At 41.9% G+C, this 65,154-nt stretch overlaps 5 protein-coding genes across 12 annotated transcripts in view; 1 reads left to right on the top strand and 4 right to left on the bottom strand.

Annotated features, from left to right (window-relative positions):
• dazap1 (DAZ associated protein 1) overlaps positions 1-16,106 on the bottom strand; it is a 21,713-nt gene extending 5,607 nt beyond the window's left edge. Inside the window, exons 1-11 of one of the 3 annotated variants that reach the window (XM_061825414.1) lie at positions 15,839-16,106; positions 13,973-14,013; positions 12,293-12,459; positions 11,862-11,927; positions 9,460-9,564; positions 9,218-9,266; positions 6,282-6,364; positions 3,721-3,868; positions 3,544-3,576; positions 3,011-3,160; positions 1,703-1,867 (exon numbers count right to left, since the gene is read on the bottom strand). In XM_061825414.1, the coding sequence (XP_061681398.1) occupies positions 1,703-1,867; positions 3,011-3,160; positions 3,544-3,576; positions 3,721-3,868; positions 6,282-6,364; positions 9,218-9,266; positions 9,460-9,564; positions 11,862-11,927; positions 12,293-12,459; positions 13,973-14,013; positions 15,839-15,870 (1,039 nt within the window). In that variant the 5' untranslated portion in view covers positions 15,871-16,106. Of the gene's footprint in view, positions 1-1,702; positions 1,868-3,010; positions 3,161-3,543; positions 3,577-3,720; positions 3,869-6,281; positions 6,365-9,217; positions 9,267-9,459; positions 9,568-11,861; positions 11,928-12,292; positions 12,460-13,972; positions 14,014-15,838 lie in introns of all 3 variants that reach the window. The other 2 variants (XM_061825413.1, XM_061825415.1) reach the window with 2 other exon arrangements.
• A 5,666-nt stretch (positions 16,107-21,772) lies between these two features.
• gamt (guanidinoacetate N-methyltransferase) lies at positions 21,773-27,828 on the top strand. The gene is made up of 6 exons (XM_061825888.1): positions 21,773-22,157; positions 23,855-24,000; positions 24,084-24,147; positions 24,249-24,316; positions 24,443-24,553; positions 26,121-27,828. The coding sequence occupies exons 1-6, from the start codon at positions 21,971-21,973 to the stop codon at positions 26,259-26,261; spliced, it is 717 nt and encodes a 238-aa protein (XP_061681872.1). The 5' UTR covers positions 21,773-21,970; the 3' UTR covers positions 26,262-27,828.
• Positions 27,829-27,953: 125 nt separating this feature from the next.
• On the bottom strand, positions 27,954-35,964 carry ndufs7 (NADH:ubiquinone oxidoreductase core subunit S7). The gene is made up of 8 exons (XM_061825889.1): positions 35,871-35,964; positions 35,413-35,449; positions 33,518-33,586; positions 33,262-33,382; positions 31,893-32,072; positions 28,799-28,845; positions 28,527-28,615; positions 27,954-28,174 (listed from the first exon to the last, which is right to left on the bottom strand). Exons 1-8 carry the CDS (start codon positions 35,884-35,886, stop codon positions 28,077-28,079), a joined length of 657 nt encoding a protein of 218 aa, XP_061681873.1. The 5' UTR covers positions 35,887-35,964; the 3' UTR covers positions 27,954-28,076.
• Positions 35,965-36,953: 989 nt separating this feature from the next.
• LOC133503589 (uncharacterized) lies at positions 36,954-43,891 on the bottom strand. Of its 5 annotated transcripts, none has more exons than XM_061825328.1 (5): positions 43,742-43,891; positions 42,042-42,331; positions 40,135-40,710; positions 38,718-38,931; positions 36,954-38,154 (listed from the first exon to the last, which is right to left on the bottom strand). In XM_061825328.1, exons 2-5 carry the CDS (start codon positions 42,307-42,309, stop codon positions 37,998-38,000), a joined length of 1,215 nt encoding a protein of 404 aa, XP_061681312.1. In that variant the 5' UTR covers positions 42,310-42,331; positions 43,742-43,891; the 3' UTR covers positions 36,954-37,997. The 5 variants fall into 5 exon arrangements, with proteins under 5 accessions (XP_061681312.1, XP_061681313.1, XP_061681314.1 ...); XM_061825329.1 differs by lacking the exon at positions 43,742-43,891 and adding an exon at positions 43,237-43,374; XM_061825330.1 differs by lacking the exon at positions 43,742-43,891 and adding an exon at positions 42,525-43,111.
• Positions 43,892-45,067: 1,176 nt separating this feature from the next.
• Positions 45,068-56,095, bottom strand: ctdspl3 (CTD (carboxy-terminal domain, RNA polymerase II, polypeptide A) small phosphatase like 3). Of its 2 annotated transcripts, none has more exons than XM_061825333.1 (11): positions 55,805-56,095; positions 52,395-52,500; positions 52,165-52,305; positions 50,522-50,627; positions 50,220-50,331; positions 48,994-49,080; positions 48,376-48,438; positions 47,003-47,082; positions 45,868-45,994; positions 45,665-45,760; positions 45,068-45,481 (listed from the first exon to the last, which is right to left on the bottom strand). In XM_061825333.1, exons 1-11 carry the CDS (start codon positions 55,940-55,942, stop codon positions 45,416-45,418), a joined length of 1,122 nt encoding a protein of 373 aa, XP_061681317.1. In that variant the 5' UTR covers positions 55,943-56,095; the 3' UTR covers positions 45,068-45,415. The 2 variants fall into 2 exon arrangements, with proteins under 2 accessions (XP_061681317.1, XP_061681318.1); XM_061825334.1 differs by having other exon boundaries at positions 45,727-45,760.
• Positions 56,096-65,154: the final 9,059 nt, after the last annotated feature.

Here is a 65,154-nt window from a genome sequence, read left to right as displayed (position 1 = left end):
AAAAAAAAAAAAAAAAAAAACTAGAAGCAAGTTGGATTATAACTTGAACACACACACACACACACACACATTTAGTACAAAAGTCCTTTTTAAAAATTCCCTAGAATTTAGAGCTGGGGAAATGCAAAACCCTGTTTTCATTTGCGTCAACCATAAATATACATTTTTATATGCAAGTTTCTTTATATATATATGACTCATGACTATTGTAATAACTGTTACAACGGCGCTTGTGTGTGATCATTCAATATTAGAAGGCAACACCCTCCCGTGATCAGGGTTTTCCATTGAATGTTAGCATAAACATGGGAATTCTAAAGCAATGTGCGTATTTGTCTTGTATTTTAGAATAAAATGAGGCCAATTATTTTTGTTGTGCATTTAGTTTTAAATTAAACTCCTACTTGTGTGTCAATAAATACATTAAACCTCACTCAAATTTGGAGTAATTGCCCAGCCCCGCTCTACACTGCAAAACTGGCTGTAAACTACAAGTCACGGTTGATCGCTTTTTTGTAATGGACAATGAAAGGCATTGATAGATGAGCAATGATCACGTGTTTTCCACGGAAATACTGACTAAGGTCAGAGGAAATACTGTATGCAGCTCCTCATAATTACTAGACTCTTATTTGACACATTTACATAACTGGATGTAAAAAATGAATGTTGTACCTCATGTACAGTATATTATACTCAGCAAGATACAGTACTTAATTCTGTAGGGTTACAAAGTAGTGGGGAAAATGGGGAAAAAACAACTTTCACTTATAACTGTATGCCATCATCTACCAGTTATGAAAAACCTGTACACTTTCATTCCAAAATACCATCACCACCTACAGGTTATGAGAAACGTGCATACACTTTCATTTTAATAGGGGGGAGGCCCCGTAGCTCAATGGTTAGAGCACTGGTTTGGTAAACCAGGGGTTGTGGGTTCGTATCCCATTGGGGCCTCCACTCCCTGAGAAGGGTTGCGTCAGGAAAGGCATCCGGCATAAAAATTGTGCCAAACATATATATGCGTTCATCTGAGATCATACGCTGTGGCGACCCCGAAAGGGACACGCCGAAAGAAGCACACACTTTCATTTTAATAGGTCACCGTCACATACATTAGCAGAACGGTTTTTAAGAATTTTGAGGTCAACTTTGGAGGGGTATTATACATGGGTTCACATCATACATGAGACATTATGGTGCACTGCACATAACACCCTCAACTTCCAGTTTCAGCCTCATCAATCGAACTGTCACTCTTTTCACCTCTAAGATATTCTCAACTAACTCTTCCTTTAAAATAACACCAACTCAATTTCTCTTTCCATCAACACAACGGTAACAAAATTTCAACCCTGCCCCTAAACTTTTAGCCTTATTGTCTTTCCAACTGCTCTCCTGGACATAATAAACGTAATAAACACTGATGGCGGACATCGTTAATCAAGGCCATAACCGAACCTGTACGGAATTCTTCGGATAAACGCTTATATTTATTTAGCAAAGTTTTAACCCTGACAGGCTTGCTGTGGCAACCCTCTGCATTTATTCAGGCTTGGGACCGTCCTACAGTTTACACTGGCTTGTGTCCCCCAATGGGCTGCATCAGAGCTATGCTTCGGTGGATAAAAAAATAAAAAAACAAAATGGCAAGAATGGGGCATGGAACAGCTACTGTACATATACAATACTTTCTTACCATACTGGCTATACGGAAAGTCAGGCTGTCCAGAGGAAGCTTTGCTCAAGTCCTGAGTTGGTGTAGTGGTGGGAGCAAAGCCCAACGTTGCAGTTCCTGGAGTAGTTGGTGGAGGAGGAACCTGCTGAATATACTGTTCCGCTTGAGGAGTGCCAAAACTGTAACCTGTTGTAACACATGAAAATGACAAACTTAAAGACTTTTCTCAAATCATGATTTGCACATCAAACACCTCATACACTGCATTGTATTTCAACACATCACTGAGCATTTTAAAAGTGCACCATCAAATTCAACACTTCTGTCACTATTTTATGAACTGTTGTCCACTCTATGACTTAACAGGAAGGGCACTTCTCTGTCTTTTGACAACACTCTTGTCGTTCCCCAAAAGGGGGTGGCTTTGGTTCAGTAGGAAGAGCGGGTTGCCCAGTGACCAAAGGGTCCATCCATCGATCAATTTTCTGTCCCACTTATTTGTCACTCGGGTCATGGGAGTGCTGGAGCCTTTTCCAGGTACCTTGGGATGAGAGGTGGGGTACACCCTGAACTGCTTGTCAGCCAATCACGGGGCACATATAAACAACCAATCTTACTCATATTCACACCTATGGGCAATTTAGAATCTTCAAATCAACATACCATGCATGTTTTTGGGATGTGGGAGAAAACCGAAGTATCTGGAGAAAACCCAGGCAGGTATGGCGAGAACAAGCAAACTGCACACAGGCAAAAACGGGATTTGAACCTGGTCCTCAGAATTGTGAGGCAGACATGCTAACCGGTCGTCTGCTGTGCGGCCCGACCTAAGGGTCATTGGTTCGACTGTCTGCATGTCATAGTGTCCTTGGGCAAGACATTTTACCCTAACCTGCGCCGAGGGGGCCAGGCACCACCTTGCATGGGCGCAGCCGCCCATTACTATATGAATGTGTGTGTGAGTGGGTGAATCTGAGACTTTGTAAAACGCTTTGGGCGGTATAATGGTGTTGATACAGTGCTATAGAAAAATGATATATTGAAACATTCAACTCAGACCACCTGGGTGTCTTCTAATGGACAATTGAAGCCTTCTTTCAAATTATTATCCAATTATTTTGTCCACTACATAAACATTTGATGTTGGAGCTATTGTTTGCTCACTACATTTTTTTAAACTTTTAATTAGTAAGGGATGTACCTGCATATTAAGTCTCCACATTTTGTTGGCTTCTGCATTCTAAAGGAATTGGGTATCTAATTTAGTCACACTTCTTCATTAACTAACTATTGTGAATGTGGTCGCAATCAGCAAGTTAGATCACTCACCAAACTGAGGTGCTGTGCTGAAGCCCTGTGGAGGGTAGGCCTGAGGTGCAGCAAAGCTACCAGCTGGGGTAGTCACCAGGAATGCACTAAAAGGCGAAGGAGGCTGTGTGGGGGTTCCCCGGCCTGCTGTTAATGGAGGTCCATATCCACCTGATCAATTTGAGAACACATTCTCTTAATCCCACTTGTTATTAATTACATTGATACGTGCAGCCAGTTTACAATTAGGACTGCTGGTGTACCATGTTAGTGAATAATTACAGATATGCACAAAATGCTGTCTGGTTTGGCTCAGAACAGAAGCAACATACTGTATATGTCCTCTGCCATGTGAGTAACTATGAAACAAGTAATTTTTTTGGTAAATCACAAACTTTGATTAAAATGGGTCATTATTTTCATTAGTGGTGTGAAGCCATTGTATAAAAGCACTTGTCTTTGAGTAATTTTGCCACCATAAAGTACATTTGCCTCAGTCATAACATGGACGGAATATAAGCAAATACGTTGGCAAGGAAAGGTTGAGACCCTACCTATAGGTTGACCAGTAGTGGAAACCCAAATGCCTTCAAGATGAAAAGAAAAGAATAATAAACTGGTTAACACAGAGAACAAAATTGTTATCTGACACATAATGTATATGAGTTTTGCAGAAAGTACATTTTTACTGAAAACACTAATAACGCCTCTATTTTCTTCTTCACACTCACCCTGTGGCCCATAAGGCTGTTGCCAACCCTGGGCAGGCTGTGCTGGCCAACCGTTAGCAGTACTCAAGATGGTCCTGGGTGCCCACTGCCCTGGGGCTAGCTGGCCAGGTGGTTTATTGTCACGCGGTTCTGCCTTCTTTACTTCAACCTGGACAAAGGACAGGGAGAATTCATTTGGTAACACCAATAAACGGTTCTTGAACTTCCCCCACCAAGTCAGACCTGTCCTAACCCAAATTTTAAGACTTATATCTCGATGTTTGGGGCCAATTTCAAAAGTATTTCTTTAGGACAATAGTATGGATCGAATGACTAAAATCAACATTATTGTGTAACCAGGAGACAAGTACAGCTATGTGTATCAGGTACTACAAATCAAATTAAAAAGTCACAATTCAATTGAGTTTTATATGAAATGTTTTGCTAAGATCTAAACTCTAAAATCTATAATGTACCTGAGAAACATAGATTTTTTTTTGTATTCAATGAAGTGCCTTTTTTAAAAATGATACTACTCTAAATTCAAAGTTACGACTTACCTTTCTCCAGCTAAGGCAAATGAAGAATTTCAATTTATTCTATTTGAAATAGGTTTCAAGGGGGAATGGGTGTAAAGAGAAAATTGTATCTCAACTCTAACAGAATATAAAGTAAGCATGCAGAAATAACAAATGTTCAGTTTAAAATTGAATCTTCATACTGTGTCAAAAGGTAAAACTTGCATTAAAATATCAAAAGTGACAATAACACCAATAAAACTCGTTTTTTTGCAGCAGTACACAAAGCCAGTATGACTCTAATGAGGTCTAACAAGGTTTTTTGTTTGTTTTATTTGTTAGTTGATGGGTACAGTTGAGGTCACCAAACCTATGTATATTATCTACTTAGCATGGATGCATGCACAGTACAGTGCATAGCCTAAGGTCAGAGACACATTCTGAAAGTAAAACAAAAAAAGTGTGTGACATGGCAGAAGGGACAGCAACAAACAGTTAACCAGCTCAAGGAAACGTGCGGCGACTAAGGGGGAGCCGACCAGAAATAGACTCAGGGGTTGAGTTATTGGGGTCACCTTGCAGGAGGAAATGAATCACAAATTCCACCCAGCTTTAAGGTGTTGCTGGCAACCCCAGCCTTCTGTCTTTTTTTTTTTTTTCTGTCGACCCAATTACGTTCGCGTCTGGTAGTGGCCCCGCTACCGCCGGCAGCTACCAGAGCGCTTTCTCCCATGGGCATCACAGCTTCGTGTGATGGATACCATGACTACGATAAGTCCCCAACAGCAGAACTGGGATTTGCTCCTCAGTTTGATGTGCTCCATTTTCTAATTTTGTAACTCATACCGCCCAAGCACCCTCAGTCCCAGAGTAAGGTAATGTCAAGTCAAGAACAATGGATTAAGTTGAGCCTTGATGCCCGCTGAAAAATCAGGGCAATGTCAAAGTGGGTGGGGGTGGGGGCTAACTGGAGAGTTTATGGGTTGAGCTAAATCCATAATCAATGAGATTGGACTCAACCTAGATATAAAACGCACATTTTAATGAAGATATCCGGGGTGCCTACCGAGTCAGTCATTCGATAATAAAAGCAAAACTAAACTGAGTCAATTGACTCTTTTAAGTGGAAACAGTCAGTGGATATCATGAAAGTTGTATTACTGCCTTTTAAATATTGGTTTGAAAGCAAATCTGACAACAGAAAAACAACAGATGATATGATGGCTTTACTTTTGCACAGAAAATCTTCCAAGTGGGTGATGTTTGCTACGTTAAACATGAACAACAATGCCAAAGTGTAAGAGGATTCTGTTAACATTGCACTATGGTGACTTATTTTACTTTCTCCCAGTGGAAAGTTTGCCATAATCTGATTTACTTATCAACTCTAAACATAATCCATCTGGTACACACAAATAAATGGAAAGAAATACCACCACCTATTTTCTCAACTGTGATTATAGAGAGGCCTGCAAAAGTATTTAATATTTGTATATTGGATGGACACAGTATGGAGATTCTTTGATTGAGGTCACTGAGGTTTTTAATAACATAAAAGAAGACATGTTGACGTGGAAGTGACCTGCCAACCAAATATTAAAAAAAACAAAAGAAACAGAACTGATTTGACCAATCCTTTAGGTGAATTATGCTCTGTAATTCAATGAGTCATGAATAATATGTATATGTTTTGAATTATAGTAAAATTAGGTATGCATGAATGTATATAGTTTTTTCGGGGGGGGGGGTTCATTGAATTAGTTTTGAGAATTAAATATTTAAATAAACTCAATTCCACCTAATACAGCCTAAAGGAGTGGTCACTTTTAAACAGAGCCTTGGGCGACAAGGTCTGAAATACTGAAATATGAAAGCATTTATCAATGTATAGAAAAAATGCTTTGGTGTCGAACATGAAACTGAGACGCCCAATTGTAAGACCCTGAAATGTGAGAAGTTGAAAATGACCATAAGCATATAGCATAATCACATTACACTGGAATTTAGTGAGTCGCCCAAGCCTCTGTTTTATCTCAAGGTTAAAATAAAACTACAACTACACACTTTTTTGCCCATGATGTCGTGAAAATGCATGTTGACAGCCTGGTCCACTGATTGTTCGGCCTCGAAAGTAATAAATCCAAAACCTAGCCAACGACCAAGAGTGAATCAAGGTAGCAGGGGGTTTGTGACAACACAAGATGAAGAACAGTTTTGGGCTTTGCCAGAGTGAGGATCCATCAAGATTGAGCAAGAGGCTCCTAGGGTTTGGATGATGTCGCACAAACAGAAAACAACACAAAAAAATTCAACACTACACAGGCTGCTGATTTGAACCAAACATTACTCTGTCACATTTTAAGAAAGAAGTTACTGTTAGACATGGGGAATGAAGGCTCGTTTATAAATATCAGCGCATCTACTATATCATAATGCACTCAAACACTGGCAAATACTAGCAATACTACTACATATACATATTCAATGCGGTTTCATCCAAACCCCACCTTGAATTGTCCTGGGTATTTTGCTTTGGAGCACACATTCGTTGCAGCCATTGTTAATGCATTACAAAAATATGGAGAAAAACAAACTGTAGAATGCCTAAAGCTTTCTCCAAGCTTTCCCAAATTTAATATTTTACTTTGAGTCAGCCAGGATAAGCTGAAATTGGACAACACTGCAGATGGTAACACAAAGATATAGGCCATAACTGGTCTCCCAAAATGACTTTTCTGAGGTTTTCATGGGGCATATACAAAGATAACCTGTAACACAAACATTGCTCGAACAGAAAAGTAACTTCTACATCTTAACAAAGTTGTCTCACAATTTGCGCAAAAAAAAAAAAAAAAAAAAAAAATCTTGATCGGACAAATTGTAAAAATACTTTTCAAAGTGCAACAGTGATCCACTTTCAATTAGATTGACTTTCCAGTATGGCAGAACTAGGTTGAGTAGTCCTCTACTTGGGGACCTAACCTGAATCCGCTTTAACGTCCTAAGAGACAAAAAAAACCCGGAGATTTTAGAGACCTCTAGCCAAGCATCCCCAAGATATGTGGCCTATTGATATTAATAACATCTGTCAATGTCCTGGCCTCAATCTGAATTTAGAACCATGTTTTTATCAGAGTTGAAGTAATATTTTGTGTTGACATTGGATTTATTGCTTAATAAATTACTCATTCTGTGCTACATTATTACAATACTGTAACATTTCAAATATACATGCATTTTCTTGCGCCCTAACTATTTTACACAAAGATCTATAAGTATCTTTTGGCAAATTCAAACACCATTTATTCAGTGTTTCTAACTATTTGCTATCCAACAATTAAATGTAATTTCTAATAGGATGACATGGGGGGAGTGGGGATGGACATCTGCAGCCCAGTTCATAACAGATACAACTTTGTGTACACCCCAATGACCAATTGAATATTTGGGCATTTCAAAAGTTCGGCCTGTACCTCTGTGGTACCAGTCAATGTATAGTAACCTAAAGGAGAAAAGACAAATCTTAAGAGACACAGTTAATCACATTCAAACAATTCACAAGGAGAAGGGGGGGGGGGGGGCAGAGGAAAGAAAAATAGAAAGGGCTCACTTGCAAAAATACTTACATTTGGCAAAACATTCTATGCCAGTTAAGGTACATGTATCACTTATGTGCACAATTGCGGTGAAGAAAACTTATATCGAGACTAAACATCAAATGATTTTAATGTTTTAAAGTTACATAAAGATTGTGCAATGGTGTTAACTGGTGCATCATGTTAAATTCCAATGACAAACTATTGTGCATTTCTCCCAAAAGAGTGTAAATGAAGAGAAGGAGCAGCAGTAACACATGTTGTGGGTCACTGGACGCAGCATCATTGCCATGTAGGACAAATGCAGATGAAACAGATGTGACTGGAGCTCAGCAGACAAAGGCCGACACCAACATTGCCTGTGGCAGGTTTGACTCCCAGCGAGGCAATTCACGCGACAAGCGTCAGTAAACATATAGGATTTAACTGGACGCAATTTTGTGACATATTAACTTCGACTGTCAGGGGATTGGGATGGATGCCTCTTTTAGTACAAAACACATAAACCCTTGTTCTTGGGAAACACAAGATCACCTTCATCACTGAGGCCCCTTTAAGGACAAATCCCTCTTTGGAACCCAAACTGTTCCCAGTGCTTTCTGCACATTGACCATCTGGCTACCTCTAATGTCACCCCTTTTCAGTGATGCTTTGCCTCCCAAAGCATCTGCTAAGAACTTGCCATTAACTTTTTGCATTCCTTATTGTTTTCTCGATTTAAAAAAATAAGGCTTTGGGACCTTGAAACATCTTCTAGAAGGGCTATTATGGAGACAGCCAAACCCTACTTTGTGACATTTTGGTGGTTTGCATAACCTTTTACTTTCAACAAGTCAAACGACAGTTGTAACAGATACAGTAAATGCAACAGTGTTCAGAAGCGTGTACTGAGTTTCTGCTTAAGAACTAAATCTACTAATATCTGTACTGTACATGTGGATATATACACTGCACATATTTACAATATAAAACACTGGCATTATTTGTCTCCCATAGGATGATTTTTTTTTAACGATGAATATTGATTGTCATTCAACTGACGCAAGGATGTCAAAAGTCATGAAATAAAAAAAATTAACTGACATAAAAGGGTAGAGAGAGGAGAGACTAAGAAGTGTTTTTGTGATAGATTTTGATGTGCTTTCTCTGTCTGTTTTGTGTACACTATGCTAGGTTGGTATGACCTCAAATGGACTGCCCACAGACAGAAAGTGCTCCCCCACCCCACCCCAGGAAAAAAAAAAAAAAAAAAAAAAAAAAACACTGATGCCCTGTAGTGATTTAAACGAAGGTAATTTTCACAGTTGAATGGTCTGTTTCTCTTTGGGGCAGAATAGTTTGTCATTAGATTTAAGATGGTAAGGTATGGAGGGAGGGAGGGTTGAAAACAGGATCAGCTTTTACCTCGGGGCCTCTGCTTCTCCGCATCATAGATCATTACCACCTCTGTGACCTTGGATTGGACAAAGGGAAACAATGGTTTAGAAAAGCAGACAAGGTCCTTTGTTTACCTAAAATGAACACAAATATCAGATTGGTCTTTCCCATTCCACGAAAATGTGCTTTTTCATGACATAAATATGAACTAATTTGTCTAAAAAGTCCTAAAACTAACATGTAGGGATTAGGTCATTGACAATACTCACCACTCCGAACCTATTGAAATAGTCCCTGAGTTCAGGCTCGCCACAGTTATGGGGGATTCCACCTACAAATATCTTCTTTGATTTATTGCTATCGGCTTTGCTGCCCTTCTGAAAGAAAACAAGGAGTGTATGGATTACAGTGTTTGTTAAAGGATCCCTCTGGAAAGGGCCGCTTAGCCATCATCTATTCAAGCAGTGCAGAAGAAATTAGGTTCTCCTCTTGCCCTGGGGTATAATTCTTAACATGTCATGTCAATGCAAACACTAGTCTCCACAGATCAGGGAACACGGCTTCCTCCGCTCACTCCCTTCACAATTGCTGTGCACTCCACTCAAACTGTAAAGGCTTGAGGCTGCTCCTACAAGTCCGACTCGGACTTTAAACAAATGCATCTTTTTGCTTTGCCAGTAAAACACTGAGGACCAAAAGGACCCCAACTCACAATAGTCTCTGACATTCAGAGCCCATGCTTGCAGACAAATACGTGACAAAAGGCAATTACTCATCTGCTACTCAATGAGACAACATGCTTTTAATCCCTGAGTGGTGACCAATGAACAATTTATTTTCACTTTGCTTTCTTTTTTTGTGATGACACGTACACATTTCCTTTTAGCAGTCTTATTCACAACTCTAGAGCAATTCATTATATAATTGTGATCCCGATTCTTGGATTTCTGCCACAGCAAATTCCTTAATACGCCAGTCACAGGCCAGTGGAAGCTGCTCTAGGGACATTCAGATTTTTTTGCAATCTTTGGGTTTTATTCATATTATAAAAGGTCCTTCATCATAATCTAAATCATCTAAACATGAAAAAAAAAACTCGCAGTGCTGTCCTATTCTACAGAACTCCAAACACAACCACAAAGATAATGCTTGGGGAAAAAAAACTACAGTGTCAATCAAATGTGAGCCATAACTCTGAGAGGCACATATGAAAAAGAAAAAACCAAATTGATAAATACCACTTTTTGCAGATTGAGTTGACTCTAAATTGCCCATAGGTGTGAACGTGAGTATGTATAGTTGCTGTTTATATGTGACCTGCGAATGGCTAGTGGCGAATTAAGTGTACCCCACCTCCGCCCATTGTAGCTGGCATAGGCTCCAGCACACACGTGGCTCTAGTGAGGATGAGCAGGATGGAAAACAGGTAGATGCGTGTACAAGTACTACTCAGATTTACATACCCACTAATACCGAGCACAGATATTTGCTAATGCCAGAATGTCTTGTAATTTTAATGGAAATGTTTTTTTTTTCCCCAAACAAATATGGTCCGAAAAGAACTTCTATTATACATGGCAATAAATTAAGCCAAATACAGCACTGAAATACATACACACTCAAATGTTTTTCAAAAACAAACATTTTTTTGATTGTGGGTTGAATTTAACTGAAATATAGAATTTATATTTAGTTATTGTTTCATTTATTGTGTTTCATGTTTTACAGTGAGTTTATTAAATACAGCATTTTGTTAGAGCAACGGATTTTTTTGTTTCTAAGAGCTAGTAAGTAAACTTGAGATGATTTGAGTCATTTTCCAGTTGCCCAGAGGTAGCCTGAATGGCTTCTGTTGTGCGTGCTTTGGCGCCAAGGGGGCAGTATGGTGCATCCATGCATACAACACACAGATTTGATGAAAAGAGAGAAAAAAAATTGTTGCAAAGCTGCAGTAATGTAATTTCCTCCCCTCCCCCAGTGTACAGAGAATATAAGTATTGTTACATCACCTGTATGCATATGTTACTGTCCTATATTTGCTATTCAAAAGATTACACTGCAACATTGAGGCTATTCTACAGCGTTTTAGATTTATGTTTTAGCATTAAGATAGCGCTACTGACTTTTATAAGTCAAATATATGTGTTTGCTTAAATAAACTGCAATTCTCTTCATTTTATCTTAGTTTTACTGTAAACCTGAACTGGGAGGCTCAATAAACAGCTTGAATTGAGCACACATTGGCTCTTTTTCAAGAAGTGGTCGTTATCGCCCAAACTGCACACAGCACACCCAGAGAGGACAGAATATGACAGCTTAAGACAAGCTAGTATCAGGTGTTGTATTTTGGAGCCCTTATACATGTCTGAATATGACTTGCAGACATATAGCATCGGCACAGACATCGACTGATCCATCCCTAAAGCCTGTTTCTGTTGGTTGCTTGGTTGTTTGCTTAGTGAACAGGATGGGCCAAAAATAACTTCCCAAAAACACAATATGATGGTCTTAACAACTTTTCAAAACAAACTTCAGCCTTGGTTGCTTTGTGTCTCGAGTTTCAGAACATGTAGCTCATTATTACAACTGTATAATATTCCATATCATTTCTCTATTGTTTTAGAATAAACACTTAACATTGTCTTACTGGAAGAAATCAGATTGTCCTTACCCAGCCTTCCTTAGTTCGAGACTTTTCAGGTTGCATTCCTCGGGGAGTGCATGGCTTCGGGTCAATCTAACAGCATAGAGAGGAAATGTTTCGCCATTAGAGTGTGGCAAATGTTTTTTTTTCCACTGGATTATCTGAATTAGTGGTTAATGAAGTACTGCATGCATCAAGAGTTCAGGAAATGGTGTGTTTCTTTGCAGTCAGAATTGCAATGTGAACCGCCAAATTGGGTAATTTGACTTTGAACAGGTAAGTCTTGTTGGGAAAACAAATGTCAGTTTTTGCAAGGAACGGGTACACTACATGATAGACTTGGACTCAAACATCTAGCTGCAGTTCATAATCAAATACGGTTCAGTTTGAATGGTAACTACAAAGGTTCGTAAAATATACACATATTGTTTCATAAGCTTTTAATATGAAATACTTACATTTCTGCCGTCTAAATTATGCGGCTTTGTCTCCAGCACTGTCCGTACACAATTGGGGTCTTTGAATTTGACAAAACCAAAGCCTCGCGACTGATTTGTTGTTTTGTCCTTCATTATAACACAATCCACGACTTCCCCATATTGTGAAAAGTAGTTTCTAAGGGTTTCTGAGGGAAGAAGATAAAAATGAGAAAATATTGATAAAACACTACACAGCACATAAACACTGCAAATGTGAAATGGTTATGAAAGACATGACTCAGCCCTGCTTTTCTCCTGAACACGAAGAGTAGATGCATGCTTTCAACATGATAATCAAGATAGGAAAATACCTTCAGCAATGCTGTTACAAGGCAAATAATCTAGATTATTACTTGTAGTCTTTACAATTAAGCAATGTTGTTGTTGGTTTTTTTTTTAGCCATGTACAGCAAAAATATGAAAACACAAAGAGGTCATGTAGCCAGATTCCTAATGGCCTGACCCAATGCCATCTTCCACAGCACCAAGCACACGCCACAACCCTGAGATGCCAGCACACACCCACTGAGCCGAAGTGAGCAAGTTACAACAAATGAGGAGTCTGTAATTGCGTTTCACATTGCTGGGAAGCCCTGCGGACAATGCCAAGGGAACGAGCTGAGTTCCACAGTGCTGTGCTTGTGATCTTTATGGTACAGTGCTGTTAGGACACACACGTCCAAAGTTACACAGTGGTCAGACGAGCAATCGCCGTTAAAGAGCTCAACACGGGCTAGAGCAGGCGATCTCTGAGGAGGTTGTGGAACCATGTACTATAGACATTTACCAAAACTCAACAATTTTAAACATTTACATTTCCCTTAGGGCAAAGGTCACACAATAGAGTCACAAAGTCTAGAGTGCTGAAAAAAATAACACTTTAAACCTTATTACACAAATAAAGATGAGCAAACATTATAAAATATGTTATCGTCACGCAGTCATCCAAGGTTGACGTGAACACCTATTCAAATGCACCATTTACCTCAAAAACTATTTCATTCATGTCCTGAGCAGCTTATCCTTACGAGGGTCGCGGAGGTGCTGGAGCCAATCCCAGCTATCATCGGGCAGGAGGCGGGGATCACAATGATCTGCTTGCCAGCCAATTGGAGGACACAAAGAAAGACAACAGTCGCACTCACAATCACACCTAGGGGCAATTTAGAGTCCACAATTAATGTTGCATGTTTTTGGGATGTGGGAGGAAACCGGCGTGCCCGGAGAAAACCCACACAGGTATGGGGAGAACATGTAAACTCCACACATGTGGGGCCGGGAATTGAACCCCAGTCCTAAGAACTGTGAGGCCAACGCTCTAACCAGTTGTTCCACCCTGACGCCCAAGACTAAAAATAAGCCATATACTGTATAGAAAGATTTTATGTTAAATTATACAATCACTGAAAAAGAGAAAGAATGCAAAAAGCAAGAATAACTTCAACATTCAGCTCTGCTTTTTGTTTTCTAATAAAAATGAGACACAATCCCTTTTGCTTTTATACAATCTTTTCTAGTCCTAGTAAACTAGAAGCCAGTACCTCTTATATGACAACAAAATGTGCTACTATGTCCCAGAGAGAAATGGCTATTTACAACTCATTGCAAACAAATTATCTGAGTAGTCACCTGTTTAAAAATGATATTTAAGATCCATACCTTGTGTGGTGCTCCAGTCTAGGCCACCAACAAATAATTTTCTAAAAAAGAAAATGAAGATCAAAATCTTCATCACAAGTTCACAATTATTGTATACTTTAGTGTAAACAGTCAGGTCAAGCACAGTGGGGCAAAACGTCATATACATGAGTGCGTATACAGTCAGGTACACAGATACAGACTGGTAGTTCAAAGGTGTAAGTAGAAAGCCACACAGGTGAAGACAGTGAAATACTATATGCAAATGTACTCCATCAATTGCAATCAGTCCAAAACACAATTGGACAATCAGGTCCAGACGTTTAAACAGCCAGTAAGCGTACCCAGTCAGACAGGCGGCTGAAAATTAATTACATAGGTGTACACACTCAAGTACAAAAACGTAAACAAGTACGTAGGCTGAAACAGTAACGTGCACAGTCTGGTACACAGCTGTAAACAGATACACGTGTGTTGTATGCAGAAGTACGTAAGTGTACACAGGCTAGCACATTAGCTTGAACAGTCAAGTACACAAGTGCACAAAGTCAGGTACACCATTGTAAAACAAATTACCTAGGTGGAACGAGTAAAGAAGACTTTTTATACACGGTCAGGTAAACCCGTGTGGACCGTCAGTCAACTACATTAGAGTACACAGTCAGGGACGGTGTAAAAATCTGGTAAATAGGTGGAAGCACTATGCTACGTTTATTTACACTCAAAAATAGTGGTGCAATCAAGTACATAAGCGCAACAGTCAGGGAGACCACTGTAAACAGTAAAGTACACACGCGTAATCAAGTACAGCAGTCTAAACAGTCGAATACATTTGTGTACACGTGGAGGCACACAGACGAAAATGGTTAAGTACACATATATACATTAAGGTACAAATGTGTACAAAAGCAGGTATGTAGATTTTTCACAATGTAGCACATTAGTACAAACTCAGACTGAGAGGTACAACTAGTTACGTATGCAAGTGCACAGACAGGTTCGCAGATAGAAGACAGTACAGTGTACAGTGTAAACAGTTAAGTACAGTACCAGTAAGTGTAGACTGACACAAAGAAGCAGGTGCACAGGTGGCAACAGCACAGTTTTAGACACAAAGACAAAATCCCACATGCTTTTGGTCACATTTTCTCACATCTATTTAGCCACAAACGTTGGTTTTCGCCGTCCAGATGTGACACAATTGTGAAGGTGTAACCCTAATAAAACAGGCTGGAGCCGGCTGTATCCAGTCTGAGCACGGTACGTGGTCCCGGTCGGAGAGATGCTCCCGGTGTACACTGACCGCTTCGTTCGGATGCTTCAACTTCGAGAACACTTTTGTCATCCGCACTAGCAAGCTCGCTGCATTAAGTGTGGTTACGAGAGACTTGACCACTGGACCAGAGGTGGAGGACTAGCGGGGAGGGGGAATGGGGGGGGGATGCTCAATCCTCTTGCGGTGCCCGCTAAGTGTCCTCTTGGTCAAGTCAGCCAGACTTGGACCACACTGGCGAACGTTTGCTAAGCTAGCTTGGATGCTTCGAACCGAGAGGCAAAAAAAAAAAAAAAACCGGCATAAGTGAATATTGTGCCACTTTTGCACAATGACAAACAATGCGGCAGACGCCAACGCCGAGGTATAGCGTTTTGGCTTAAGGTATCGCACGCGCGACTGCCACCATAAATGCCACTTTTTGCCCAGAGTTACTGGGGCTAGCGCTCTCGCTAACTTGCTGGAGCTAACCTAGCTCGTTAGCAAACGCTAGCTGTCAAATGACAAGTCGGCAAAGAGGGCTGACAGAGTGCAGTTAAACAAAAAAAAAAAGAAAAGTGACTTTCGAAACCGACCAAAAACCTCGCGACAGCGCTTCGTAGCAAGGACCTTACCCGACTTCATCGCCGACCAGGTTGTTGTTCATTTCTGAGGTTTGAGCAGTGAGGGGAATGGGGGCTTCGTGAGCTGTGGCCGGCTTCTCGCTTGACTGCTGCCCCTCTCAGACTGAGAGCGAAGGAAGGTCACTCCGCTTTTTGGTTCAAAAGTGTTCTGCGCAATGACGACACTGCAGAGTGCACCGCCTTTAAAGGAACACTGCACCGCAACACGCCAGTCTCAAGTCTTGAATTCTTTTATGGGCAAGGTCAATTCAACCTAGCCTAGAGCCAAACTTGTTATGGCAAGGACGTCCAAAAAGACCAAGGCGTGATGCACATTATTGTAATGTTATTTATTTATCTATTTATTTATTTATTAATAAATACTGGCTCAATAATTTTGTCATTCACACTGTTGGGATGTAACTAAATTGGTCAAATGAGATTATGTAATTACATTTTTTAAAATATGTGATTGTAATCCATTACATCACTGAGAGAAAATGTGTACTTAATTTCAGTTGCTTTCGGAAATTTCCATGGTTGGAATTTTAGCTACATTTGAAAAATAACAGGCAACAGCTGGTAAAGCGTTGGCCTTACAGTTCTGGGGACCAGGGTTCGATCCCCGCCCTGCCTGTGTGGAGTTGGGATGTTCTCCCAGTACCTGTGTGGATTTTCTCCAGCCATTCCTCCCACATCCCAAAAACATGCAACATTAATTGGACACTCTAAATTGCCTCTATGTGTGATTGTGAGTCTGGCTTTTTGTCTCGACCAGTTCAGGGTGTACCCTGCCTCGTGCCCCTTGACAGCTGGGATAGGCTCCAGCACTCCCCATGACCTTCGTGGGGATAAGCGGCAAAGAAAATGGATGGATGGATGAAAAATAAGAGCACCAGTTTGATTTTTTTCCCCTCTCCACATCTCTTCCTTCTTCCAAAGCCAAAAACTTTCACTCTCTCTGGTCAAACGTTATTCTGCTGTGGCAATTTTTCCAAAAATGACCCCAAAGCATCAATTTCTGGTGCAATTGATGAGTTTATCTGAGTTTGAAAATATTAGCCTCATAGTCATAAAATGATATTGTCTACATCTGTAAGCATTTATCATTAGGTCAACATGATATGATGTTTTCCAAACACTGTACACATAATTGTGTATTTTCTCTGTCTTGCAAAGGAGGTGGGAAATATGCTGTATTTGCCCTCACGACTACATTATTTGCTGCGACTATCTGGCACTGTGTTTTTGTCAGACATTGATGTCAAAAAGCACTAAATGTAATCAAATCAGGATGCGTGGGGTTCACAGCCTTGGAAAAGATCGAAGCTGGTAGAAACACTCTCTCTGTGACCTCATGTGTATAAAATGGGCATTGACAGCGTACTTTCTTGTACGTGGTACAATATTTTGTATTCTCACTGCTGTTACAGGACTCCAAGGAAGCAAAAGTGTCACATCCATTAGATATTTTCATTCAGTGTGATGTCTGTGTTTCAAAGGTGTTCTTGTGTTCACATCCGTCATCAAATTGATTTGGGCAAAATCAGGGGAGACAACAATTCAGTTTATGCCAAGATTCACAGCAGGTGCTCCACTGAGAGACTTGGTCAAAAAAAATGTTTTTTAAATGTTTTTCCTCAAATTTCCTATCATGGAAAAGACGACAGATACTCAAGAGGATAACATTCAGGAAAGAAGAATTGAAGACGACAAGTACGGGACTTCACGTTGATGGATACAACTCATATGGATTAGACTGCTGGTTAATGTATTATCATCAATCTTTGACTATACTATTTGTCCTTACCATAGGTCAGGGATGAGCTGGGACGGCCTTATCCTAAATTATTTTTGGGTGAGAGGCCGGTATACCACAGGTCACCACTCAATTCCAGTGATTGCTATTTTCCAGGCAGCATAATTGTTGTTTATGTGTGCCCTGCGATTGGCTGGCAACCATTTCTGGGTGTACCCTGCCTCCTGCTTGGAGATAGCTGGGATTGGCTCCAGCGCTCCCGCAACCCTTATGAGGATAAGTGGCTCCGAAAATGAATCAATGCTTTTTTTCTATCGACTGGTCTGGCTCAAAGTCCGCTGGGATATTAGTTCCAGCTTACCTACTGGCTCAATGAGTAAAAGCAGTATAGAAAACTGATGGATTTAGAAATTTGAGAGAGAGAGAGCTCACAGTCACGAGGAAGGCTGTGACCTCTGACCCTCCTTCACCAACATAACAGCCATACACATTGAGCTGCTGCTGCCGTCTAGTGGCTAAACTTGTTCAGCTGAACCTTCTTTTTTTTTTTTTTACTCAAACGTTATTACTCTTCCATCCATCCATTTTCTTTGCTGCTTATCCTCACAAGAGTCGCAGGGAGTGCTGGAGCCTGTCCCAGCTGTCAACGGGTAGGAAGTACACCCTGAACTGGTCGCCAACCAATCGCAGGGCACATAGATACAAACAGTCGCACTCACAATCACCCCTAGGGCCAATTTAGAAACTCCAATGAATCCATGTTTTTGGGAAGTGAGAGGAAACCCGTGTGGCCAGAGAAAACCCACACAGGCACGGGGGGGGGACCATGCAAACACCACACAGGTGGGGGCGGGATTTGAACCCCAGTCGTCAGAACTGCGTGGCCAACGCTTTCCAACTGAACCACCGTGCCGCCCTGTTGCCATTCATAGAACTAAAATCATGGCTTCTAGCAAGTATACCAGCTACGATTAAACAGAACCAGATTTTGAACTAAGTCCATTTGTGAGTAAAGTGAGACATGCTCCTACGATTCGATATTCCTACTTTTTGTGAAATTTTTGTTTGGTGGTGGACCGTAAAATGTTTCTCACATAAAATGGGTTGTTTGGCTCAACAAAAGTTGTGACTGACTGGCCTACATACAATACAGGAGCTTTGCTGTGTCTCGCCTCCTTGGCCACATTCTTGGAGAAGACAGAGTCTCACTGGCACAATTCCAAGGGGTGGCTTTATTTCCAGGGACTTGTAAGGCTGAATTCGGTGTACAATCTGAGACCACTACATGCACTGCATGTTAAAAGACCTCAAGACTGTTAAACTGAAAATAGTTGGCAAAGGAAAAGGACAAATTTGAGCAACATGATGATGATTCATATACACACTGAATTATTTCATTCATTATTGATCATTGGATTTACTTTTGCAACAATTTCAACCCAATTGGTTGTGCATCAAAAGTTACAATGTGAAAAGTGCAGTTAACAACGTTGACACACAGTAACTACATGAACGCGAGTTCCATATTCATATTCAAAAGCTGTGTAACTAAAGAGGCGCCTGCAAGTATGAGAGGCAGGTGAATATGAAGCTTCCACTGCATGAGGACCCCACTCAGCCTCGGCTAATGTGCCTGAAGTGGCTTGATGGGCCTGACGTGAAGAGGGCAAAATGATCCATTATGACCCATCGTAGTGCCATTGTGCCCACTGTAATGTTGCGCAAGGCAAAAGGTTTGACATGATTATACATGTGTAATTAAAATAAGAACCTCATTTGAGATTGATCGTCAGTAGGGAGGTGCCATTTGTCAACAAAACAACAACAACAACATAATGTTACCCACGTGTCTGTCCACATGGGAAAAAAAATCTGTCTACTAAAATATACACACGTAGAGAGTCGTGGTTTTGAAGGTCCATCCATTTATCCATCCATCCATCCATCCATCCATCCATCCATCCATCCATCCATCCATCCTCCATCCATCCATCCATCCATCCATCCATCCATCCATCCATCATCCATCCATCCATTTTCTTAGCTGCTTATCCTCACAAGGGTTGCGGGGAGTGCTGGAGCCTATCCCAGCTGTCAACGGGCAGGAGGCACCAGAAGGGGTTGCCGGCCAATCACAGGGCACATGGAGACAGACAACTTCCCCACTCACAATCACACCTACGAGCAATTTAGAGTGTCCAATTAATGTTGCATGTTTTTGAGATGTGGGAGGAAACCGGAGTGCCCGGAGAAGACCCACGCAGGCACGGGGAGAACGTGCAAACTCCACACAGGCTGGTCGGGGATTGAACCCGGAACCCGGGTTTTGATGGTAAAGTATATAATTTTATTCAGTGAGACTCGCATAGTACCACTATACAATCCCACTATTAACACCTGCTACATTTTGGTGAGTAAACCATGCAGTGTTCATTATTTTTGCACACCAAGGGGGGTCATTTAAACAGCTGAAGCCAGGAACACATGGCCAGTGCGTCTGAACTTTACATTGGGACTGTTGGATCCTATTAAGGAGATTGTCCAACGTTTTATTCCAAGTACCACCTCAAAAATTACTTTGGTCATCATTACAATACAATAACATAGTAGGTAGTCTAAGTACAACTGAACAGTACCTAAAAAAATGTACTATATTAGTTTTATTTTTCTCATCAACAACTATGAAGAGGCCTTATGCGAAGAGAGAATATGTTCTTGAATGTTGTCTGCACTTCATTATTTCAATACTGTATGTACAGTAAATATTTTTGATGCATTTTTGCTTAGTGGTGTGCCATGAGATTCCCCCCCCCCCCCCCCCCTTATCTCAATGGAAGTTGGAGAACTGGTGATGCACACTTCTGTTTATCAATGGAATGGTTGACGTCAGGTCGAAGAAGACAGAAAAGTAGAAGTTCTCACTTTGATGCTCGTCCACAGGCAACGACCAATACATTTTGAAGTTTCTCTTTTAAGATTAGCAGTACTTCATTTCCAAAAGAGAAACTGCTTCACTCACCTAAGCTTACTGAAATAAGTGAATAACTGCTACGGATATTATACTATATACATATCAGGGATGATCATTACCGCCAGAAATATGAAATATATTCCATGTCATTACTGTATTTATTTATCCATCCATCCATCTACTGAACCACTTATCCTCACAAGGGTCGCGGGAGTATATGTCAAATAAGTACTCTGCTATAATGCAATCGGTATTCCAACCAGCAAGGTTAATTCGAATCTTGCGATGCATGAAGAAAAACAACAAATCTATTTGATATATGTATGCATGATTCCTTTTATTTTGAAATGCAATATCAGATCTTTAGCAAACCTCTTTCAGTGGAGTTCTTGGTTGGTCTTATGTCCCACTGATCTGGACAACTCTTGCTATAGTGAGATTTTAAATTAAAAAAAATATATTTTTTTTTTTAAAAAAGATATGCCTGCAGTCATGTATGCATATTCCAAATAAACTTTATTTTCTTAAATGCATCTTGAGATTTGAATTAACCTTGAAGGATGGAATGCTGACATAGTTTTACTTGTTCTCAGAAGTGCACTGGTTGGGTTATAACAGAGTGTTTATTTATCCAACTATCCATTTTCTTTGCCACCTATCCTCACAAGGATCGCGGGGAGTGCTGGAGCCTATCCCAGCTGTCAAGAGGCGGGAGGCGGGGTACACTCTGAACTGGTTGCCAGGCAATTGCAGGGCACATTGAGACAAACAGACGCACTCACAATCACACCTAGGGGCGATTTAGAGTGTCCAATTTATGTTGCATGTTTTTTGAATGTGGGAGGAAACCGGAGTGCCCGGAGGAAACCCACGAAGGCACGTGGAGAACATGCAAACTCCATGTTTATTTACCATAATTATTTTAATTCAAAGCATTGACTTCCTTGTAGGGTGATTATTTTTTTAGGCTTTTATTTTGAAGACGGCTTTCGCCATTGGTTGGTACCGTAATGAGTTTGACATCCCTGCACTGCACCATCAGTGCCTACGGGACATGCAGTATACATTGTGTATTTTTAACCTATTTTTTTTCACGTGTTAGAAATAACTAGTTCAGTTAATCCATAGTGCACAAAGTTCGTACTCCATAAATAAGGTGTTTCTCTTCATGATTTCCTCTTTGTGAGTGGCGTTTAGCTGAGGCTTCACGTTTGGAACTCACTCACCAGAGTGACGCGTCCTACTATAGAGACAATCTGTGAACCGAGTGACCACCGTTCCTCGCCTTGCGCCTTTGACCCCGCATCGTCAGCAACTCCTCATCCCGATATAAACCGGGCCTCTCAACTTTCTGCCCCCCTTTCGCTGCGAACCCAGAGTCCGGCCCAGCCATCTGCAGGAAACAAAACAAAAGATGAGCACCACCGCCTCCGCTGATCGCCCCATTTTCTCCAAGGGAGAGGACTGCAAGAGGTCGTGGCACGACGCCGACGCCGGCTACAACGAAGCCGACACCCACCTGGAGATTATGGGCAAACCCGTGATGGAGCGCTGGGAGACGCCGTACATGCACTCCCTGGCAACGGTGGCTGCCTCCAAAGGTCCAGTACTGTACTGTACATTCTTTGGTCGTGCTTCCATTAACGGACAACCTGTTGTTTGCATGGCTTTCATTCGCAACTATTGTATGCACAGTACCTGGTCTAAAGTAGCACACGTTTAATATTAATACCGTTGAACTTTAACCTGTTACTGCTTGAAGCGTTTTGCAATTATTATTTCATGTCATATTTATCAAATCGTGAAATAAATAAAAATACCATAAAGACTTTTTTTTAAATTTCCTCCTGTAGTTTTAGCGTTGTAGGGTGCTCCATAAAGGTACATTTGGCCATGCAATTTCTTCCTTTTTGATCAACTTTGGAGTATACATTTGTGTGTGTGTGTGTGTGTGTGTGTGTGTGTGTGTGTGTGTGTGTGTGTGTGTGTGTGTGTGTGTGTGTGCGCGAGGGGAAGTGTAGTCCAGCAGCTGTCATGGAAATTGGCCAAGATCTCAGGGGGGTTGGTGGGGGGTGGGGGAAGCTCATTTATCTTTGCTTTGCGCTAAAATAGACACACACTCACTCCACTGTCAGTGCTGCAACTTTCTCGTCATTGGTGGATTTCAAGCATGTGAATTAATTTGCTTCACTTGCTGTCACAGTCCGATGATTTATCTTTCAGGTACTAAGTGCCCGTCTGCGGGTATTGTTTTGTTCTTAAAGCTTTCACATTGAATCAGTCAAAAACCAAAATAGGAAAGAGAAAATGCATGAAAAGAACATGGTTACAAAATGCTTCATTCACACAATACATAACATATGTATAACAGTATTTGTATCGTTTTAGGTCTGATCACCTAAATGAGGGGTGTCAAACTCATTTTTGTCGCAGGCCACAATGTACTTGCGGTTTCCCTCAAAGGGCCATTAGGGCTGTGAAACGATAAATATCTTTAACCGCCTCAGCATATTTACACGTGAAATCAAGGTTATTGGGGTTTTCCAACTATTGTTGTTGTAACATCTCAACGTTATCATTTATAGAATTTGAAATTTTGGTACAGATTTGAACAATGAATCATGGAAGTTCATACACATGATTTGCCTCCGCAGGCCACATAAAATCATGCGGTGGGCCGGATGTGGCCCCCGGGCCTTGAGTTTAACACCTGTTACCTAAATGAATGTGCTATTATTTTTGCAAAAGGCACATTAAAAATGCTAATAGAAGGCCTAATGGTTTAAAGTAACTGAAGGCCCACAAATCCAGCGGAACCCAGCATCGAAAAATCTCAAGTCTCTATTCTCATCTAATTTATATTCTTGGAACCCTGAAAGCTTTCGTCACACACCCAACCAACTGGTGTTCCTTGAATGGGAAAACGCAAAACCTTTTTTTTTTTTTTTTTTAAATCACTTCAACACCCATCAGCCCATTTTGTCATGTCATTATCCAAGTCGCTTATCCTCACAAGGCCGGAGCCTATCCCAGCTAGCTTCAGGCGAAAGGCAGACTACACCCTGAACTGGTCACCAGTCAGTCACAGGGGGGATATTGACACCGGCACCGACCGGGAATCGAGCACATGCAGCCTGCACCAAAGACAGGCGTGTGTACTACTAAACCATCAGTGGGACCAGCCCATTTTTATTTGATTAATTTTGGCCAATTTGGAAGTTAGAATAAAGCTACTAAACCTCTCCTCTGGCCTCAGTGGTTAAGATTGTATGTTTTTTCTGGTTGTTTTGTGACTTAGGAGGTCGGGTTCTGGAGATCGGTTTTGGCATGGCCATTGCTGCCACCAAAGTGGAGTCTTTCCCCATCAAGGAACACTGGATCATCGAGTGCAACGATGGCGTCTTTGCCCGACTGGAGAACTGGGCCAAGTCTCAACCGCACAAGGTTCGTGGGATTTTCGGAGTTTGGCTTAGTCGCCTAACTGCGCTTGTGCTGACCCGTAAAGTAACTTTTTTTTGTCACTGAAGGTCGTCCCCCTCAAGGGTCTCTGGGAGGAAGTTGCACCCACCCTCCCAGATAACCACTTTGACGGTATTAAATCACAACAGATACAAAGAAATTGTTGAATTGAATTGAAGTGAAGCAGCACAGATGGCTGCAGAGTTCTTACTAGGATTACGTCTCTCTTCCAGGTATCCTGTATGACACATACCCTCTGTCTGAGGACACCTGGCACACTCACCAGTTTGACTTTATCAAGGTTGGTACATGATTTAGGGTTGCAATCCCAGCTTGGTTGGTGATTGGTCCTAAATGAAAAACTTGATTGGCAAATGACATCATACGCCGCTACATGCGAAGGTGTGATTTGTCTACACGTGTGCAGGCTCACGCTCACCGAATGCTCAAGCCCGGTGGCGTCCTAACATACTGCAACCTGACCTCCTGGGGCGAGCTGCTCAAGGGAAAATACGACAATATTGACACCATGTTTCAGGTCAGTTTCTTTCATCAGCAAATGTTGCACTAAACGTCCAAAACCCAATCTATCTTAGTGAAGACAACCACAAGCTAGCTTTATAGCATCGACCACACAGTTAGGTTTGGTTGCTATAGTATAACACGTTGTCAGCAAGCTTTTTGGAGTAACAGCTGCAGAAGTGTGGTTTGATTCACGTGCATGGTGGAGCGTGATAGGGTTGCGCAATATTTTGTTCAAGCATCGTCATCCCGATATACGTGTGCGCAATAGTCACACCGCAAGGTCTGCTAGGATGTTTGTGTACTGTAATATACATATATATATATATATATATACATATATATACATATACATATATAATATACGGTGAATTAACTGTCATTAGAAGTGACCAGCAGAGGGACCTGTTTGGACATTCTCAAACGATTGAATTCCTATTTTGCACTTCAGAATAAAATTATTGCAGCTGCAAGAGTGTGCGGGGTACATTCAGGGACACTGCATGAATTGAATGGATGTCATTTTATAACACTGTACATAATTGTAAAACTTTATTACTAGTTCTATCCAGGCTCTCCTGTTCGCGCCCACATCCCAAAAACATGCATTAGAGGCTCTAAATTGCCCTTAGCTGTGAATTGTGAGTGCGACTGTTGTTTGTCACTATGTGCCCTGTGATTGGCTGGCAACCAGGGTATGCCCCACCGCCTGCCCGATGATGGCTGGAATGGGCGCCAGCACTCCCGTGACCCTTGTGAGGATAAGCAGCTCAGAAAATGGACAGAGAGACCGTATAGTCAGCTAGAGCTCCGAGTAGTGCAAAGTTAAACAACTATAAATTTGTTCATATTTGGACCACAGGATTAAGGTCAAAGTGTTGATTTATGAACCAAACTAGTTCATTTTTGGAGCAATGAAGTAACTTTAAAATAGTTTCCATAGAACATTGACCCTGTATTATATGCAGTACTGTATATATTGCAAAAATGAACTCGCAATGTCATTTTTTTACCCAATATTATGAGCTAGAGCTTAACATAGTCCTTTTTACTGATTGGTCAGCCGAAAATTATAACTTTGGTGTTACAAGAGTGGAATGAAGGGGGGGGGGGGGGTAGATTTTGTTGTATCACCTTTGTATCCATAAGTGAAGATGGACTTAAAACCACAAAGATTTACATGCTTCGTGTAGTTTAGACACACACACAGTGCAATTTCAGTATCTTTATGGCAAAAGCAAGACAAAGTTCAGTTCTCATTGGGTTTTTAAAGGACTTGTCAGCTGAACTAAGACCCTTACCATTGAAATCGACAGTAGACAGAAGGGTAAATATTCACTTTTCATGACGGTCGGGACTATCAATCAGTTGTCCTTGCAATTCTCAATGACTGAGTTCTTCAGACTGAATATTTTAGCCACCTAGTTCTTTAAAAGTTGCGCTTTCATTACGGGTTTGTGAAGTTCAGACCACATCATATCAGCCGTGCGTTTTGAGCAAAGCTCTGTAACACGCTGCAATAAGTTCAAGGTTAATGATAAGAGCGCCACAGCACCTTATTGAGCCACTGTTAATGATTTCAGGAGAGCCAGGTACCTCACCTGCTTGAAGCCGGCTTCACGAAGGAGAAGATAAGCACCACCACTATGGACATTGTACCACCTACTGAGTGCAAATATTATTCCTTCCATAAGATGATTACCCCCACCATTGTCAAAGAGTAAAGTGCAAAACACTCCCCCCCCTTCCACCACCACCACCATTGTGTGCCTTCTCCTTGTCCCTTCCTTTTTTGCTTCCTATCAATAAAATCAAGCCCATACCACCCATGCCTGTGGGTTATTGGTTTTCTCAATTTATGCTAAGATGTCAAATGAGGATTGCTGGAAAGCTTCCACACTACATTCTTGCCACTTTATTTGGCAAATTTAATGGGCACTTGATTGTATGTAAGCACGTGCACAGTCAACAAAAGCTGTTTAATGGTGAGATGTTGAGAAATGTTTCTTTAGCCTAATGGGATGCTACAAAAGTAGGTAGTGTATGCATTTTTGACTAAAGATAGTGCAAGTCAAAAGAAGGTGAATATGGTGAACCCACGTGAAATTTGTCATTAGATGGACAGAAGTCAAGTGGGGAAGTAATAGTAGCCATCAGATCCCAGATTCGTGTACAGGTGTCACATGACTTGCATATTTTAGGAGTTGGGGTGCAGACCCTTTCCAAAAAATTGCAATACTGCATCATGAAAAGTATTTATTTTCATAAATCCATTTCCAAAAGTAAAACTTTCATAGATTATAGCTTCAGGATCCATAAACAATTTCAAGAGAAATTGTGATGATTGAGATCAACGAAAATGTAATTTTTTGAATGGAATCATGGAAATTGAACTTTTGGCCCAGAGCTCAGTGGTTAGAGTGGTTTGGTAAACCAGGGGTCGTGAGTTCGTCACACTGGGGCCTCCACTCCCCGAGAGGGGGTGCGTCAGGAAGGCCATCCGGCGTAAAAACTGTGCCAAACAGATATGAGCGTTCATCTGAGATGACACGCTGTGGCAACCCCTAACGGGACAAGCTGAAAGAAAGTTTTATGGAATCTGAACGTTTCCCTGATATTCTAATTTGGAAAGTGTCTGTATGCTCCGGCACAGGGTAGCATGATGACAATAGCTCAAGTAGAAATTCGTGCACTCTGGTTGCTATAGTAACCTGGACTGGTGGAACATAAATGTGTATCACTTGCTGTAAGTAAGGCAAATACTGGTTTGTCAAATGGCAGCAAATGCAGCTCTGGAAAAATTTAAATCTAAAAATCAACAAAGGTTTTGAGGCTTGTTTGTTAATTTATTCAAATATATACATGTATGTATGTATGTATGTATTTCTTTCAGCTTGTTCCGTTAGGGGTTGCTAAAGGGTGTCATCTCAGATGGATATGTACTTTGTCAATCATTTTTTTCAGAATTCATTTTTTTCCCAGAACTGTCTAATAGTAGTGTAATTTTCTAGTGATACGACAATACACAAATTAAAGCACCACCCAACAGTCAGAGATCCGTTGGATTTATGTTGAATTCCCCAAACAGTCATGAAATTTCAAATTGAAACAAAAATACATCAACTCACAAAAAAAAGCTGAGTGAAACAACACACGACAGGTTTTTGCTTTTATTCTTACCTACTTTTAGTCTGCTTTGACGTTCGGATTTGGCGCCACCTGGTGGATATTACTGTAAAGAACGCGAACAATCTAAAACTCGATATTTAGTTTTACACGACTGAGTTTGAGATTTTACGCACAGATTTTTTTTCATGTTACAACGCTAGACTGCAGACAAGATGGTTGATTCCATTAAAAAAAAGAAAAGAAAAATGGATAATTGCAGTGTGTTTAAAATGAAGCAGCAGTACAGCTCATTTTAAATAATATTGATTTTATTCAGATTTTCTGCCGCTCTACATTGAGGCAGTGCAAAGCCTCAATACTTGAATCCCAGGTATACATACACACATACATATCTACAGCTATATGTCCATTCACTTCCGATACCAGATTGCCAACTTCTTCTCCCGTTTGATCTTCTTCTGCAACTGTAATGTTCCGTAGAGGAGTGCTTCTGCGGTGGGGGGACACCCTGCACGCAGGAGAATGGGGGACAATCAACATTTCACTCGATGAATGACCTCACCATTATTCGTACTCCATATAAGTTTACAAAGTAAGTTTTCAGATTTCTTGTGTTCGCTAAGTATTCTTTGTGACATCCACGCTCATTTAAGGTTTTTCTTTTATCTTTAAATTCAGTTTTGCATTTTGGAATACAGTAATGCTACTTTTCTTTGTTAAAAAAAAAAAACGCAAAAATATTTCTCATTGTTAGGGAGTAGCTGTTAAAAGTGTGGACATGGATCAAATTCAACTTGTATTGTAACGCACGTTTGTATATATTTAAGCATTATTTACATGTATAAGTGCAAATAGTTTACCTGGAACATAAATGTCCACTGGTACAATTCGGTCACAGCCTCTGACGACGGCGTAAGAGTAGTGATAATAGCCTCCTCCATTAGCACAGCTGGATGAGCAAAGTTAGAAAAATCATGGGTCAAACGTTTATTTGAAAGAAGTTGATAAAACATTCACTTTACACCCAAAATGAATTAAAAGCAAAAAGTAGCAAAGGCCATTGAAGAAGACACATCAGTGATGGAGGCTGCATTTGCATGAAGTGGTTTACTATTTTGAAGATTGTGCTTACCTCCCCATGGAAATGACGTATCTCGGCTCAGGCATCTGGTCGTACACCTGTTGGCAAAAAATAATGTTCAATGAATTATGGACTGTTTGTTTGTAAAGATGTGGCAACATATTGATAAATAGCGCACATATGACAATCTTCTTTTGTTTGTTTTATCATCTTTACTCAGAAGTTACTGGGGGAATCCTGTTATTTCTTCTGCTTTGTAATATCTTTACTGGATACATTGCAAGCATAACTTGAATGGTACTTGTTACAACTGTCTTGTATTTATGTTAATTCTTTGCACTTTACTGCATTCCTTGAAAAGAGGTTGTGCTACCAGATATTTTTCATGGTACAGTAAAGCCTCAGTTTTCGAATGTCCCCATTTTCAAACAAATCGGTTCTCGAACGAAAATTGAGATTTTTTTGCTTCTGTTTTTAAACGAAAATTGGCACTCGAACGCCCTTGACAAAACCCGGAAATAACATAATGCGCGCAGCCAGACCAGCTGACCCATGACGCGGTTTGTTGTGAATTCCCACGCCGCCGAAAAATCCCAGAAAAACTCATAATACGCGCGGCGCAAGCAGCTGAGCCACCCACGACGCGTATTTATTGTCCCTTCGAACGTCCCCGAAAAAAAAAAAAAAAGGAAACGACATAACGCGTGCCCCGCAACCAGCGGACTTTTGTTATTCTGTATAAGGCAGCCTCTGTACACAGGTATGTCCCGGTAGTGACTGTTGTTTTTCTTCTTATCGGGGACTACCGTACCCCCAATCATGGCTCCAAAGAAGGCAATTTGCTTGTTTAAAGTTATTCTGCACTTTTGTTAATTAAAAAAAAAAAAGTTTACAAGGCTGGGGGCCGAATTGCTACAGATATGGCAATGCACTACCAGCCTAGCATACTCTACTACTAAAGCATACATTTTAAGCAAAAAATATTTCTTAAATCATTTTATTATATCAAGTATTTAAACTATACTTGTATTTCTACTATGCAGTTTATTATCAGGAACCGCTACAATAAAATGCTTTGAAAATCCTAATTTTTTCGGCACGGAACGCATCATTTCTTTTTCCATTGATTGTAATGGGAAACATCGATTCGGTTTTCAAACAAATCACTTCTCGAACCGTTTTCTGAAACAGATTGTGGTCGAGAACCGAGGCATCACTATACTTATTTGGCCATTGGGTTTGTGTTTTATTGTATGATCTATGTAAAATGTGTATTGAATAAATAAATAAATTAGAAACAGATAGACAATGTCTGCATCATACTGATTTTTTTTTTTTTTTAATGCAAATATGTGCTTCTCTGGAGTGTTTGCACACCTTTCAAGTGGGAAATTAAAGATTTATCCATTTTCTATACTACTGGTGAGCTGGAGCCGAATCCTAGCTGACTTTTGGCAAGAGGCGAGAGGCAAGGGAGACAAAATCACAGTGAAATTTAACAACCAGTAAATTCTTTATATGTCAATGTCAGAAAACAGGTCTGTGAGCGAGCTGCTGTTTGAATTTGCCTGTTTGGCTTTGTGGGAAAACGCCAACATGTGTGAAATCTAGATGCAAAAGGGAGAACATTTGTTTCTCTGGAAAGTCTTGGTTTTCGAGTAGTCTCCAAAAATACCAGAAAATGTTGACATTTATGTTGGTCATCACGGAATGAAAAGTTGCAAGACTCGTCAGAAGTCACTGAATACTGAGTCGCCGCTTGGTCGCATGCCCTTGCGCTCACCCGGTCGTCGTGGTAACGAAAGTCGTCCCTGGCATTTGTAAGAGACAGAGCCAACCCCGTAAATGCTATGAGTTGACCATCCGTCTGACAGGTCGATATAAGTTCATTTTAATTCTTTATCTTTAGTGTACTTTGGCCGAAGATTGTCAAAGAAGACTATATTATGAAGACACCTGGGAAAAGTGAAATTTTGTGAAAATTACACATAAGCCCGATTTAATAAATCTCTAAAGTCTCATTTTGTTGCCAAGTTTGTTTGCATGGGTCGCACTACCCTGCAGAAAACAGGTCGCCTGGTGGCAGAGGATAAGAGTACACCTTGTAACCGAAGGGTATCTGGTTCCTATCCCCGCCGGCGCGGATATTGTCATCCTGTACCTGTACAAAACAACGCCGTTTGGTGGTGGTCAGAGGGGCCGTAGGCACAGAATGGCAGCTGTGCTTCCGTCAGACTGCCCCAGGGCAGTTGTGGCTACACAAGTCGCTTACCATCACTATGGTGGGACAGACAGTTAACTGTTAGTTGAGTTAACTGGACTTGGCAGGTTTTTGACCAGCGACTTATTTGCCAAATGCATCAGAAAGACTTGGCAGCCAAGGGACTTGACTTGGACTTCATGGCTTGACAAGTCATCTCGTTTAGTTGAAGAGCTGAATTTTAACTACAAGTTTATTTATTTTAAAGAAATGTTCTGCGGAGTCATTCGCACTCGCCTGGCCACACAGTCTGCATTGTGGCCCATTTGCCAGTTTGACATAGCCACCTACGTGAACAATAATGGAAGGAGCTACAAAGATAATACAATTTGGATTTAAGGATTATGTTGTCAATGAAATCTGCAAAAAGTTGCCGTCAATCTGCATGGCTTGCAACTCATGCATTAAAGGCAACAACCTTGAACTTCATCCATCAATACATAACTCAAATTGAAAGGTACGCTAATTTAATAGTTTAGCTCGATTGTCAAATATTACGTTTCATAGCCTAGTATGGGATAATTAAAATAAATACAAAAAATGTTTGTGAATGTTTTCGCACACCTAGGTAATGTAAGGTAAGGTAATTTATGATAATTGTCCGAACCTTTCGTTTTGGTTCATAGGCATGCAAAATTATTTTTTTCCTTTTTTTCTCCCATGCACTTGAGCACATAAAATAAAAGGCCATCCGCAGAATGCACAAGCAGCAAAACATGATTAGTTGTATGACTTGACTTACAACTTGCTTAAAACAAGTAATGACTTCCCTCGACTTGACTTGCTTGATTTTTTGCTGTTGGCATTTAAGATCTTTGTCTGGACTATAAAATGCAATACAGACTTTGTAGCAGACGATTACACTTCCACTACTTCCCGCCTCACCTTTCTCAAAGCTGGAGCCATTTTGTTGGTCAGCGTCCCAGCCACAATCATGACATCCGCCTGTCGGGGACTGGCTCTGAACACCACGCCGAAGCGGTCCATGTCGTAACGGGGCGCCGCCATATGCATCATCTCCACCGCACAGCACGCCAAGCCGAAGGTCATAGGCCACAGAGAGCTCTGCGGGGGTTAACACAGCGGCTCTAAGGGGTCGGTGATGGCGACTGTAATGCACAGGTGCCTCTCAATAAAGCACAATTATAAAACTATATGGATTTTTTTTAAGTATAAAAAAAATAATCGAACAAATTCCTCACAGCTATTTTATGATTACATGGACGGTACATATTTGATGTAGATTATTTTATTTTTTGATTATTTGAGCTTTCAGATAACGAAAACCACATTCCACCATCTTTCTTGGAGATGGTAAAATGTGAGTTTTCAGAGAATGTTCAATTGAAATTGAATGCTACATAAATACGGAAATGGGGTTGGAATTAGTATTCGGTTTTGAATAAATCTGCATAATTTCTGAGTTTCCGGTTTCCTCGAATATCGCAAAAACCTGGGAAGCAGGTTGATTGAGGAATCGAAATTATTAAGTGAATGTGAATGGTTGTTTGTTTCTATGTGCCCTACGATTGGCTGGCGACCAGTTCAGGGTGTATTGTGCAACTATAAAAACAGTACTGTTATTGCATGAATGAAGTACATATGACATGGCAAATTATAAGGGCGATAACATTTTTGAGCGGACAATATGAGGTACGTATGATACGATCTGTTTTAAAGTAGCAGATAAACATGCACCATCATCATTATTATTAAGCTGAATACCACCTGTTTGGCAGTGTCAATCAAAAAAGAACATCATTAGATCATGTGGATTTGTAATTACCGTAATTTCCCGCCTATAAGATGCGACTTCTTTCAACCCTGCGGTTTATGGGGGGATGCGGCTAATTTGTGCATTTTTTCCTAACGCCCACTGTTTTTTTAACCGGCCCTGTTAGCACGGCACGAGCGTTAGCGCGTGCGGAGGCCCTTGTGTTAAACTCTCTGTCATGTCTGTCAATGTCGGTTTCAATGTGGGCGCTTGCAGCATTTACACAGCTGCGGCGTATGCGTGTACCAAATGGTATTTCCTTTACAAATGTACTGCGTGAGGCTTATAACCATGTGCGCACTGTAGGCCGGGAATTACGGTAATATTGTAGCTTGTAAACAAATCCCAGTCACAAAATGCTGCTTCTTTAAATATAGTGGATGTGTTCTGGCCAGAATTACTGCTTTATTGAACAACATGCCAAATTGGAATTTAAGTGGAATTTCGACCACGAAAAAAGACAAAAGACTGTCTACTCACCCTGCGCGCCCAGTTAATTAGGTCATCCAGTTTGGTGATGACATACTCGCCCTTGCTGCTGGCGACGGACGATGGCTTGGCAGCCGCAACCGCCGTGCTCTTCTCTCGGACTGGAATCACACTGTAAGTGGGCCAGGATATCTTGTTAGAGGAACAGCAAGAAAACTTTCAAGTGCTAGATGGCGACCTAGCCAATGAGATATAGCGCTCCAGGACATTTTTCGCCTTCGTTTGATCAAAAACTCTAGAACCTCACCTTGAGTTGTTCTCGCTTTTAGTGGTGCTGTGCAGACACTTCTGCTGGAAAACCACTGACGAAATGGGTCTGTGGAACAGAGCGGGTCGAACATAGTCATTAAAATCATAATAGAATGGAATCTCAGTCATGCTGCAGCTTTCATGCTCTGGATGTCATAAAATTTGGTTTTAAACAAAATGTTGTGTCTGGTTTCATATATCCACTAAGTTTAACTGTTTTAAAAAGATTTGTAGCAAACTCATCCAAATACATGAGGACCTGGGGCACTCATTTCCTGGAATCAAGAGCCCACAGATAGCATTCCATGGACATTTTTATTGAGTGTTTTCTTATGGGCTTGAGAATTATGCTTCTGAACATGTTGTTAAAATGCATGGCATAATGGACATATCAGACATTTTCCTGTGTCAATTCCTCAGGTGGGCCCGGTAACGGTGTTTTTTAATTTTTATTGACATCAAATTTTGTCAGTGGGGTCAGACGTTGCTGTGTTACGGGGTGGCGTGAACCTATTGCACTGGCAGTGGCTCAATGACGAAGGCCTGGTACACAAAGATTTTGGAACTCTTAAAAAAGTTTTGATTTTATTTATAATGTTTTTATCTGCTACAGATGTTAAATAAATAAATGAATAAATAAATACATCAGGCATTCAACAGTTTTGGTAGTCATGTGCACGGTGTGCTGCGAGGATCTCAACATAGCACACCACGTACAGGGATTCTGTTGCACGGCCGAGATCTTGCATGATCTCATGAAACCGAAAGAGACACTAGCGGCGGCATGCCAATGTTTGCAAAGGTGGCCGGAGCCGAGACCCTTGTAAAACAGCAATGTGCTCAAAAAATGGTTGAGGAAACAATGGTGGGCTTTTTGGGTAACCCACTTTTCTTTATAAAATAGCATCAGCCAAGGTATTTTTTTCTTTTATGGTTTCCATGGTTATCATTTTTGGGTGGTGCTTTGATTGGCTACCATCAGTTCCACGTCACAATTCTTGGTGAGCTCAGGAGAATGCGATGTTACCCACACACAGTTTTTATCGTAAATATGGAACACGTTCATTATTTAAGACTCGGGCCCTAAAATTGAGACAAATCCACTTTTAACACACATTAGAGCTAAAGACAATCTTATAGGATTATTTTATACAATTTTAAATTATGTCTTTTGACCAACTAAGTCGGGAAGGAGCAAAACCAAGACAAAAACAGGCCCATTAATTTGATGTGTGTAATGGGTCTAAGATACATTAATTCACTGATTCGCAAAAAATAATCTTTCTACAAAGTGTTCTCCAATTCACAATCCAAAAAAAGCAAGTTTGTACCACTAATCTGGACAACTGAAACATCAAGCGAAAGTGATTTAGTTAGATCACAGGGATATAGACCATCTAACAGACAGAAAATAGTCAAATCATTCACCCAAAAATAAAAATAAATAAAATACTCATTTACATTTAAAGGGAGAATCCTATCACTCAGGCTACATTTAGCTGGATAAAAGTCACGGGATTTAAACTATTGCCGGCTACAGAATTTATGAGCCAATCCCTCAATGATTATCATGAACTATGTCTGAATTTCAACCAAATCTATTTTTGATTCAGTTTACCAAATACAAGTTACAGCCCATACTCTTGCCTTCTTTAAACTAGTTTTCAATTGACCTCATTTAACATCATCTTTACGAATAATTCTTCAAAACCGAAATAGAGCGACAAAGACGGCTAAAATTCATCATTCAAGTCATTTACCCTGTTTTCTCAATCACTTTGCTTACATGACATTCAAGCGGTTATTATACTGCGTAAAAACTTGTCACTAAAAGAACGTCACGTTACGTCATGTTACAAAACACCATACAAAAATGTTCGTTTTAGCACTTACCTTGCACAAAAATTGCCACAAATGGCCAGGCGAGGCACTGCAAAATAAATAAATAAAATGAAATGAGCATTTTAGATTTTGTTTTGCTCTTATAAATCGCTTAATAATTACTCTTCGAGTGGTGTCATTCCTTTTAAATTAACCTGTAGCTTTAGAGAATGGTAAGGTTGCAAATACGCAAAGAAATAAATGTAAATTTAGATAATCGATGATAATAAGGAGCTTGGGTTCAAGGTGCCGATGCGATGTGCTTAGCTGACTTGTTAGCCGACAAGCTAACGCAGCAAGGTCAGCGTACGTATCAGCTGAAAACTTCCTGCTCTGCATTCTGTATTAAGCCAGTCTAAAGATAACACTTTGACATTTGGTGCACAACATTTTAAACAGTTTCAAAACCATAGCTAAATTACTAAATACGGTTAACGAATACATACAATATCTCTCAAAACATTACGTACCCACCGACGCCGCCATCTTTGGAAATGTGGTTACGTCACAATTACTTTTGCGGGTGTTGACGTGATTGTGCAGGTAGGGGGCGCTACTGTTACAATCCAGAGCAACCCAATCTCAGCCATAATATAGTGAATACATCCACCAATCGATCCATTTTCTTGGGCGCTTATCCTCACAAGGGTCACGGGAGTGCCGAAACGTATCCCAGCTGTTAACGTGCACGAGGCAGGGTACACCCTGATCTGGTTGCAAGCCAATCGCAGGGCATATAGACACAAACAACCATTTGCACTCACAATCACACTTGGGGGCAATTTAGTTTTAATGTTGCATGGGTGTTTTTTTTTTGGGAGGGGGGATGTGGGAGGAAACTGGAGAGAAAACCCACACAGACACAGGCAGAACATGCAAACTCCAAACAGGCGGGTCCGGGATTGAACCCGGGACCTCAGAACTGAGGCCAACGCTTTCCAGCTGCTCCACCGTCCCGCCATAGTGAATACAGTACAGTACTATGAATTAGGAACATGTTTCATAGACATACATTAAAAAAAATAAGTTAGCCATCTAAAAAATTTAACAATTTGAGGTTGCTCAGCCTCACAATTCAAACCCATGACCTCAGAACTGTTAGGTGAATGAACTAACCAGTCACCCACTGCACAACGTTTGTTTATAACATGACACACTGTAAAAATTCAGAGAAATAAACAAAACCAATACTCATATTTTAAAGACTCCCCTCCAACACATTTAATAGTATCCTTTGAACGCGACTATCAACTACTATACATATTTAATTGACCATGTCACATGACCTGCTTGGATGACGACGATAATGACAAAATGGATATTATGAGAGCAAGCTGCAAGATTTCAAACTAGTGAAAACATTCTCTCATGTTTCTATGAACAGTCGTCCACAACAGTATAGTTACAGGAACAAATAGATCGAGGGGAAATGTGCATAATAGTTTTGATACTGGGTTTTACAGGCCAACATTATGCAACATAATTCAAACATGTTAACATTCTTCACTGAGCCGGGAAGAGCGCACAAATTTAATTTGATTCCTGAGCCCCCCTCCAAATGTTTGCAATTCATTTTTATTGGTTTTCTGCTGGTTTTCCATTTTCTGGCCTCTTTACAGGCGGCACATACAAAGAGAGAAACAGCAGCAGGAGCAGCAGCAAGAACACCAGTTGAAGGCAAACGGAGGGCAACTCGGAGCACACTTCGTGACACCTCCAACGCTACACACACATTTTTTTATTCTTTCTAGAATTGCTCCCTAACTATGCCAGAGCAACCAGTGCTATTTCTACAAGGGGATTTTATTCTGCCTTTATATGAACTTTTGTACACTTAAGAGCTTAAGAATTGGAAGTGATGTTGTTCTTTCCTTTTTGGTTTTAAGCCACATGAGACGAGACATGAAATATATTATGCTGGCATAGCTTGAAAGGACACATGTAGGAGGACTTGGGCATGGTTCAAAGCCCCCCCCCCCCCCCACACACACACACACACAAGAAAAGACCTCTTGAGTTTCAAATAATAAACAATAAAGTCCAGTCTAGGAGGACTGAAATCAAAAGTGAAGCCATCAAGGACTCCAAAGGTTATCGTGGCAACTTCGCCGGACTGCAGACCACAGTAATGATTTAGATCTGAAAAGATTTTCCTCATGAAGGGAGAGCGCACACATCATCTAAGAGTTCGGGAAGTCTGTGGCCAGCACGTCTGCTTTGCCTCTCGGCCTCTGTGATGTCTCCCCCCACTCCACCCCATCCAGGAAAATGGGGTGACTTGATTTACCCTCGATGCACAAGTGGGGCAAAAATGGCTGATGAGGTCATTTTCTCGCAATATCTTTGTGAATAAAAAAAAAAAAAAAAAGATCAGAATTTAACGGGTCAGTGACAGGATTGGACTGAGTCGGCCTTCTGCGTGAAAATCTTATTCAGCAGGATTCTACAGACTTTGTTACAAAACTTTCCAAACATAAAAACAAACTTGCGTGGACCAAAATGTAACGCCTAATATATAATACAAATGATTATTCCTCGATTCTGATACAGGTAATTTTTGACCCACTTCATGGAAAAGTGTCCAGTCATTGATGCATTTAAGGGTTCAAGACGACATCCTCCGAGGGAAAGAGTGTCTCTTTGTACACGAGGAACACGTTGTATGCCACCATGGCGATCAGCGGGAAGATGGTCAGGCCGGAACCGAAGCCTCGCCAGGAGCTGCACGCGTTCAGGCTGGCCCAGTAAACCAGTCTTGTGGGGGAGAACAACAAGGCACAAAATGAAAATGGAGGCAACAAAACAGAAGTTGCAGCATTACAGTCAGGATTCATGCACCACTTGGATTGTGAGGTTAACGTCGGTTTTGGCTACTACGCTTTTGTTGTGTACGAATCTGAATCAGCTTCTCGGCTTTGGCTTTCTTGATGACATTTTCATTGCGGTTGGTTCAAGTTTAAAATAGACCTACTCTGGTCCCGGCGCGCACAGATCTTAACCACCACTGCTTGCAAAAAAAAAAAAAAAAAAATGTGGATATTTTAGAAAGAATTGATGCTGTGTAAAAGCCAACAATAACCTCACAGGCATAAGTAAATGTTATCACCTAATCGAGTGTTTCCTAATCTTTACTGAGCCAACACATAGAAATGGAAAGAAACTCTAGATGTTTAGCCCAGAAAAGTGATGCATGTTTATTTGTATTTATGTTTATTACCTGGTCAAAACAAGGTGCTGTAATCTGGATCACAGAACTGAGTCAAAGCCTTCCATATCTTTCGTGTGGTACTTTTGAGAGTGACACAGCTAGGCCTTACCTCCCCAGAATGAACATGAAGACCAGTATCATTACTGCCTTGAGGTCCTGTTCAGGAATTAAGGCCGCCATGACGACGAGGTTGAGGACGTAGAGGATTAACAACTCCACGGATGAAGTGACGAACATCTGCTGAATTGTGTGTCGTCTGGGGGGCGACTCCTGCAAACTGAAGGAGCCGCTGCAGAAGCGGCAAACTGCACCGAGGACCATCGCTGGAATTGGGGGGGGGGGAGAAAAACATCAGCTGCTGTCCAGAATCTCTTCTGCCTTGTAATGAATTAATTTGTGTGTTCTAACGTTCTTTGAATGCCACTGTGTGATGGCCGTATGAATCATCTGTAATTAACGATTTAGTTGAACATGAAGCAACCTCAGAAATGTTTAGCATACTTGTGGTAACCATTTTTTGTATTAATTACCACCCAAAAAGTAGTTCAGTTTAACAAAAAAAAAACCCCACAGGCCAGTATTACATCACTTCCTCTCAGGTGATAATGCTTAATTATTTTGTTTTGGTTTTGTATCATCATGAAACAATATCAAATAAACAGTTATCAGATGATCCAATTAATTGATGTAATAATCCATTGAACATTTGATTTAAAAAATATGTGACCGTGACAACCCTGGTGAAGAAGACTCAGCTCTGCTAGCATCTAGAATTTTATGACATGGGGTCCTCGCATTATGATGGTCCTGATAAGGTTATGGACGGCAAATGAACTATTTTGAGCCACAGTGTATGAAAATGAAATGAAATTTAAAAAGTCATGCAATTAGAACCGCTTGGAAGCCAATATGGCTCACGGAACAGGAACAGAAACACTAATTCCCCTTTTCAATGTTATGGCAATACCGTACTTGAAGATGTATGTCAAGACTGGATCACACATTTTTAACAATTAGACCTCAGTCGATCTCTAGGATTTGAAATTGCCAACAGTGTGATGTATTTGTGCTAATTATATTCATATACTGTACCATTTCTCTTTGTGGCTGCCACCCAACCACTCAACTCAGATAAATGCCAACTTGGCATTTCCAGGTTTTACATGAGTTAATCTCTGCAGAGTCATTCTAAAGGCATTCATACATGTAGTATGTTGTTTTACAACCATACTTCACTGCATTTAAATGTTTTAATGTAACTGGCAGATTTTTTTTTCTTTCAATGTTAGTGTGAATGCCATTTTCTGAGTCAAAGGTTGTAGTATGTTATTGTATTTAAAAAATAAATACATGTGCCAAAGGAGAGGAAACAACACTCCTCCCCTGGAAGCACCAGCAGACGTCTGCAGTGTTGAGGTTGAGCTCGCACCAAATTAAAGGGGACGGGAGACGTCCAAACATTCCAGGCCGAGGCGGCCAGACAAACAGGATCCTTTCTAATCTGTTCTGTTGAGAACGATGCCTACCAAGTAGGATGGGGAGCGCCGCCGCCACGCAGCAGCAGAGGGTGAAGACGATCCGGCTGGTTACGTCGGGGCAGTCGGGAGGTTTAATGTGGACGTAGGAATAGAGTACGTACATAATGGCAGATGCACACACAAAAGAGGCCAGCACCGAGAGGAATGCGGGGACTCTGCCGCTCTGGCAGCATTTACACGCGCAGCAGCAGCAGCAGCAGCAACGCCGACCGCTGGCAGACGTCTCAGGGGAGCCCTCGTGAGTGTCCCGCAGGCCTTCTGGGCTCCACACAGTCAGCTCCACGCTGTCTGGCGGCGGACCAATCAGGGGTCGAACCTCATCCACGGTGCAGTCCGGATGAGTGGATTGTGGACTCCGTTTCACTCTGTCTGTGCCGTTTGGGATGTCTCCCTGAGACATCAGGGCTGGAGTGCTGAGGCAGTTTTCCGTGGCGGCGGCCAAATTGTGCTCTGTGGTGATCGGAGTGGAAAGAGTTCGATCCAGCTCTCCCTCCTCAGTGTGGCCAGCTCTCGTTTGTTCCTCATGGCGGCCACCTTCAGGCGGCTGGAGGCAGGAGGCCGAGTCTGTTCAAAACAGAGGGACGTTTTAAGGCAGGACCAAGACCCGTCACACGCGCAACATCTACTGAAATGTAGCGCTGAGGACCAGATTACCTTAAAGGTGAAAAATGCTGCCTGGACCCCAAAACGATCTGGGCCGACACATCCCATCAATTCCCAGAACATTAACAAATCAGTTGTGGATACTGCAATATTCTGTAATTGTTAGTTTGTTTCCCATTATGGAATTTGCCATCAACATTCCCCCAAAAGTGTTGTTTTAAGCATTTGCTTTGGAAAATCAGAGACATTTATTAAGGAGTCTTCTGACACTAAACTTTAGAGATGCAACAGAAGGATTGCACAAAAACTACTCAAAAAATTTTGTGGAGCGGCGTTACGGATGTTAAATTTGGGTCAATAGCTGGATGGCATGGTTTTCACCTTTATGCCGGTTGGGGGTTTGTGTTTGGTGATGTGTTCAGGCATGCAGCGCACTCAGTATTAACTGCTGCTTCCACGGATAAAAATGTTTTTTAATTTCTTGACGGGCTTCTGCTATTTATTCTACTGCTGGCTCTGCTTCCAAAAGAGAAAGCTGATCTAGTTTTCTAAACAAATTGCCCAGGCTACGCCGCTGGTTGTCATAAAAGGCGGGACTCTGCATTGGTCCGGAAGTATATGGGACGAGGTATCTGACCGTTTGCCTGCATGAGACAGGGATGTCCCGTTAAACTGGTTAACTTCAGCAAGAACAGAAATAAGGTGTAAAAAATGTACTACAATTATCAACACTTGGAGTATTTTGATGAAAGAGTGTCACAGATGTGTTTCAGACTCCTTTGAACTGGTTAAAATTGTCCAAAAAATGCATCATGTTTCCTCCTAGCGCAGAGTGAATTTGAGTAATCTTCCTCAAAAGTAGAACAAGAATTTGCATTTAAAAAGCTAATTTAGTGCACAGTTTTATTGGGTCAGTTTATTGTTCCATTCTTGGCACTATTACATTATCCTCCCCTGGCCACACATACCCCATGTATCTAGACTACCCCAGTACATCTCTTTGTCACCGATTCTCTTCATAACTTTTATGGACAGAAGTTCTCGGTGCAGCAGAGGTGATACTTTTTTAAAAAAAATTATCTAAATTGACACTGCATGGTAGTGGATTAAAATCTAATTCTTGCAATTACATCTAAGTAAACAATTTTTTTTGCCCCCCTAATAAGTTTTAAATTTGTTCTAAACCCGTTTAGATCAAGGTTGGACTCAACTTTACCTGGAGATGACCTTTCACCTTTTTGTTGTTGTTGTTTTTTACTTCAGTCCCCCAAAAAGTAGCTGCGAAAACTCACTCTGTGGCTCCTCTGGAGGCTCCAGGGAGCGCTGAGAGCCGGAGGCCGAGCGGGAGGCCGAGTGGAGCTCCTCCACGGAGGACTCTGGGCTGTCTGACACGGGCGCCATGCAGATCTGAGTGTCCAGGTCCAGGAACGGGGAGAAGGAGAGCCTGGCGGGGTCGATGTCCTGGAGCTGGTTGATGATGTCGCTGATGGATTCCTTCATGCTGTCGAGCTCTTTCGCGTTCTGCCCGTCGCTGGCCTGAAGCCCAGATGTGCTGCTCATAGTCACACGGCCTGGCACCTGACTATAAATAACACATTAATCAAAACATCAATCACACAAAAAATAAAACATTTGGTAACTCGAGAAATGAGAAAGAGGTTAATGCAGTGAGATCAGGACTGCATGAGCGTACTCCTCTGACTGCCACAATTCGAGACTTGTTTACTTTAGAAATAATACATTCAAACAACACCTCGTTTCGACAACAGTCACACCTACTCGCAGATTTGTATCGTTCGGTGGTGGATATCCAAAGCCTGCGAAACTACTATGGAAGAAGACTTGTTAGGTTTGAGTTGCACACACAAAAAAAAAAAAAAATCACCGCGACTTGCACGACGCATTTTAGTGCTCGTGACGTCATCTCCTTTAACGCTTGTGCTGCGTCACTTGTGACTTTGTCGTTCTTCATAATGAAATCATATATGATAAAAGCCGGAAACAACCATAGACAAGGCGAGGAAAGCTTCGAAACGAGTTTTAAGATCGCAGAAATGAACATCACTCAAGTGGATGTGCAGTGTCCCCCCCCCCCCTTATCTTTACTCACAAAAATAAAATACGTTACTTGGTATTTCAGTTAATATCATAATTGAGATGAAAAAATTGGACGAGTGTTTTGTGAACAAAATCATCGTCTGCCTTTGCGAACAAATGGCTTCAAAGACGTCTTTAAACGACTTTAAAGTCACAACTTCCCCAATTTTTCCAATCGAAACAGAACAAAAACCCTTTTACGCATTTCACACAAGTACACACACATTCACACAAAACAATAATACTCTGCACTTTGACTCTTCAAATAATATAAAATTATCGAAAAACAATGACAACCCAAACGTAATTATTTATAGGTCAGATTTAGCGAGGCCATGTCTGAACTGTGAGACATTTTTACTTGGGGACTTGAACGCCACAAAAAACAACCTTGGGTTCAAGATCCCTCACGCTGACTTTCGACGACACGTGCGGCTCGCAAACAACTGCACTGAGGAGCTGGGTTTTAGTACATCCCCCACCCTAAACACACGATGGCTTGCCCATATCGCGATGAGTGGATTATCAAAAACAACGTAAGCGCAAGTGGTGGTTGCTCAGCAGCGGTCTAAAAATGCGCGTACGGTCGAATAGTGCGCCTTTTCTCGCGCTTCGGGGGAAGGGGGCGGTGAAGGAACTTTTTCGTGCTCTGTTGCTCAATTCAAATCGAATTGTGGCATCAAGATGTCTGGGTCTCGAAGTGAATCAAAAAGACAAAAAGTGGCCCATCGTGCGCGAAGCGCAACGTCATAATAAACCGCAATGAAAAGTCACGAGCTCTGCGCTCTTTTGTTTTTGCGCCTGTACAGCAACAACAGGAGACATATAAAACATGACTTCGGCCACACTGATCCTATTAGTCAACGACACACAAAAGTTGGATCAAAGAACTTACTTGCCCGTGATGTTGGGTTTACGTCTCTGGTGGGTCGAAGATGAAACCCAGTTTTTCCCTCCCCCTCTGACTTTTCTTTTTGTCTTCCAGGATCCTAAACTTGTGAATCAAATTTCAGGACGGACAAAATACTAGGCTTTCCCTCCGCCCACATCCACCTTCCCTCCCCTCCCCGGGTACCATGTCAAACACCATATGGAGCAAATAAAGCAGAGGAGATGCAGCAGGAGGGTAAGCGCTTAACTTCCACTAAGGCTCAGGCAGCCCGCAGCTCCAACACAAACTTTCACTATCAGCGATTTGTATTCATATCTAGGCTGTTAAGTGTTTTCACGACTATTACTTTGAACCTTGACTCAAGTGAAATGTTTCGATAGCTGTGCGCGCTGCAATAAAAAGGTTTAAACCACCGGTGTCAAACTCAAGGCCCGGGGGCCAGATCCAGCCCACCACTTAATTTTATGTGGCCCGCAAAGCCAAGCCTACATTGTCAATTTCCATGATTATTACAAAAATCGGGTCCAAAAATTCAAATTGTCACATATCATAAATGGTAAAGTTAGGATATTACAAGCATTTTTAGCGTTAAACATGAATAGTTGAAAAAAAAAATACCCTTGATTTCTGATTCCAAAACTAGTTCATAAATTGATGTATGATCGCAACGGCCCACCGAGGGAAACCAGAACTACAATCTGGCCCGCTTTTGACACCCCTGGTTCAAACGTAAATTGTCAGCTTCAACCTTTGTATTTCACACAGTAATCATGTTACAAAATGGGCCTGCCACAACAATGGACCAGCACGCAGCGCTTTTAATGAGCCTGTCATATTGAAATGTTGAAAGAGGGCACCACACTGTAGAAGTCAAGCATACAATAAGGAATATAATGCAGATAAAAGCAGTAATTTCGAGGCAAATGGCCAGGGATAGTCATTACACTTTTGCCCAAATTCAGATTTCACCTATGTGCTTTAGGGTTAAATACATTTAAAAAAAAAAAAAAAAGATAAGCTGCATGGTTCTGATCTATTCCACAGGTTGCTGTTAGCTCTTTCCTGCTCCATAGGAAGTTAAGACTAATTTTTACAGATTTTGTTTTGAGAACACCAGAGACACAGCATAAAACCCAACTGAGAACTCCAAAAGACAAGAGCTGTAGTGTCAGGCTGCAAACAATTTATGACTTGCGTATCGCATTCAGGTTCGAAGGGGTGACGGTAGCTCAGAGTTCAAGCAAATGCATCATTGCTGTTTGTTTAAGTGCAGTGTTGCTAAACGCTACAAATATTTCACGATCACACGGAAAAAAATACAGTGCATACTTTTCCCACTGTAACGTTTGTTTTATTCTATTAAAACAAAATTAAACAGTTTTGCCAAAACAATAAATAAGGGACAATTATTTACAATTCAAATTTCTTCTCTGGGTCCATTACCCCGTGGAATGAATCAAGAGAAATGTGGTGCGAAAAAAATGAGCAGCAAGATTAAATTATGGATGAGTTACCTTAAAAACAAACCGGAGAGACAAAGCGTGCAGGTCCACCACCACTTAACAGAATTCTACTTAGAAGGTAAGCAACAAGAATGCAAACATGCTGCTAGTCAAGCAGAATAGTAAAAGTGGTGCACTTTGGGTAGTAGGTGGTGGGTGGTGGGGGTTGGTCATGTCAGTCCTCCGACAGCAGTCGGTGGAAGTGATCCTTCCTCTTCTTCAGCACCTCCCGAAAATCCTCCTGAACAAACACGAGATTATATAACAGTGGAAATGCTGCTGCTACAAGATAACCTAGACTTTTATTCAAAACTGACAGGAGACGGGGGGGGGGGGGGGTTTACCAAAAAAAAAAAAAAAACATGCTGATGTACTACGAGCAAACTAGCAGTAAAAGTGGGTAGTCAATATAATACAGACGAACCACTGCAGACAGTTTCTCCATGTAGGGGATGAGCTTCTGGAGTTCTCTGTCATCTAACTCACCAGACCAACTCTTGATAGGAAGAGTGTTCATCAACTGCAAAATTAAAACGGCAACTTGAATTAAAGTGACGTCAATCAACTTAGCGGCGGTTCAGATCACAGAACCTCCATTCATGTCTCGTCAATCTGCACAATACTGACATGATAGGGGTAGGTGTGGGGTGCGTTGTCCAAAACCACAATCTTGGAGAGATCTCTCCCCAGGATGCTGAGATCTTTGATGTAGTGGCCGAGGACACAGGTGCAGTCATCCTGATAGAGACGGTGGCTGCAAGAACAATTCAGTGGAGAGGCAGAGTGAGTGTCCCTCTTATTCATTTATCCTTCCATCCATTTTCTTTCACTAAACAGATGTCAGGCTGCAGGAGCTTCAGCAGGAAACTCAGATTTTCCTCTTTGGCAACTTTCTGCAGCACCTCCCTGTGGGATACCTGCGGCACACACCGGGGAGGGGTCTGAATCAGAAGCCCAAACCACCTCATCTGGGTCCTCTCACTGTGGAGGAGCAGCAGCTCTAATGTGCCCCACCCAGATGACCGAACTTATCCTAAATTAGAGCCCGGACACCCTGGGGAGGAAACTCATTTTGGCCACATGTATCTGGGATTTTGTTCTTTTGGTCCTGACCCATGTAACCATAGATGAGGGGAAAATGTTTATCGACCGGTTAATTGAGAGCTTCGGCTTAGCTTCTTCACCACAACAGACTGATACAAAGTCCACATCACTGCAGACACTCCACTGATCTCCCAGTCACTCTCCCATTCCATTCTTCGCTCCCCCGTGAACAAAACCAAAAGTTACTTGGGTCAGGAACTCATCCCCCCGACCTGGAGAGGACACTGCGCCCCCTTCCAACTCAAGACCATCAGGTCAGAATTGGAGGTTTTGATTTTCGTCCCAACACACAGCTGCAAAGCACTCTAGTGAGGGTTAGTGTTCACAGCTTGATGAAGCCAAATGAACTACATCTGCAAAAGGCAGATATGCAATACTGAGGCCACCAAACCGGATCCCTTCAATTGCTTGGTTGCGTCTCGAAATTCTCTCCATAAATACTACGAACAGAATCTGTGACAAAAAAGCAGCCCTGCACCAATCAACATTCACCTTAAAAGAATATCACTTTATGCCAGCAACCTGGGACCAAACTCTGACACCGGTTCTACGGGGACCTGGCGGCCCGTATCAGTGGGGTGGTAGCCATACTCCAGAAGTTATTCATTTCCTTTATTATTACGCAAAGCGTAGTGAAAGCAGAGTCAAGACGTCATACCGGAAGAGTTTCCGTTGAGGGTCCAGGATGTCCAGAATCTTCTCAGCGTATTCCTTCTTTGCACAGGTGTAAATAAAGAGCTGCAAAATAAAGTAACTCATGAAACATGACATTGAATCTATATTTACTGACTCAGATTATCGCACAAGTGAGGAGCACTTGCTCTAGGGAAGGAGTATCAAACTCATTTTTTGTTGCGAGGCACACTGTAGTGACTGTTTCCCCGAGAATGCCGTTATGACTGAAAGTATGAAAATCTTTGCACCTCATCATAATTACACACAAAATACTTTTGGAATCAGAAATCAAGGGTAATTTTTTTTTTTTTTTTTCAACTGGGATTTAATGGCTGCTGGATTCAATTTCTATAGCCATTTCCTGCAACATATCTGATATGCCTGTGTTTGCACCAACTAAACAATACACATTCATAAATGCTCAAATTGGAGGAAAGTGTCAAAAGCAAGCAGTAAATACACCCCCCCCCAAAAAAAAAAGTTCCAATTATGTTTTTGTAATTTAAAAAATTTTGGGGGGAAGCTTTTTGACAATTATTTCAATTGATTTTTGTGCAGATTAGAAGCAAAAACCAAATACGATAGCACACTATAGCAGCTCTCTCAATCATGTGGCGATGACAAAAAACTACAATGGGAGGAGAGGTGCCGATGTGATTTCTGAGCCGTAATTGGTACTGTAAAATGTACAAAGTGATAATTGCAGTGTCCCAGGATCCGAAACTTTGGGCCAAGAGAAAATAATATATACAGAGATGTGTCTGCGGGAACCTTTCAAAACCTCTTCCAAAGCTTCCTGCTCAGCCTGAAATACACATCCAAGCGCGCTTCCTAGAACAAGAAAGCTCATGAACAAAATCAACTGAAATGCTACCGTAAAATTATGTCAGATGAGATATTCCCCCACACTGCCGTTTTTGTGTCCGCATCACCTCCTCCTCCCCCTTAAAAAAGCCAAGTTAGGGCTTTGTTTTCCAACAACTAACACATATTGCAGCGTTTCACTCCACTCAGCCGGCAAAGCCTACTGACTCCCGTCTCGGCTGGTATGTCACCACTCAGAATTCTATGGGATCGTTTCACCCCTGTTTCCATACTCATTGCACTTAAGCACTGGACAAGTGAAAAGGATCTGCTGCTGGCTATCAACACATTAGCTCTGCCATACCGCCTCCCCACTACAGTCTTTACTTCTAATGGATATCAAATTTAGTTTGAGAGATACAGACTCGAACACAAATTATAAACTAGAGAACATAAGGAAGGTCTACAACATTTTGACTTTAAACAATGGGAGACTGCCTAGGTGAGAACAAGCAGTACAAACAATTATAGAGCCAATGTACAGAGACACACCTCGTATGCTTTTGCCACAGATTGCAGGAACTCCTTCACATGTGGTCGTAGGATCATGTAAACCTGTTAATAACACAGAATCAGGGCAGACAAATGTTTAGTTAAATTACTTAAATCCAATACAGCTCTCTGGGCAGCCATAACATATTCATGCAAATTAATCAATGCAAATTAATACCGCCAGTCAGTTGCTTTGTCTTAAAAGGACCCTTATTTACCAAAATCAGAATACAGCTATGCACCCAAAAAATATTGGAGGACTGTCCATTTACAAATTGTTTCAAATAATGAAACAAATCAAGCCTTTGTTTAAATGTGGTAATTTTGACAAAATTAGAATATCATGACATCGTTCAATATTGTAGGCTCCCTGTGTCCCAACATTTTCAGCTAATTAACACAAAACGTCTGCAGAGGTTTTTCCCTCAGCAGTTAAATGGGCCAGGCTACCTTGGGCCCTTCAGAAGCATCGGGAAGACCGCTGACACCCTATTCTAATCCTAATTGTGTAATATTGGAACTGTCTTTTTGTCTGATGTTTATCAAAAGATGTATAAAAAAAAAATACAAGATTAAAACTTGCGCAACATGACATGGTACCAATCAATTTTATTTCACCTTGTACTGATGATCCTGAAAAACTGTTTGGAAAGTGTATTCAGCATTGTCAATCATATTCAGAGAGCTGAACATCAACGTTTCCTCCTGAAACCAAAAAGATTACAAATGTTATTTTTACATTGTGGCTACTGGATAACGTTCACAACTGTGCTTCAGTTTAAAACAGGTATACTGATAGGTCTCAAATGTTGTTGCCCCGAGACCTCATTTCCCATTGAGGAGAAAATGCAGCCCACTTCTATAGAAATGGTAAATAAAATGCACTTACAGGTATATAGCGCTTTATCTATACCATCAGTGGCCAAAGTGCTTTACAAAGCTTCACATTCACACGCACACACATTCATTCACCAGTGGGCAACTGTTGCCATGCAAACTGCTGCCAGACCCACAGGGAGCAAATGAGGGTTCTGTGTTTTACCCAGAGATACTTCCATGTGCAGACAGTCTTAGCCAAAAGTTGAATCTGGATGACATGCTCTACTTACTGAACTACAGCCACCTAGAAGCCATGAACTATGTAAATGGATGTTCAAAAACAGACATGCATTGCTCATCACCTGTCCAATACAATCCCAACAATGATGGTGGCAGCATCATGCTGCGCTGAGTTTTTCCCAGATGCACGCACATAAACGAAGAAAATATGAAGGCGGCCAGTACTGGGATATCCTGGATGCAAACCTTCACCAGAGCGCTTAGGAACTCCGACTGGGGCTAAGGCTCACCTTCCAAAAAGACAATGACCCTAAGCACACAAGTTAAAACAAGGGAGTGGCTTCAGAACAACTCCATGACTGTTCTTGAAGGGTCCAGCCAGACTTAAACCCAATTGAGTATCTCTGGAGGGACTTGAAAATGGCTATGCAACATTCACCATCCAACCTGATAGAACTGCAAAGAATCTGGAAGGAGGAATAGAAGAGGATCCCCAAATCCAAGTGTGGAAAAACATGTTGCATCATTTCCCCAAACTCATTTCACAAATTAAAAAAAAAAAAAAGTGCGTGTATGTGTGTTGCACACAATCAAAAAGACAAACAGCACACAAGGCAGTCGCCATGAGATCAGTATAAAGAAGCGTTAAGACAACCACATGAAGACTGCTGAAAGAAATCCCATCTAAGGAAGCTGTAGCCTGGTCACATTTAGGCCAAAGGTAATTGTGTAGGAGGACCTAGTTGTAGCAGGAATAGTAGAGAATTTCATAGGATTGAACTCACCAAGTCAAGCACAAGCGTGGCCTCTGGGGTGCTTCTGGTCTTAGGAGGGATGTCTGGAAGTCTGGGCTGGGAATACTGTGACCGTGATGGAAGATTCTTGATGAAAGTGAAGCTGATTTTTTTTGGGGGGCGGGAGGAAAAAAAAAAAAAAAATCTCTTAACATCAAGCAGAAAGTCAACTGTTGTTCAGACATCATGTGGAAACGATGAGGTTAGATTAGATTAGATATGGGACAAACCCACACTGCAATTTATAGACATGGAAGCTTTAAATACGTAAACTGATTGAGAGTAGCACTTACGGACTAAAGATGTGGTCATCATCATCTCCCATCAGGTCAATGGAGCCATAACCAAACACCCCTTGCTCTGGGCTCAGCATCACACTTCTTACTGGACTACTGTAATCTGGAGAAGGAGGGGGAAAAAAAAAGATGAATTTGGACAATAGTTGCCTTGACAGCCACATATAAAATGTTTCCACCATTAATTAATTTCAGTCAACAACCGAGGAACAGAGTACAAGAAAATAAATTTGATCATCATCAAATTGGTGGATTTGAGGCTCACATTAAGAGTCTCACCATTTAGCCTTTATGGGCATATAAAGTTTGTTTATTACAGGTCTTGTGCCAATGAAATTATTTCAGGGGTGTCGGCACTCGGGTTGTCCTCAGTGGGCTGATTTTTTTTTTTTTTTTTTTTAAATTTCAACACCATATCTCCAGCCAATCAAGTCAATGGCCCATACAGACATAGTACCATCTGCGATACATCACAGGTGTCAGACTGAATGCTCTGGGGATAGATATTGCTCATCAAATCATTGTATATGGCCCACTAAAGCAAATATTGCATGTACGCTACCTTTTCTGTTAAATATATTTTGAAAGTAGTTATTTCGTCAGATAATATGGACCGAAATCGTAATCTTCAATTTAACCAGTTGAACCATATCATTTGTTTGTTCCAATACTTTTGCTCACATTAAAAGTGGATGGGGTCAAACAGTTGTTGAACACCTCTAGATTTAAATACTATGAAATTGAAAGCTGAAATTCTAAAGTTCTGGGTCATTAATCTTTTGATTTAAAACCCAAATGTCTTTAGTATACAAAAAAAAAAAAAAAAAAGGAATTGACCTTGCCATCTGTAATACTTTGAGCAAAAACTAACTTTATCCAAAACAGCTCAGGCTAGTGAGTCCTAATTGAGACTTGTTGCATGAACTGATGAAGCCTCCTTGGATGGGCAAAATGTCTAAGAAAACCAGAACAGTTCAGACCTGATCCCATGAGAATAGAACACAATCAATACATCTATTGACAGCTTTGCATAGACTTTAAAAAAAAAAAAAAAAGTTATTTTGAGGTATGCAGATTTGTAGTTTAAGTGTTGCGCAACGCTAATTAAGACATTTTGACAAAGTATCGTAGCCACTAAACAGCGAGAGACACCCACAGATTATGCCACCTCTTTGGTGGCTCACCGAGGTCAATCCAGAGAAGCGCGCACTGGCCCAGTTTTTTTTTTTCTTGCATCATTACACCATCCTGTAGCCTTTCAGCGATAAAGTGAAAATGCCCCTTAGAAGCCATTTTTAGCCCAAAATCAGCACATCAAGAGCGATTGTACATTTATATGGGTTTCATTCAGGACAACCCCTTGGTGAAAAACATGATGTGGCCCAAGATGAAAACAGGTATGACAAACCCTTATCGGTTGTCAAAAATAATAAGAGACATCAAGTTTATGGCATTGAATAAAAATATAAAATGGATTGGTGGGACAGATTCAGTCTTTACATTGTTATCCCTTTCATGATGCATTAGTAGAAGGTGCTTACGCACCAAGAGCCAACAGGAAGATACTGCGGCCTGATATTGTGCCTTAAATTTGGAATGAAAGATTGTTTAAGGAACCACAATCAGTAGCTTCTACTTACTCTCTTTACTAGGCGTGAGGAATCGAACAATGGGGGTGGAGCTTTTCCTGGCTGCTGAATTATGAGGAGAGACTGGGTCCATCTCAGAAAGTATGTGCTCATGGCGCAAAGTGGACCGAAGTGGTGTCTTGAAGGAGGAATCTTAAACATTGTAAGCAAGTTAAAAACAAATCCATCAGAAAACATGCACAGTGCAATCAATCATAATTTCAAAGGGGGTGGACAATCACCTGTTTCTTTGTCATCTGCAGCAATTGCTCTTTTTCTTGGCCGCCCACGGGGCAGCAGGCGCCTCGTCATTGTGGGGACATGTTCAGCATCACACCTCTCCTCAACCTGTTTAAGGACACATTCTCATTTAGCATTGGCAGCTTCTTTACATTTCAAATAATTTTAACCACAATGACCAAGTCGTCTAGTCAAACCCAAGTATTCAGGTAAGTTTGGAGCAGTGTGGATTGGTTCTTTGTAGTGTCAAATATAAAAAAGCATATGTATCCAGCATAGAATTGGGTAATTTAAAGCTATTCTATTTCTGAATTACAGTCAGCCATAGGCCTTCAGGGTTCCGGTCTCTCATCAATACTCAATACATTTTCAGTAGGGTTCAAATCACGAGTTTTTGGCCAATCAAGTAAAGTGGTACCTCTACTTAGGAACGTCTCTAGTAATGAAAAATTTAGGTTATGAAGTGTCTTCTCTGAAAAATATTGTCTCTAGTTACAAAAGAAATTCAGGATAAAAAAGAAAAATAGGCGCTGGATTCACAGCCCCCAATTTCAACTGAACGTTAACATCCTGTATCTTAGTTTGTGTGCTCTTCCATTGGTATGGCTGTAGCATCTTCCTGGCAAGTAGGGAGGCCAATCTTTACCCATGATGCTTTGCGTTTCCCTTTGAATCACAGGAGCACATATCGGAAAAAAAAAAATTTAATTTTTTGGTGAGTTTTTTTTTTTTAATTCGTTATTCACCATTGGCCCCAAGAAACATTAGGGAACTATGTGGTGTGGGTGCGTACATTTGTACGTATGTTTTGTCTCAGCTGTCAAACGTTTGCCTCCTCTGCTGTCCCCTACAATGCCTTTTGCTTGTCAGCCACACTTTTCTTCAAGCATAGTCGCCCAATGCCAAAGGTAAATGAACATAATTTGTATTAACTATGTACTTTGAATGCTTATTTTTTGCAGCTTGTGTGTGTGTGTGTGGGGGGGGGGGGGTGTTTCAGTTGGCATGGAACGAATTAGACTGTTTACATGTAAAATGTGCTTCTATTAAAAAAATAAATAAAACGAAAATCCACATTACGAAACGACTTCCGGAAGGGATTATTTTCATAAATAGGAGGTACCACAGTACTGTCATTCCATCGGTAATAAGCCAGGTATTGGTAGTAGCTTTGTGAGGAGGTGCCAAATCCTGCTGGGGAAAAACATGCCGGGCGAAGCAAGTACATCAGGGGTGGCCAGACACTGGTGGCTGGTAGTGGAGGTGGGGTGGCTCCTTTCACCCCCCCCCCCCCCACACACACACACCAGTGTGACAACACGGGCCAGACAGCCTTCCGGCCCGGCCCATCTCCACATCGGGTGAAACAGCTAACTGCGGCGACATGCCGCGGTTCATTCGTTACATTCTGAGAGGATTTCATCGTTGGACGCCGACGGAGCTTTTTATTATGGCTGCTTTTGGAGAAGTTGTTTGAGTTTGGTGACTGGAAGTCTAGTTAATTCATGTTAAACGCTACTAAACTGTCTTTGTAATTTTATTGTTTTGTGTTGTATTGCGTGTGTGTGTGCTTAAATTGTCTTAAACAAAATACAAGTGCTTTGTTATATGTTGCTGGTTTGAAGGAGATCTAAATTCACAAGTAACATATGCTGTAAACTGTGAGAAAAATCAGGCCCCTACAACTTTTTTTTTTTTTTAAATACCTCTACACCCACCTCCCTTTCATTTAGAACCCACAAAGCTCTCGTCCTTTGCACCTGTGCAATCCAATTTTCACAACGAACCAGGTGTTTTGGAAAAGTGTGAAGAGTGAATCCATCCTCCAGAGTGTTTGAGCACAATCCAGTCATAGACTGTTTTCGACTGACGTCACACACCTTCCAATTTAGAGCGCGGGCGCCATCTTGGTTTGGTGAATTCACATAACTAACCAGGAATCATTTCAGAAAGGTCTATGAATGGGGCGCACCGCTATGTTATCTTTTGCTCAAACGGGCGTTGTAAAGAGTCGCTTTCGACTGCCAGCTGCGATCAAGAATCAGTGCGAGAAAAATGACCAGTTATCAACCAAACAGCGACAACTGCGGCTATCTCGTATCAGCAAAGCTAATCTAGCAGCCAAGCACAATACTCGTGTGTGGATGCAATGCATGTCTCAAAATCTGTATTTTTTGTTTCATTATAATAAGCTTGCAAAAACGAGTTACTGCACTGCTAGTCTTTTTGAGTTGAGTTAAAAATGTAACCGTGGAAGTGGAGAAAAAGGTGGGGGCTCCACTTGGGACTCGAACCCAGCCATTTTGGCTGGGGGGGGGGGATTTTTTTCCACCGGTACAATAGGTCTAAACCAATATAAACACTCGACCCCACTCCTGTAAAGAACATCACTTCCTGCTTCTTCTCCAACACAAATGCCTTGAGAGGATTTTCACGGCGGGAGATTCAAAAATCCATATACAACAACATCATGACATGTGGTGAAAAAACAGATGGGTCGATCCCGGCTGCCTTTTTTAAAATTAAAAACATGCGAAAAATCATGCTTTACGTGTCAGTGGCACATTAAACATGTAACCTGCACAATTAAACTATTTGTGATAGAGAAAGACTCAAGTTTATTTTAAAGGGTGCATTATATACATTGTAGTTTCGTGGATTGAACATATTTGATGCATGACATCTAGGCTATGCTGTAACCCTGTTCACGCCAAAATGAATTTGCAACGGCGCAGTTGAAGCTTTTATCTTGAGTAAATCTGTTGTGTACAGACACGCATAAAATATGACCGCCACGTGCCTGAACTCGCCAGTATGTGAGGACAGTATTACCACCGCGCAGCATGCATGTTGACCTACTTACTAGGATCCTCTCACGTGGTGCTGGCCCATTTAAACTCTGCCCAAGTCCACAGGACATGGGGCTCAACTAATCCTCGCAATTCTACCAAAAGGATGACAACAAAACAACCCCCTAAAAGGCCACTTGCGTGTCAACGCAGCCTTGTTTTTGCGGCACACGTCCCTAATGAAGGGAATCCATTGAATTGCACGTCCTAACAAAAACAGAACGCGTACATGGAAATCGAATAACCAGGCCGCTGGACTTAAACGTGTTATTTACACGGAAACAACGAAATGCAATGGAACTTAAAGTGCGCTTGTTCCTCTATTTAGGATAGTATTGAGCTAAAAAAGTCGATTTGAATATCTGTTCAGTAAAGGCCAAGCATGCCAAAGTAACTTCGCGGCCGAGCTCTTCCCCAGACCACAATATTAGCATACGAGCTATTAGCTACCTAGCAATGCTGACGCCGTTAAATTTGGTAAAGTCAAGTTGTACCTGAATACACGGGAGTACCTTATATTAAGGCAATGTCAAGGAAAACATGCCAACAAGAATTGACTTTACCTTGTCTTCTAATGCTTTTTCTGGTACCGACAGACGAGTTCGTCTCATTGTTGGTGTGGCATTGCTGCGACACCGCTGGCGGGTTTTTCGCGGCGTTTCGGTGTAGGGCGCCACGGTTCTCTTCGAACGGAGTCTCATTTTATCCTTTCGTTCCACCTCAAGATATTGGGAACTATATTTCTAGCTCATAACTCGAAAACTTGTTGGTGCCCATCGTTTCCCGTTTCCCGTTCCGCCGACTTCCTTTAGCCCCGCCTTGCAGCCCCCGCTCGCTCTCGAATCGTGCGCTCCTTTGTGTGCGTTTTAAATATGCTGGGTGCGATTGGTTCCATTGCAATGACAGAATCATTGGGCGGTGCTTAACTGGTTTCTTTGAAGCGGAATCAACGTTAAATGACGAAAACAACTTTTCGACTCCTTTATGTACTCTCTACCCAAATAAGGCCGTAGAGTATGTAAAATGTAGATCACAAGAGAAAGAACTGGAGAGTCAACGTGAAGCGGAAGGCCATTACCGCTGGAGTGGTAGGGTTTTGGTTTTTTTTCCACCGACAGGGGTCACATATTTAACAGTAGGAAACCGTTGGTGTGGCCACTTATAGGGTTTAAAAGATGAAAATGTCTGCCTCACAGTTGGGATTTTCTGGGTTATGTGTGGTCCGAAGGACCAAGGACTAAAGTAAAACTTTTTTTCTCCTCGTTTATGGTAATGTACTATTACACTTTTGACTTGGGTCATGATTACAACTGGAAAATACAGATTGACTAACCTTTATTTAAAGAAAAAAAAAAAAGAATTTCAGAATCTACATCCGCTACAGGACACCTCTACTGATCATGCAGCCAACATTCCTCTATAAGGCCATGGATGGGGAATATCTTCAGTGAGTCACGATCCTCCATGTGGAGTGTCAGGTTTTCGCCCATGGATGTACACATTAGTACCCACTCTGTTATCCATCCATCCATCCATTTTCTTAGTCGCTTATCCTTGCAAGGGTCGCAGGAAGTGCTGGAGCCTATCTCAGCCGTCAACGGGCAGGAGTTGGGGTCCACCGTCAACTGGTTGCCAGACAATCGCAGGGCACATAGAGACAAACAGTCGCACTCACAATCACACCAACGGGCAATTTAGAGTATCCAATTAATGTTGCTTGTTTGTCGGATGTTGGAAGAAACCGGAGTGCCCGGAGAAAGCCCACGCAGGCACTGGCAGAACATGCAAACTCCACACGGGCGGGGCCGTTGACTGAACCCGGGTCCTCAGAACTGTGAGGCCAACGCTTTACCAGCTGACCCACCGTTCCACCTTATTATTTATGCCTTAAAAAACAAAAAAACATGGGGCCATCATTTGTGGAGGTTAAAATAACAAGTCCATTTTGATAAAGATACCGGTTTTCAAATGTAGGGAGTTAAAGTGAAACTACAAAAAAAATCAAGAATTATAAATACGTAAGGGCCGATACCTGAAAGATCCTTTCACTATTGTTCAGAAACTTATTATATTATATTCTATGGAGTGAATCCAATAACCTTACATCTCTACAGATACTGTTTTAAGACGTATTAAGACTGACTTTATAATTGTCTTTCCATTTTCGACTTTTGCAAGTCAGATCCTATTGGTTGGGATTCTTCTTTTTGTTTTGGCTTGTCACCACAGCGTGTCGTCTTTTTCCATCTAAGCCTATCTCGTGCATCTTCCTCTCTAACACCCACTGTGCTCTTGTCCTCCCTCGCAGTTTTGGCTGTTTCACTGCAGGCTCACGCGGTGATGGCCACTGATCCGGTGCCGAGCAGAGCTCACGTGGCAGTAGAGACCGATCCGCCACCGCCCCACGTTGCTGTCCAGGAGGTGGCGACGTCTCCGCAGCCGCTTCTCATCCGTATCCAGGAGTACCGGTGGCAACCGGTCCGCGGCCACTCCACGCTCCTGCTTCGTCGGCGACCGGTCCGCGGTCGCCCCCAGTTCCTGCTCCGACCGCGACTGGCACGCCCATACGTTCCCGTCCAGGAGGAGGTGGCGATGGCGCCGCCGCCTTCTCACGTTCCCGTCCAGGAGGCGAGTTTTCTTTTCCTAAGATGATCAGGGGAAAACCGCGCCCCCACTCCATTTGATTGGTCCCTGCAAAGTCCCTCGCTTTTACCTCAAGTGCGCCTCCTTCGGTGGCTGAAAGAAAATCATATTGATTATCCGCACTATTCCAAAACAATGGATAATATGATTATCACAGCCCTAAACGCATTAATGCTGCTCCACTTTGAGTTGTGTTTGCTGTCATGCATGGTGCTATACTACCACTGCTGCTACTACTATTACTACTACTAATACTAATAATAAAATGATGTTTTAGACTTCCTCCATGTCAGCAGGGAGGATGATTGGAAATATTCAAGCCATTTGTGTACCTCGACTTCGGTAGTAATTTAATTTGGGCCCTAAATTGTCCTTCAGCAATGTTTTGATATGTGCAGACTAAATGTTCATAGCCCTCAGATAGCAGTTTCTGGAAGAAAAAAAAAAGAATAGCTCAAGTTACAACACGAACTTTACCTCAGTAGTTTAAGCATCCATCTCTACGACCATCCACAGCCCATCAAACACAATTCAATCATAGTTTCTATTTAACATACTTCAATCATGGCACAATAATCCCTGAATCCTGCAAGGAAACCATATTTGGTTTCTGAAGAAAACATGCACTTTTGCAAACGGCCGTATGCATAGCAAAGTGCATGCAGTTAATTAGCTATCACAATGTAAACCTATCTACTTGAAGGTTAATATTATGAGAGCATTAAGTGTAGTCCTTACCTCCAAAGTTTGACAATTGGTGTTCCCACTTTCTGACTACTTGCAGTGTAAACACCGCGGCATGATGTTGCTGTGAATAATGACTGTGTCCTACTGGCGCGAAATACCACCTCCAACTTGTACCTCTTCCCCTTGTTTCACAGTGTTCAGCAGGTGTTCAGCATCCGTCGGGGATGCATTTCCCTCGGTGACCGATGGTGTCGAGTGTAGTGCATTCGGTGCCAAATAGGCAGAAGCAGCCAAGAGAAGAAGAGGGTGTTGCAGGGACCAATCAAATGGCTTGGGGGCGCGGTTTTCCTCTGATCATCTTAGGAAAAGAAAACACGCGTCCAGGAGGAGGTGGCGATGGGGCCGCCACCTGCTCACGTTGCCGTCTAGGAGGAGGTGGCGATGCTGCCACCGCCTTCTCACGTTGCCGTTCTGGAGGAAGTGGCGATGGCGCCGCCACCTTCTCACGTTGCCGTCCAGGAGGAGGTGACGGTTCCCCAGCCGCCTCACGTTCCTGTCCAGGAGTACCGGCGTCCCACGCCCCTGTCTCGACGGCGACAGGAGCTGGGGAGTTCTGATGAGCCACCCCAGAGCTGGAGGGTTCTCGGGATGGCTGTGACGGTGATTGTGGCGGTCATGGCTTTGGTTCTTCTCTCCGCTGTCCTCCGCTCCGGATGATTCCCGACCGCTTCGTGACCAGACTTCGGCGGCAACTGATCTCTGGCTGCCTCGTGACCGAGCCTCGGCGGCAACCGATCCACGGCTGCCTCCTGACCAAGCCTCGGTGGCGACCGTCGTCTCGCAACCACGGCGTGGGAGGTCCTCGTCCGGAGCAGTGGCATGCCTTGGTCTGTTTCCTGCTTCGCCGTTTGCTTCCTCACCGAGGTCGTCCACCCGAATTGCCCTGTGGGGATCCTGGTGCTTGGGGTCCGGGTCGTCCTCCTGACCTGTCCACCCGGACGCCTCGCGTTTGGTGGCCTGGATGGCCACCAGACTAGGGTTAGGGGGGGGCGTGCACTCCTCCGGACCCCCTTCCACCCACCCCTGGATGTGTTAATTCTTGTCTCTGTGTTTCTTTCGTTTAGGCACGTCTGGGAGCCGTGCCTTAGAAGGCGGGTACTGTCATGATCCTGCCGGTCCAGCCCTGGCTGCGCGTGTGGGAGGCACACACCTGCGCCTCATGCTCGCTGATTGGCCCTGGTGTATATAGGACCATGGGGACGACTGGTCCAGGCCAGATCGTTGCGGTTCATGCCCCGTTCCAGCACTCCCGTATCTCTGATCGTTTTCCCGTGTGTACCGACCTCCGACTGACCGCATAACCCTGACTCCTTTGATACTCCTGCCTGCTTTGATCGATCTCCCGTGTACCGACTCCTGCCTGCCCGCTGACATGCACTCTACGCCCGACGCCCTGACTACAGCTGCTGCACCTGACCGCCTGCCTGATCCCTGAATGTGGAACAATAAACCCATCAAACAAACCCTGAATTACCAATAGTGAGTATGTGCATAACGACCACAGCGTAGACAATAGATGAACAGCACGGAGATTTCAGACTTTTTTGGATTAAATAAATCTTAACAAAAACAGTGACATTGACTATTATATTGTCAACTATTTTGATCAACAATATTGTCATGGTCCTGCCAGTCCCAGCCCTGGCTGTGCAGGTCCCCTACACACCTTCGTTGATTAGGAGGCACACACCTGTGCCTCATCGTTGATAATTAACCCCAGTGTATGTATAGGACCCAGCAGACGGATCGTTGCCATGCATGCCTTGTTCCCACACTTCCTCGTTTCCTGATCCTGAACCCTTGTGTACCGACCTCCCCGTGTCCTCCGACTAACCCCGTAAGCTTGACGTCTTTGAGACTGCTGCTCTCTCCAACTGATATCCGGTGTACAGATCCCTGCTTACCCGGTGACCTCCCTTCTACACCTGAGGTCCTGGTTACCGCTGCTCCAGTTGACTTTCTGCCTGATTCCCGAATAAACGCTTTTCCCAAACTGCCTCTGCATCTCCGGAGTCCTACATTTGGGTCCTTTCCTGCATCGATGGGTCATAACAAATATAGTCGTGACGAGTCAACTAATCTTGGCAGCCCTTCTTCTTCTTTTTCTTTTTTCTTGTCCCCTAAGGAGTCGCCACACCGTGTCATCTTTTTCCATCTGAGCCTATCTCGTGCATCCTCCTCTTCCACACCCCACTGCCCTCATGTCTTCTCTCACGATATTGACCCATGCATGTTTTCACCACAAAACAGTTTTTGACGTAGACAGCTTTTTGTAACTCCCGCCATGAAAATCCTCTCGAGGGATTTGTTTTTGAGAAGAAGCAGGAAGTGACGTAAAGGACAGACCTGCTCTCGAGTGGACTCGTTTGTTTCCATTAGTTTTACCTCCGGGAAGGTAGGTCGTTGTTCCTTCGTGTTAGCCAAAATGCCGTCTCGTTGCATTGCTGGACATTACTTGAAAACTCAGGAGAATGGATTTACCCTTCCTTCATAAGTTTGCAAGAGACCCGGTTCGTCGTGAAAAATTGAGAGCTTTGTGAGTTCCAAATGACAGGTAGGTGTGTATACAGGTAGTTAAAGAAATAATAGTTTGGGGTGGACCACGTAATCCGTCTCTCATAACGTAACAAAAGATCCGTGTACGAAATGTGTTTATGTGCGAGTTGGACGGCGTTGGTCTGCTGCGTTGCTACGCCAGCGGCGGCTCTGAAGAAAGCAGCACCAATGCAGCACTCAGCCGCGTGCCACGACAACGCAGTAAAGCGCCCTGGCTCGACAGTGTTGTTCATCGCGTACTGCAGCGGCTATGAACAACCCCCTAAAGCAGCACGGCTCGGCTCCATTAAAAGCCACCACGGCTCCGAAAATGAGCGACACCGGCCGGCTGCGATGAGCCGCGATGGATCATCTCCGCCGCGGAAGTGGATCGGACGGGGATTCGGTTTGGCCGTGATCGCATATCATCTGAATTTGGCTCGAAACAATAGTGTAATATTGCCCCAGTAACTTCACTCAGTTGTGTGGTGTTCTCCTTTTCGAAAAGAGCTCCCGTATCAGAAGGGCTGTGTTCATCTCCCATAGTAGGGTCCACCGCGTGTTTTCATTGGTGAATGTCTGGGTGACGTCACGGACAGAGGATGCAGCCAATATGGTGACTACTTGGATGTCGGAGAATGACACTTCTGCAACTTTGCACATGGACGACGCGCTCTCCCCTCACATTTATTTTTTCATATAGACATTGAAGAAAATAATGTTATATGTATTTTTCATTACAATATCTATTTTAGAATGTTTATAGGATGACACTTTACCTTTAAATTTTTCTGACGCACCTACAGCACATCTCAACGCTGTTCTGGTGCCCCCATGCATGTCCTGTACTGTTCTAACATATTTCTCTGCCACACCAAACCTGGCACGCTGTCTGTCATGGGCTTTCTCTAGATCCACAAAGACACAATGTAGCTCCTTCTGACCTTGTCTGTACTTTTCCACAAGCATCCTCAAGGCAAATAATGCATCTGTGATACTCTTTCTAGGCCTGAAACCATACTGTTGCTCGCAGATACTTACTTCTGTCCTGAGTCTAGCCTCCACTACTCTTTCCCATAACTTCATTGTGTGGCTCCATCATTTTTATTCCTCTGTAGTTTCCACAGTTCTGAACATCACCTTTGTTCTTAAAATGGGTTAAAATGTAAAAAAAAAAAAAAAAAAAAAAAAAACATTGTATGCGGTGGTGACATTTAAGAAAGTTGATATTTTATTAATTTCAGAGCAAATTTAAAGTATTCACACAAACACATTGAGTAAATAGGCAAGAATAACTTCACCATTCAAAACAGAGAAAAAAAACTGTTGCATTGTCTTCCCACTTCACTTTTACCATGGGTACTAGGAAACATCCCATTCATCATCATAATGTAATGTAAAAAAAATGGAATAAGCACACATCGAGTGAACATACAGAAAACTACTTGCAGTGCTAACAGTGGTACTATAGAAGCAGTACTGTTGAGCTGTGGGATCCCTGCTGTTGCATCAGCAGTAGTTGGGCCGTAACATGCCCTCTCCGTGTACCCCCTAAATGGGAACTTCACACCCAAGTGGGCTGAATGCATCCAACTGGAGGTAGAGGTAGATTTTCCTGAGAAGTTTTAAGAGACAAGACACAATGCCTCATTTCCTGAAGTTCTGAATTAAGTTGAAGACGTGAGGAGCACACGTGCTTCCCTAAAAGAGTCACATTATCATCACATCATCATCTCTAAATGATCTTCTTAAAATGTAATCTCAGTGTGCTGGTTTGTGACAGCGTTTTCTTTCTTTCTTTTTTTTAAGCAAAGAAATAGCAAAAACAAACATAAATGATATAATTCATTGCCCTAAAAGCAATATTTCAGAAATACTCTACTCCACAAATTTTAGTAATACATGTTAATCCATACAATTGTCACAGCAGAAGGCATCTTATTACTTTGTCGTCATCATTGTCTGCAGTCCACCTTTTCCGAGGCAGACCGGATGTTCCAAAAAGCGTTCTGACCCGTAAGTGGTGGTTGATGGTCCATGAAGGGATTGACAGCAGCAAGCTTTCAAGTCATGACAGTCTTTAGGGTCGCTATTTCTATACACTGGATCAAATGAAACGGTCTAATCTAGTACATACAAAGCACTGTAGATCCACCAAGACTGCATCCAATCCAAACTAACTGCATTAATAAGAAAAAAAAAAAAAAAAAGTCAAATTGATTTGTCGAGTTGAGACGTTTTCCAGAAATGTTCCATTTTACAAAGAGGATCTTGCCTAAAAAGAGATATGGGAAAATGAAGTGTGACAATTTTAAGAGTGAATGTTAACGCATCTGAGATCCACGCGTTAAAATGCTGGCTCCAAAGTGTTTGAAAAACAACAAAATAAGGGGAGCTCCTACCACAACCTTCTTTTGCATCAGCCAATGGCAACAAATCAAGAAAGTAAAGTCCCGATTAGCTAATATCTGATTGTCTGTGGTCATTAGTGGAGGGCTAGTCAATATCAATATCAACTATTTTTTTTTCCAGCGTGTCAAAGTCATTGAGGTAGAAAGGTGTCAAAACAGTGGCTGAAGGGATATTCAAGAGTGTAAGGAGGTATACAGTGTTGTCACAATATCTCCTGATTGTCACGGTCACACGAAAACACACAAAAACACGGCAACCTCACATCGAGATGAAGTTGTTTGAGAGAGAGACAGAAAAAGCAGCAACTGTTCAAATGCAAATATCTCACTGAGCTGGTCGATCAAACGGAGATCCATATACCAGAGAGGGAGGGAGATGTTTGGGGGGGATTGTGTGCTTGAATGCTGCCTTAGGGGCCAAAAGGTCAGCGGGAGAAATGTTTTGGTTTTTTGGGGTTTTTTAAATGTTGATACTTCAGCTCGAGATTGATTGAATTCTAGGGCATACCTCCCCCAACGAGATGCTTTTAACTTGAGTGCATTGATTTGATTGTCAGCTCTTTACAGCATCTCTTGACATCTGCTACTTAAGACAAAACCAAAAGCATTTCCCAAAGTAATATAAAGCACTTCTTCTTCATAAACTAAGATACAGAACCCAAAGCAAGCGTTTACACAATGTAAGAAAAGACCAGCAGGTTAATTCATTCATCGTTAGTCCCCACTCTAATATGCAGGTTTGTTAATTCAAAAAAAAAAAAGCAACATTTGACACGTTTTTAGTCATGCTTTGAAAGTTAGCTCAGCTTCAGTGTGCATGTGTACTACTGTACTGTCCTTGCTACTTGGTCTCCACAGAATCTGCTCCCAGAATTTCACGAAGCCACCTCAATCATACAATGTCATACCTTCATGAACACTAATAATCATTAAAAAGTTGTTTAATTAGTCTTCTTACCACATCACTGAAGCGTATAGTCTATAAAATGTCAAAATGAAGACTGCCGTGTAGTATTACACTCCTGTAAGTGAGGTTACTAATAATGTATTGTATACTCATATAGTTTGATCCGACTTGTTAAACGTAACATTACAACCGAGAGGCACGAGACATACAATGCTGCTGATCGCACTATTTTAACCCAACTTCAGTTTTTGAAGCTATAATATTTAGGTAAGAAAATAATTTGTTTCCTAATGCTTTATTTTCTCCTTGGCTGCGTTGTGAACCCCAAAACGGTTTCCGGTCAACACTGGGACCACAAGGTTAAAAGGACATGTTCAATCAGTGGTTGACTTGTAGTACCAGGTGGTACCTCATGAAATGTGACACCCCAAAAGACTAAACGAGTTACTAAGACACCAATGAACAGCTGCGATTTACTCTTGCTCACATCTGGTTTGGCAATCAATCACTAGGCACAGCGCCCACTAGTGGAAAAGGAATTTTCATGTCAAGGTCCCATGAAGGAGTATTATGGATTATTCATTCTGGAGTATTGTTACTCGGGATAGTGAAATTGTGAAAAATCTTTACAAAATGGCGACGTTATAGGAATGAAGCTGTTATTATTACA

Source organism: Syngnathoides biaculeatus, chromosome 7 (assembly GCF_019802595.1).
Source record: "Syngnathoides biaculeatus isolate LvHL_M chromosome 7, ASM1980259v1, whole genome shotgun sequence".
In the NCBI taxonomy this organism is placed as follows: Eukaryota; Metazoa; Chordata; class Actinopteri; order Syngnathiformes; family Syngnathidae; genus Syngnathoides; species Syngnathoides biaculeatus.
Note: the sequence above shows the minus strand (reverse complement) of the source record. Positions and strands in the feature narration are given on the sequence as shown.

Bases quoted from the DNA above. Each gene is read 5' to 3' on its own strand.
- gamt (XM_061825888.1), top strand. From the start codon at position 21,971: ATGAGCACCACCGCCTCCGCTGATCGCCCCATTTTCTCCAAGGGAGAG. The intron at 22,158-23,854 runs GTCCAGTACTGT...TTTGTGACTTAG, and splicing joins AACGGTGGCTGCCTCCAAAG to GAGGTCGGGTTCTGGAGATC. The intron at 24,317-24,442 runs GTTGGTACATGA...ACACGTGTGCAG, and splicing joins ACCAGTTTGACTTTATCAAG to GCTCACGCTCACCGAATGCT.
- ctdspl3 (XM_061825333.1), bottom strand. From the start codon at position 55,942: ATGAGACTCCGTTCGAAGAGAACCGTGGCGCCCTACACCGAAACGCCG. The intron at 47,083-48,375 runs GTGTGTCTCTGT...TTTATTTTGCAG, and splicing joins CTGTGGCAAAAGCATACGAG to CTCTTTATTTACACCTGTGC. The intron at 45,761-45,867 runs GTCAGTATTGTG...TTAATTTTGCAG, and splicing joins CCCACACCTACCCCTATCAT to TTGATGAACACTCTTCCTAT.
- LOC133503589 (XM_061825327.1), bottom strand. From the start codon at position 42,653: ATGCGTCGTGCAAGTCGCGGTGATTTTTTTTTTTTTTTGTGTGTGCAA. The intron at 42,332-42,528 runs GTAGGTGTGACT...TGTTATTTATAG, and splicing joins CGAACGATACAAATCTGCGA to TCAGGTGCCAGGCCGTGTGA. The intron at 38,155-38,717 runs GTAAGGCCTAGC...CTCCCCCACAAG, and splicing joins TTCATGTTCATTCTGGGGAG to ACTGGTTTACTGGGCCAGCC.
- ndufs7 (XM_061825889.1), bottom strand. The intron at 32,073-33,261 runs GTGAGTAGACAG...TAACCCCCGCAG, and splicing joins TAATTAACTGGGCGCGCAGG to AGCTCTCTGTGGCCTATGAC. The intron at 28,846-31,892 runs GTGAGGCGGGAA...TTTTGCCAACAG, and splicing joins TGGCTCCAGCTTTGAGAAAG to GTGTACGACCAGATGCCTGA.